The 64370-nt window shown below is 40.8% G+C and overlaps 1 protein-coding gene and 1 long non-coding RNA gene across 2 annotated transcripts; both read right to left on the minus strand.

The window, feature by feature from the left end:
* Positions 1 to 1629: 1629 nt before the first annotated feature.
* Positions 1630 to 6400, minus strand: LOC123741817 (stonustoxin subunit beta-like). The gene is made up of 3 exons (XM_045716018.1): positions 6344 to 6400; positions 6012 to 6058; positions 1630 to 2178 (listed from the first exon to the last, which is right to left on the minus strand). Exons 2-3 carry the CDS (start codon positions 6031 to 6033, stop codon positions 1655 to 1657), a joined length of 546 nt encoding a protein of 181 aa, XP_045571974.1. The 5' UTR covers positions 6034 to 6058; positions 6344 to 6400; the 3' UTR covers positions 1630 to 1654.
* A 25318-nt stretch (positions 6401 to 31718) lies between these two features.
* Positions 31719 to 41269, minus strand: LOC123741827 (uncharacterized). The gene is made up of 4 exons (XR_006769377.1): positions 41217 to 41269; positions 36622 to 36726; positions 34766 to 34906; positions 31719 to 31831 (listed from the first exon to the last, which is right to left on the minus strand). It is a non-coding gene; the product is annotated as an uncharacterized lncRNA (long non-coding RNA).
* Positions 41270 to 64370: the final 23101 nt, after the last annotated feature.

The following is a 64370-nucleotide window of genomic DNA, read 5'->3' on the forward strand; positions in this document are numbered from 1 at the left end:
CATGATCAACTGTATCAAAAGCCTTAGAGAGATCAATAAAAAGTGAGACACAATGCTGTTTTTTGTCAAGAGCTTCAGTGATATCATTTAAAACCATCATGGCTGCTGTAATTGTGCTATGCTTCTTCCTGAAACCCGATTGGTACATTGATAAAATAGAGTTAGTATATAAAAACTCTTTTAGCTGGTCACTCACAAGGGTTTCAAGTATTTTCACCAGGGGTGACAGCTTTGAGATTGGCCTATAATTATTTAAAAGAGTTGGATCTCCCCCCTTTTAAAAGTGGCAGGACAAATGCTGATTTCCAGATCTTTGGAATTTCATTCCATTCCAGGGTTAGATTAAACAGATATGCAAGTGGTTCAGCTATGAAATCAGCTGCCAGATTTAAAAAGCAGGGATCCAAAAGATCAGGACCTGCAGGCTTTCTCTGATCTAAGGATTTCAGGGCCTTATGTACCACCTGCACTGAGAATGGCAAAAGCTAAAAGTTTGACCAGCTCTCACTGGTTCATCAACACAAGGTTGTACAGAGACAGAGGACACTGAATCAAACAGCCTACCAGATGATACAAAGTGCTCATTGAAACAATTCAGCATTTCAGTTTTGTCATATATAGCAACAGAGTCCTTCAATACACATGATGGTAATTCATTAACATTACTGTTACCAGACATAGACTTAATAGCCTTCCAAAACTTTCTAGGGTCATTCAGGTTATCAGTGGTAACAGACATAAAATATTCAGACTTGGCCTTCCTGAGAAGAGAAGAACACTTGTGTCTGTCTTGTGTCTGTGTGTGTGTGTCCAGTGTGTGTGTGTGTGTTTGTGTGTCTGTGTGTGTGTTTGCATATGTGTGTCCAGCATGTGTGTGTGTGTCCATTGTGTATGTGTCCAGTGTGTGTATGTGTGTGTGTGTGTGTGTTCAGTGTGTGTTTGTTTCCAGTGTGTGTGTGTGTGTGTGTGTGTGTGTGTGTGTGTGTGTGTGTGTGTGTGTGTGTGTGTGTGTGTGTGTGTGTGTATCCTGTGTGTGTGTGTGTGTGTGTATCCAGTGTGTGTGTGTGTGTGTTTGTGTGTCCAGTGTGTGTGTGTCCAGTGTGTGTGTGTGTGTGTGTGTCCAGTGTGTGTATCTAGTGTGTGTGTGTCTGGTGTGTGTGTGTGTCCAGTGTGTATTTGTGTCCAGCGTGTTTGTCCAGTGTGTGTCCAGTGTGTGAATCCATTGTATGTGTCCATTGTGTGTATGTGTATCCAGTGTGTGTGTGTGTGTGTGTGTGTGTGTGTGTGTGTGTGTGTCCAGTGTGTGTGTGTGTGTGTGTGTGTATGTGAATGTGTCCAGTGTGTGTATGTTTATTCAATGGGTGTATCTGTGTGTGTGTGTGTGTGTGTGTGTGTGTGTGTGTGTGCGTGCGCGTGTCCACTGTGTGTGTGTGTGTGTCCAGTGTATGTGTATGTGGGTGTCCAGTGTGAGTGTGTGTGTGTGTGTCAGTGTGTGTCAGTGTGTGTGTGTGTGTGTGTGTGTGTCCAGTGTGTGTATATGTGTGTGTGTGTGTGTGTGTGTGTGTGTGTGTGTGTGTGTGTGTGTGTGTGTGTGTGTGTGTGTGTGTGTGTGTGTGTGTGTGTGTGTGTGTGTGTGTGTGTGTCAGGTTATTATTTACAGGGACACTGAGGAGTCATTATAAACCCAGAACCCTGGATAGAGGGGCTCAGTGAATGTGGAGGTGAATGTGATCAGGTGGGTCAGTGTGTCAGAGGAGGCTCTATAGAAGGACAGAGTGCCGGCTGGCCAGTCCAGATACACTCCTACTCTGTGGGAGCTGGAGGAGCGGACGTCTATGGTAGTGGAATTATTATCGTGACAGGCATAGTAACTGTTGTCAGAGCAGGTCAGACTCCAGGACTTGTCATTACATCCAAGACAACAGTCATTAACCTCTCCTCTCCTGCTGATTCCTTTATAAGTCACTCCTATAACAGCCTCCCTCCCACTCCACTCTGCCTCCCAGTAACAGCGCCCAGTCAGACCCTCTCTACACAGCACCTGTCTACATCCCACAAATCTCTCTGGGTGATCAGGATACGGCTGCTCCTCTCTCCTCCATGTCACCTTTCTGTTCTCCTCAGACAGAGAGAGGCGTCTGTCTACTGTGTTTGGGTCGAGTGTGAGATCACAGACATCTGATGGATGAAACCAGACACAATATTAGAAATCATCATCATTCACATTAGAATGTTAACTCACTTTTCACTAATTCATTTAATGTAGATGTTTCTAGGTATCAAAAGGAGAAGTTAAGGTAACTTGAGACTTGTTGAATGATCATATGTTATACTATGAGGTCTACCTGTGTTGATTCTAAGCTTCCTGGAGCAACCGGAAGTGGTTAAATTCACCCTAAAGGTGTTTTGATGCACCAAACCTGCAGTTTGTGAAAATCACTGTATTCAACTCAGGATTCTGTAAAAGCCTACCCCAATGAGGATATGTGTTTACTTTTAGCTTCCTGTGCCAACCGGAAGTGCCTTAAATTGGGGGCATAGGGGCTGTTTCGAAGGGTTAAAAAAGTCACATCTTTCCAAAACTTCATATGTGTGATTAGGCAACCCTCATGAACCTCTAAATCAGTCATTTATCCCATCAGATTTGCAAAACAAACTAACACACATACACATCTAGGCCATAGTAACACAGTGTGGGGCTTAGAGACATACACTGCCTGCAATAGTTAACTTCATTTGAACTATCAAAGAACCGTCAGACCTAGAGCTCTGAAACTTTAGAAACCTGTTCTAGAGCTCAAGTCGATAGTGCACGGTGAGTTACGTGGCTCTAGGAGGTTCTCAGACCGAGAAACAGACTCGTACATTTGCAATAACATCACAAAAATGACGACATTTAAAAAGTCCCAGAGTCGCAAGACTAGGTGCATTGAAACCGCCTCGGCCCATAGAGATGGACCCTAACGTTTCATTCAAGGACCCGTAGCAACTCCCGGAAAATGTGGATTTTCAGCACCAATTAAGGTCGCTGCTCGGGCTTCAAATGACCTATCGAGCCGAAACTTAGGATTCGGTGTCGCCTCAGCTAGGCCTACACATAATGTCCGAACTGGACCCACAGCTAGAACGTAACTATGTGTTTTATGTTTTTATTATGGTTTAACTTGTTAGTGCTAGGGGCAGTATTTTCACCGCCGGATAAAAAACGTACCCGATTTAATCTGGTTACCACTCCTACCCAGTAACTAGAATATGCATATACTTATTACATATGGATAGAAAACACCCTAAAGTTTCTAAAACTGTTTGAATGGTGTCTGTGAGTATAACATAACTCATTTGGCAGGCAAAAATCTGAGAAGGTTTCATGCAGGAAGTGGCCTGTCTGACAAGGAGTCGTTCTTCTTGTTTCTGTTTATTGAAAAGTCAGGATCTTAGCTGTTACGTGACACTTCCCACAGCTCCAATGGGGTCTCAGAGCCCGGAAAAACCTGAATGACGTAATTCAAAGCCCTGGCTGAAACACAGGAGCACTTTTGCTAAGTGGTCTATCAGGGGACAAAGGGCTTTAGGCGCATGCACAGTCCGCCCCCATCTTTCTGTTTTCCCTCATTTTACAGACACGCAGATTCCCGGTCGGAATATTATCGCTTTTCTACGAGATAAATTGCATAAAAATTGATTTTAAACAGCGGTTGACATGCTTCGAAGTACGGTAAAGGAATATTTATAATTTTTTTGTCACGAAATGCGCTATGCGCACGACCGTTATTTACCATTTCGGATAGTTTCTGGAACGGACGAACAAAACGACGCTATTCGGATATAACGATGGATTATTTGGGACCAAACCAACATTTGTTATTGAAGTAGAAGTCCTGGGAGTGCATTCTGACGAAGAACAGGAAAGGTAAGACCATTTTTCTTATAGTAAATGTGATTTTGGTGAAGGCTAAACTTGCCGGGTGTCTAAATAGCTAGCCCGTGATGGCTGGGCTATGTACTTAGAATATTGCAAAATGTGCTTCATCCGAAAAGCTATTTTAAAATCGGACATATCGAGTGCATAGAGGAGTTCTGTATCTATAATTCTTAAAATAATTGTTATGCTTTTTGTGAACGTTTATCGTGAGTAATTTAGTAAATTGTTAGTAAATTCCCCGGAAGTTTGCGGGGGGTATGCTAGATCTGAACGTCACATGCTAATGTAAAAAGCTGTTTTTTGATATGAATATGAACTTGATTGAACAAAACATGCATGTATTGTATAACATAATGTCCTAGGTGTGTCATCTGATGAAGATCATCAAAGGTTAGTGCTGCATTTAGCTGTCTTCTGGGTTTTTGTGACATTATATGCTAGCTTGAAAAATGGGTGTCTGATTATTTCTGGCTGGGTAGTCTGCTGACATAATCTAATGTTTTGCTTTCGTTGTAAAGCCTTTTTGAAATCGGACAGTGTGGTTAGATTAACGAGAGTCTTGTCTTTAAATAGCTGTAAAATAGTCATATGTTTGAGAAATTGAAGTAATAGCATTTCAAAGGTTTTGAAAATCGCGCCACAGGATTCAACTGGCTGTTACGTAGGTGGGACGAATTCGTCCCACCTAGCCCAGAGAGGTTAAACAGAAGATGCTGTGAATTATGGAACTGCTCTGAAATATGTGATAGTTGGCTGCTAAACTAATTGGAAAAAGTTGGTGTGGTGTCAGTATGTATCAGTTTGGTGTCAGAATGATATCTAATTGACTGATGGACGGTGACTTGCTGGCTGACTTGTGTCCATTTGCAATAAGATTCAACAGTGAAAAACATCACCAAATGGACATGATGAAATCAACACAACGAGCGATGGAGAGGACCCACTAGCACTGCCCGGCCATCCCGAGTTCATCGGGCCAGTCAATTTTGCATTTCTGCAGTATTTTTGAGCATGTCAAATTAAAACATATTGCAAATGGACAGCCGTGCACCTGGTGATTGGAATGGGTTACCAGGAGCACATTTTAAAAACGTTTTTAATGCCTTTAGGGGAGCAAGGGGTCTACGGTTGGGTAGGGAGCACCCCCACCCATGCCCATCCAATAGGGGGCGCCCCTGGTCATTTTGGACGTTTTTCAAAATGTTAAAAACAACAGAGTCCCACTTCTCCCTCATCATACATGACACATAGACCATCTAGGTTGATTCATGGCTTAACATAGGGCTATATGTCATTCGGGCAGTATAAATGCCATTTGGACATGGTTCACTGACTTTTGGGTTTGGAAACCAACTTCCTATGATCGCACATGGCAAATGGACATAACATCCTGATTTGGCACTTTCAATACTTTCATATTGCATTTGGACATTTCTTATGGCATTTGGGAATGGTTCACTGACTTTTGACTTCGACGTTTGACTTCCTATGAAATCATATTGCAAATTGGCAAAACATATGCCTTATGGACAAGTAAAAAAAATATGAGAATATAATATGACAAAGGTATGTTCATACAGTTCTTATACATATATAATTGACAAAAAAATCGAAAGAATTTTGAAAAACGGTCTAGAGAGCACTTTTTTAGAGGGTGATACATTTTTGTGGTTTTTTTTTCACATTTTCAAAATTTGACCCTTGGGTCTTGACTTGATGTGCATTTGCAATATGACAATTTACTGTGGAGCGCGCTTGCCATCTTATGGATTTTTGCTGTGTGACACTTGGCATTTTCCATATGAGATTTGCCATAAGCTTTGAAATAAATGCCGTCCATTTGAGTGGTATTGGACATCGTGTATATGTTTCGTACGGTGCCAATATGTTCCCATTCATAATTGTCCATTTCAGGATGGACACACACACACACACACTGGACACACACTGGACACACAAACACACACACACACACACACTGGATATACACACACACACACACACACAGGATACACACACACACACAGGACACACACACTTGAATTAGGACTTATTCTTTGTCATATTCCTCACAGCAGTCAACACTCACATTTTCTAAGCCCAGGTTTCATTGTGTTCTCTCCACCATTTTCCACACTGTAGCGGTAAGCAGAAGAACAGACAGTCAATGAGTGATACACACACACACACACACACACACACACACACACACACACACACACACACACACACACACACACACACACACACACACACACACACACACACACACACACACACACACACACACACACACACACACACACACACACACAGAGTCAGCATAGAACTTTGTCCAAGTGGTGTTAAGAATGTTTGTCATAACTAGCCTGATAAGTCAAACATGTCTGATATGAACATTGACATAAACCCTCTACATACTTGAGTTTCTCCAGTCTGCAGTGTGGATCCTCCAGTCCAGCAGAGAGCAGTCTGACTCCTGAGTCTCCTGGGTGATTGTAGCTCAGGTCCAGCTCTCTCAGGTGTGAGGGGTTTGACCGCAGAGCTGAGACCAGAGAAGCACAGCCTTCCTCTGTGACTAGACAGCCTGACAGCCTGCAAAGAGTCAAATCATAATAAAATCACACTGACATTCTTTGGTGGTGAAAATAGTGGCAGTATATATTTTTCTACATATTCAGATATATCAGTGTCCTGAAACCTGCCATATCTATTCATAAAATAATGTATCATTACTAGAAATGACAAATGATCAAAGTATTGCTTGTTGAGAGAAAAATGTATAGTACAAATATTTGAGTAGACTGACCAGACCAGTTTAAAAAGCAGCATCAGTCAAAAGACTCAGATTTAGATTGTATTGAGTATACAGTCCACACCATATCTATTTTGACAGTGAAGATAACATTTTAAATGTGGCTCTAAACTCCAACATTTTCGATTTCAGATCAAATGTTTCATATGAGGTGACAGTATATAATGTCACCTTTTATTTGAGGGTATTTTCATACATATCTGTTTCACCATTTTGAAAAATAAAAGCACTTTATGTATCTAGTCCCCCTATTTGAAGAAGTCATAAGTATTCTGACCAATTCACTTATAGTGTATTAAAGTAGTCACAAGTTGAGGATTTGGTTGGTTTACTCATTGGTATGATTTGCAGTTTGTTTTGGTTGTGTTTTGGGTTATGTTTCAACTTCATGTAATTGTCAATAAAAGCCTTTGACACTCATGAAATGCTTGTAATTATACTTCAGTATTCCATAGTAATATCTGACCAAAAATATCTAAAGACACTGAAGCAGCAGACTTGTGAAAAATAATATTTGTGTCATTCTCAAAACCTTTGGCCACGACTGTATATGTATGAATACCTTTAAATAAAAGGTGACATTCTGTACTGTCACCTAATATGAAACATTCGATCTCAAATCCAAAATGATGGAGCATAGCACCACATTTTAAACTGTAAGCTTCACTGTCCAAACACATGTGCTGTGGACTATGTGTGTCTGGTAAACACGTGGATCTGGTGAACAGTTATCACTTGTTGACCAACTACAGGAATACTGACCTCAGAGTCTCCAGTTTACAGTGGGGATTCCACAGTACAGCAGAGAGCAGCTTCACTCCTGAATCCTTCAGGTCATTGTTACTCAGGTCCAGCTCTCTCAGGTGTGAGGGGTTTGACTCCAGAGCTGAGACCAGAGAAGCACAGCTTTCCTCTGTGACTAGACAGCCTGACAGCCTGCAAAGAGTCAAATCATATTAAAATCACACTGCTATTCTTTGGTGGTGAAAATAGTGGCAGTATATTTTTTAAACATATGAAACCTTCCATATCTATTCGTAAATTAATATATCATCATTAAAAATGACAAATGATCAAAGTATTGCCTGCAGATAGAAACATGTATAGTACAAATATTTGAGTAGACTGACCAGACCAGTTTAAAAGCAGTATCAGTCAAAAGACAGACAGTGAGGTATCAGATTTAGATTGTATTGAGTATACAGTCCACACCATATCTATTTTGAAAGTGAAGCTGACATTTTAAATGTGGCTCTATACTCCAACATTTTGGATTTGAGATCAAATGTTTCATATGAGGTGACTGTATAAAATGTCACCTTTTATTTGAGGGTATTTTAATACATGTCTGTTTCACGTTTAAAAATGAAAACACTTTATGTTTCCTGTCTCCCCATTTGAAGAAGTCATAAGTATTCTGACCAATATACTTATAGTGTATTAACCTCTACGGGCTAGGGGGCAGTATTGAGAATTTTGAAAAAAATATGTGCCCATTTTTAACTGCCTCCTACACCAACTCAGAAGCTAGGATATGCATATTATTAACAGATTTGGATAGAAAACACTCTGAATTCTCTAAAACAGTTTGAATGGTGTCTGTAAGTATAACAAAACTCATATGGCAGGCAAAAACCTGAGAAAAATACAACCAGGAAATGAGAATTTTGTGGCTGTACTATTTTCGAGTCATTGCTAATAGATCACACAGTGACAAAGGATTCATTTCGCACTTCCTACGGCTTCCACTAGATGTCAACGATCTTTATAAAGTTGATTGAAGCGTCTATGATGAACAGAGACCGGATGACAAGGAAGGGAAGTTGACGTCCCTGGGAGGTCGTCACTTCATTATTGCCCACACCTGCGCGTGCATGTGAGGCGAGACATTTTTCAAAAACGTTTTTCAAGACACAGGAGAGGTCGGGTTGAAATATTACTGATGTTTCACGTTAAAAATGGCCCTAAAGATTGATGCTAAACAACGTTTGACATGTTTGAACGAACGTAAATAGATTTTTTTTTACTTTTCGTCGTGACTTTTCCCCCCGCCCTACATTTTGAGGAGCCTACTGAACGCCTAACAACATGGAACAACTTGGAGTTATTTGGACATAAATTATGAACTTTGTCGAAAGAAACCACATTTGTTGTGGACCTGGGAGTCCTGGAAGTGCCTTCTGATGAAGATAATCAAAGGTAAGGGATTATTGACAATAGTATTATTGATATTAGATGGTTCTATCCTGTATATCCTAGCCTATTGTTCTTAGCACAGCACCCCGTTTATTGCAAAGTATGATTTCCCAGTAAAGTTATTTTGAAATCTGGCAATGCGGTAGCATTTACGAGATGTTCATCTATAATTCTTTGAATGACAATATTATAATTGACCAATGTTTTCGAATAGTAATTTTGTAAATTGTAACGCTGATTCACCGGAAGCATTTGAGGGAGAAAAAAAATCTGAATTTCACCGCTACTGTAAAATGCTGTTTTTGGATATAAATATGAACTTGATGGAACAAAAAATGCATGTATTGTATAACATAATGTCCTAGTAGTGTCATCTGATGAAGATCATCAAAGGTTAGTGCATAATTTTAGCTGGTTATCTGCTTTTGGTGACGCCTGTCTTTGAATTGACAAAAGATTACACACAGCTATTTTCAATGTACTGTCCTAACATAATCTAACTTTATGATTTTGCCGTAAAGCCTCTTTGAAATCGGACAATGTGGTTGGATTTAGGAGATGTTTATCTTTCAAATGGTGAAAAATAGTTGATTGTTTGAGAAATTGAAATTCTTAGATTCTTGCAGATTTGAATTTCCTGCCATGGTCTCTTGACAATAAATCCCAATACCGGGATCAGGTTAGTAGTCAAAGATTAGTGTTTGGTCGTAAACGAATCATCAATAATAATGAGTGAGAAAGTTACAGAGGTTACAACAAAACATGCTAACCTCTCACAATTGCCCATAACAGGGATACAACAAAACATGCTAACCTCTCACCATTACCAATAACAGAGGCTACAACAAAACATGCTAACCTCTCACCATTACCAATAACAGAGGATACAACAAAACATGTAAATCTCTCACCATTACCAATAACAGAGGCTACAACAAAACATACTAAACTCTCACCATTACCAATAACAGACGCTACAACAAAACATGATAACCTCTCACCATTACCAATAACAGAGGCTACAACAAAACATGCTAACCTCTCACCATTACCAATAACAGAGGCTACAACAAAACATGCTAACATCTCACCATTACCAATAACAGAGGCTACAACAAAACATGCTAACCTCTCACCATTACCAATTACAGAGGCTACAACAAACATGCTAAGCTCTCACCATTACCAATAACAGAGGCTACAACAAAACATGCTAACATTTCACCATTACCAATAACAGAGGCTACAACAAAACATGCTAACCTCTCACCATTACCAATAACAGAGGCTACAACAAAACATGCTAACCTCTCACCATTACCAATAACAGAGGATACAACAAAAAATGTTAACCTCTCACCATTACCAATAACAGAGGCTACAACAAAACATACTAACCTCTCACCATTACCAATAACAGAGGCTACAACAAAACATGATAACCTCTCACCATTACCAATAACATAGGCTACAACAAAACATGCTAACCTCTCACCATTACCAATAACAGAGGCTACAACAAAACATGCTAACATCTCACCATTACCAATAACAGAGGCTACAACAAAACATGCTAACCTCTCACCATTACCAATTACAGAGGCTACAACAAAACATGCTAACCTCTCACCTTTACCAATAACAGAGGCTACAACAAGATGCGCTAACCTCTCACCATTACCAATAACAGAGGCTACAACAAACATGCTAACCTCTCACCATTACCAATAACAGAGGCTACAACAAAACATGCTAACATTTCACCATTACCAATAACAGAGGCTACAACAAAACATGCTAACCTCTCACCATTACCAATAACAGAGGCTACAACAAAACATGCTAACCTCTCACCATTACCCATAACAGATGCTTCAACAAAACATGCTAACCTCTCACCATTACCAAAAACAGAGGCTACAACAAAACATGCTAACCTCTCACCATTACCAATAACAGAGGCTACAACAAAACATGCTAACCTCTCACCATTACCAATAACAGAGGCTACAACAAAACATGCTAACCTCTCACAATTACCAATAACAGAGTCTACAACAAAAAATGCTAACCTCTCACCATTACCAATAACAGAGGCTACAACAAAACATGCTAACCTCTCACCGCTACCAATAACAGAGGATACAACAAAACATGCTAACCTCTCACCATTACCAATAACAGAGGCTACAACAAAACATGCTAACCTCTCACAATTACCAATAACAGAGGCTACAACAAAACATGCTAACCTCTCACCATTACCAATAACAGAGGCTACAACAAAACATGCTAAGCACTCACCATTACCAATAACAGAGGCTACAAAACATGCTAACCTCTCACCATTACCAATAACAGAGGATACAACAAAACATGCTAACCTCTCACCATTACCAATAACAGAGGATACAACAAAACATACTAACTTCTCCACATTACCAACAACAGAGGCTACAAAAAACATGCTAACCTCTCACCATTACCAATAACAGAGGCTACAAAACATGCTAACCTCTCACCATTAACAATAAGAGGTTACAAAACATGCTAACCTCTCATCATTACCAATAATAGAGGCTACAACAAAACATGCTAAACTCTCACCATTACCAATAACAGGGGATACAACAAAACATGCTAACCTCTCACCATTACCAATAAAAGAGGCTACAACAAAACATGCTAACCTCTCACCATTACCAATAACAGAGGCTACAACAAAACATGCTAACCTCTCACCATTACCAATAACAGAGGCTACAACAAAGCATGCTAACCTCTCACCATTACCAATAACAGAGGCTACAACAAAACATGCTAACCTCTCACCATTGGCAATAACAGAGGCTACAACAAAACATGCTAACCTCTCACCATTAACAATAACAGAGGCTACAACAAAACATGCTAACCTCTCACCATTACCAATAACAGAGGCTACAACAAAACATGCTAACCTCTCACCTTTACCAATAACAGAGCCTACAACAAAGCATGCTAACCTCTCACCATTACCAATAATAGAGGCTACAACAAAACATGCTAAACTCTCACCATTACCAATAACAGAGGATACAACAAAACATGCTAACCTCTCACCATTACCAATAACAGAGGCTACAACAAAACATGCTAACCTCTCACCATTACCAATAACAGAGGATACAACAAAACATGCTAACCTCTCACAATTAACAATAACAGAGGCTACAACAAAACATGCTAACCTCTCACCATTACCAATAACAGAGGCTACAACAAAACATGCTAACCTCTAACCATTACCAATAACAGGGGCTACAACAAAACATGTTAACCTCTCACCATTACCAATAACAGAGGCTACAACAAAACATGCTAACCTCTCACCATTACCAATAACAGAGGCTACAGCAAAACATGCTAACCTCTCACCATTACCAATAACAGAGACTACCGCAAAACATGCTAACCTATCACCATCACCAATAACAGAGGATACAACAAAACATGCTAACCTCTCACCATTACCAATAACAGAGGCTACAACAAAACATGCTAAGCACTCACCATTACCAATAACAGAGGCTACAAAACATGCTAACCTCTCACCATTACCAATAACAGAGGATACAACAAAACATGCTAACCTCTCACCATTACCAATAACAGAGGATACAACAAAACATACTAACCTCTCCACATTAACAATAACAGAGGCTACAAAAAAACATGCTAACCTCTCACCATTACCAATAACAGAGGCTACAAAACATGCTAACCTCTCACCATTACCAATAACAGAGGCTACAAAACATGCTAACCTCTCACCATTACCAATAATAGAGGCTACAACAAAACATGCTAAACTCTCACCATTACCAATAACAGAGGCTAAAACAAAACATGCTAACCTCTCACCATTACCAATAACAGAGGCTACAACAAAACATGCTAACCTCTCACCATTACCAATAACAGAGGCTACAACAAAACATGCTAACCTCTCACCATTACCAATAACAGAGGCTACAACAAAACATGCTAACCTCTCACCATTACCAATAACAGAGGCTACAACAAAACATGCTAATCTCTCACCATTAGCAATAACAGAGGCTACAACAAAACACGCTAACCTCTCACCATTACCAATAACAGAGGCTACAACAAAACATGTTTACCTCTCACCGTTACCAATAACAGAGGATACAACAAAACATGCTAACCTCTCACCATTACCAATTACAGAGGCTACAACAAAACATGCTAACCTCTCACCATTACCAATAACAGAGGCTACAACAAGATGCGCTAACCTCTCACCATTACCAATAACAGAGGCTACAACAAACATGCTAACCTCTCACCATTACCAATAACAGAGGCTACAACAAAACATGTTTACCTCTCACCGTTACCAATAACAGAGGATACAACAAAACATGCTAACCTCTCACCATTACCAATAACAGACGCTACAACAAAACATGATAACCTCTCACCATTACCAATAACAGAGGCTACAACAAAACATGCTAACCTCTCACCATTACCAATAACAGAGGCTACAACAAAACATGCTAACATCTCACATTACCAATAACAGAGGCTACAACAAAACATGCTAACCTCTCACCATTACCAATTACAGAGGCTACAACAAAACATGCTAACCTCTCACCATTACCAATAACAGAGGCTACAACAAGATGCGCTAACCTCTCACCATTACCAATAACAGAGGCTACAACAAACATGCTAACCTCTCACCATTACCAATAATAGACGCTACAACAAAACATGATAACCTCTCACCATTACCAATAACAGAGGCTACAACAAAACATGCTAACCTCTCACCATTACCAATAACAGAGGCTACAACAAAACATGCTAACATCTCACCATTACCAATAACAGAGGCTACAACAAAACATGCTAACCTCTCACCATTACCAATTACAGAGGCTACAACAAAACATGCTAACCTCTCACCATTACCAATAACAGAGGCTACAACAAGATGCGCTAACCTCTCACCATTACCAATAACAGAGGCTACAACAAACATGCTAACCTCTCACCATTACCAATAACAGAGGCTACAACAAAACATGATAACCTCTCACCATTACCAATAACATAGGCTACAACAAAACATGCTAACCTCTCACCATTACCAATAACAGAGGCTACAATAAAACATGCTAACATCTCACCATTACCAATAACAGAGGCTACAACAAAACATGCTAACCTCTCACCATTACCAATTACAGAGGCTACAACAAAACATGCTAACCTCTCACCATTACCAATAACAGAGGCTACAACAAAACATGCTAACCTCTCACCATTACCAATAACAGAGGCTACAACAAAACATGATAACCTCTCACCATTACCAATAACATAGGCTACAACAAAACATGCTAAGCACTCACCATTACCAATAACAGAGGCTACAAAACATGCTAACCTCTCACCATTACCAATAACAGAGGCTACAACAAAACATGATAACCTCTCACCATTACCAATAACATAGGCTACAACAAAACATGCTAAGCACTCACCATTACCAATAACAGAGGCTACAAAACATGCTAACCTCTCACCATTACCAATAACAGAGACTACCGCAAAACATGCTAACCTATCACCATCACCAATAACAGAGGATACAACAAAACATGCTAACCTCTCACCATTACCAATAACAGAGGCTACAACAAAACATGCTAAGCACTCACCATTACCAATAACAGAGGCTACAAAACATGCTAACCTCTCACCATTACCAATAACAGAGGATACAACAAAACATGCTAACCTCTCACCATTACCAATAACAGAGGATACAACAAAACATACTAACCTCTCCACATTAACAATAACAGAGGCTACAAAAAAACATGCTAACCTCTCACCATTACCAATAACAGAGGCTACAAAACATGCTAACCTCTCACCATTACCAATAACAGAGGCTACAAAACATGCTAACCTCTCACCATTACCAATAATAGAGGCTACAACAAAACATGCTAAACTCTCACCATTACCAATAACAGAGGCTAAAACAAAACATGCTAACCTCTCACCATTACCAATAACAGAGGCTACAACAAAACATGCTAACCTCTCACCATTACCAATAACAGAGGCTACAACAAAACATGCTAACCTCTCACCATTACCAATAACAGAGGCTACAACAAAACATGCTAACCTCTCACCATTACCAATAACAGAGGCTACAACAAAACATGCTAATCTCTCACCATTAGCAATAACAGAGGCTACAACAAAACACGCTAACCTCTCACCATTACCAATAACAGAGGCTACAACAAAACATGTTTACCTCTCACCGTTACCAATAACAGAGGATACAACAAAACATGCTAACCTCTCACCATTACCAATTACAGAGGCTACAACAAAACATGCTAACCTCTCACCATTACCAATAACAGAGGCTACAACAAGATGCGCTAACCTCTCACCATTACCAATAACAGAGGCTACAACAAACATGCTAACCTCTCACCATTACCAATAACAGAGGCTACAACAAAACATGTTTACCTCTCACCGTTACCAATAACAGAGGATACAACAAAACATGCTAACCTCTCACCATTACCAATAACAGACGCTACAACAAAACATGATAACCTCTCACCATTACCAATAACAGAGGCTACAACAAAACATGCTAACCTCTCACCATTACCAATAACAGAGGCTACAACAAAACATGCTAACATCTCACATTACCAATAACAGAGGCTACAACAAAACATGCTAACCTCTCACCATTACCAATTACAGAGGCTACAACAAAACATGCTAACCTCTCACCATTACCAATAACAGAGGCTACAACAAGATGCGCTAACCTCTCACCATTACCAATAACAGAGGCTACAACAAACATGCTAACCTCTCACCATTACCAATAATAGACGCTACAACAAAACATGATAACCTCTCACCATTACCAATAACAGAGGCTACAACAAAACATGCTAACCTCTCACCATTACCAATAACAGAGGCTACAACAAAACATGCTAACATCTCACCATTACCAATAACAGAGGCTACAACAAAACATGCTAACCTCTCACCATTACCAATTACAGAGGCTACAACAAAACATGCTAACCTCTCACCATTACCAATAACAGAGGCTACAACAAGATGCGCTAACCTCTCACCATTACCAATAACAGAGGCTACAACAAACATGCTAACCTCTCACCATTACCAATAACAGAGGCTACAACAAAACATGATAACCTCTCACCATTACCAATAACATAGGCTACAACAAAACATGCTAACCTCTCACCATTACCAATAACAGAGGCTACAATAAAACATGCTAACATCTCACCATTACCAATAACAGAGGCTACAACAAAACATGCTAACCTCTCACCATTACCAATTACAGAGGCTACAACAAAACATGCTAACCTCTCACCATTACCAATAACAGAGGCTACAACAAAACATGCTAACCTCTCACCATTACCAATAACAGAGGCTACAACAAAACATGATAACCTCTCACCATTACCAATAACATAGGCTACAACAAAACATGCTAAGCACTCACCATTACCAATAACAGAGGCTACAAAACATGCTAACCTCTCACCATTACCAATAACAGAGGCTACAACAAAACATGCTAACCTCTCACCATTACCAATTACAGAGGCTACAACAAAACATGCTAACCTCTCACCATTACCAATAACAGAGGCTACAACAAGATGCGCTAACCTCTCACCATTACCAATAACAGAGGCTACAACAAACATGCTAACCTCTCACCATTACCAATAACAGAGGCTACAACAAAACATGATAACCTCTCACCATTACCAATAACATAGGCTACAACAAAACATGCTAACCTCTCACCATTACCAATAACAGAGGCTACAATAAAACATGCTAACATCTCACCATTACCAATAACAGAGGCTACAACAAAACATGCTAACCTCTCACCATTACCAATTACAGAGGCTACAACAAAACATGCTAACCTCTCACCATTACCAATAACAGAGGCTACAACAAAACATGCTAACCTCTCACCATTACCAATAACAGAGGCTACAACAAAACATGCTAACCTCTCACAATTACCAATAACAGAGTCTACAACAAAAATGCTAACCTCTCACCATTACCAATAACAGAGGCTACAACAAAACATGCTAAGCTCTCACCATTACCAATAACAGAGGATACAACAAAACATGCTAACCTCTCACCATTACCAATAACAGAGGCTACAACAAAACATGCTAACCTCTCACAATTACCAATAACAGAGGCTACAACAAAACATGCTAACCTCTCACCATTACCAATAACAGAGGCTACAACAAAACATGCTAAGCACTCACCATTACCAATAACAGAGGCTACAAAACATGCTAACCTCTCACCATTACCAATAACAGAGGATACAACAAAACATGCTAACCTCTCACCATTACCAATAACAGAGGATACAACAAAACATACTAACCTCTCCACATTACCAACAACAGAGGCTACAAAAAAACATGCTAACCTCTCACCATTACCAATAACAGAGGCTACAAAACATGCTAACCTCTCACCATTAACAATAAGAGGTTACAAAACATGCTAACCTCTCATCATTACCAATAATAGAGGCTACAACAAAACATGCTAAACTCTCACCATTACCAATAACAGGGGATACAACAAAACATGCTAACCTCTCACCATTACCAATAAAAGAGGCTACAACAAAACATGCTAACCTCTCACCATTACCAATAACAGAGGCTACAACAAAACATGCTAACCTCTCACCATTACCAATAACAGAGGCTACAACAAAGCATGCTAACCTCTCACCATTACCAATAACAGAGGCTACAACAAAACATGCTAACCTCTCACCATTGGCAATAACAGAGGCTACAACAAAACATGCTAAACTCTCACCATTAATAATAACAGAGGCTACAACAAAACATGCTAACCTCTCACCATTACCAATAACAGAGGCTACAACAAAACATGCTAACCTCTCACCATTACCAATAACAGAGGCTACAAAACATGCTAACCTCTCACCATTAACAATAAGAGGTTACAAAACATGCTAACCTCTCATCATTACCAATAATAGAGGCTACAACAAAACATGCTAAACTCTCACCATTACCAATAACAGGGGATACAACAAAAAATGCTAACCTCTCACCATTACCAATAAAAGAGGCTACAACAAAACATGCTAACCTCTCACCATTACCAATAACAGAGGCTACAACAAAACATGCTAACCTCTCACCATTACCAATAACAGAGGCTACAACAAAGCATGCTAACCTCTCACCATTACCAATAACAGAGGCTACAACAAAACATGCTAATCTCTCACCATTACCAAAAACAGAGGCTACAGCAAAACATGCTAACCTCTCACCATTACCAATAACAGAGGCTACAACAAAACATGCTAACCTCTCACCATTACCAATAACAGAGGCTACAACAAAACATGCTAACCTCTCACAATTACCAATAACAGAGTCTACAACAAAAAATGCTAACCTCTCACCATTACCAATAACAGAGGCTACAACAAAACATGCTAAGCTCTCACCATTACCAATAACCGAGGATACAACAAAACATGCTAACCTCTCACCATTACCAATAACAGAGGCTACAACAAAACATGCTAACCTCTCACAATTACCAATAACAGAGGCTACAACAAAACATGCTAACCTCTCACCATTACCAATAACAAAGGCTACAACAAAACATGCTAAGCACTCACCATTACCAATAACAGAGGCTACAAAACATGCTAACCTCTCACCATTACCAATAACAGAGGATACAACAAAACATGCTAACCTCTCACCATTACCAATAACAGAGGATACAACAAAACATAATAACCTCTCCACATTACCAACAACAGAGGCTACAAAAAAACATGCTAACCTCTCACCATTACCAATAACAGAGGCTACAAAACATGCTAACCTCTCACCATTAACAATAAGAGGTTACAAAACATGCTAACCTCTCATCATTACCAATAATAGAGGCTACAACAAAACATGCTAAACTCTCACCATTACCAATAACAGGGGATACAACAAAACATGCTAACCTCTCACCATTACCAATAAAAGAGGCTACAACAAAACATGCTAACCTCTCACCATTACCAATAACAGAGGCTACAACAAAACATGCTAACCTCTCACCATTACCAATAACAGAGGCTACAACAAAGCATGCTAACCTCTCACCATTACCAATAACAGAGGCTACAACAAAACATGCTAAACTCTCACCATTACCAATAACAGGGGATACAACAAAACATGCTAACCTCTCACCATTACCAATAAAAGAGGCTACAACAAAACATGCTAACCTCTCACCATTACCAATAACAGAGGCTACAACAAAACATGCTAACCTCTCACCATTACCAATAACAGAGGCTACAAAACATGCTAACCTCTCACCATTAACAATAAGAGGTTACAAAACATGCTAACCTCTCATCATTACCAATAATAGAGGCTACAACAAAACATGCTAAACTCTCACCATTACCAATAACAGGGGATACAACAAAACATGCTAACCTCTCACCATTACCAATAAAAGAGGCTACAACAAAACATGCTAACCTCTCACCATTACCAATAACAGAGGCTACAACAAAACATGCTAACCTCTCACCATTACCAATAACAGAGGCTACAACAAAGCATGCTAACCTCTCACCATTACCAATAACAGAGGCTACAACAAAACATGCTAACCTCTCACCATTGGCAATAACAGAGGCTACAACAAAACATGCTAAACTCTCACCATTAACAATAACAGAGGCTACAACAAAACATGCTAACCTCTCACCATTACCAATAACAGAGGCTACAACAAAACATGCTAACCTCTCACCTTTACCAATAACAGAGCCTACAACAAAGCATGCTAACCTCTCACCATTACCAATAATAGAGGCTACAACAAAACATGCTAAACTCTCACCATTACTAATAACAGAGGATACAACAAAACATGCTAACCTCTCACCATTACCAATAACAGAGGCTACAACAAAACATGCTAACCTCTCACCATTACCAATAACAGAGGCTACAACAAAACATGCTAACCTCTAACCATTACCAATAACAGGGGCTACAACAAAACATGCTAACCTCTCACCATTACCAATAACAGAGGCTACAACAAAACATGCTAACCTCTCACCATTACCAATAACAGAGGCTACAGCAAAACATGCTAACCTCTCACCATTACCAATAACAGAGACTACAGCAAAACATGCTAACCTATCACCATCACCAATAACAGAGGATACAACAAAACATGCTAACCTCTCACCATTACCAATAACAGAGGCTACAACAAAACATGCTAAGCACTCACCATTACCAATAACAGAGGCTACAAAACATGCTAATCTCTCACCATTACCAATAACAGAGGATACAACAAAACATACTAACCTCTCCACATTACCAATAACAGAGGCTAAAAAAAACATGCTAACCTCTCACCATTACCAATAACAGAGGCTACAAAACATGCTAACCTCTCACCATTACCAATAACAGAGGCTACAAAACATGCTAACCTCTCACCATTACCAATAATAGAGGCTACAACAAAACATGCTAAACTCTCACCATTACCAATAACAGAGGCTAAAACAAAACATGCTAACCTCTCACCATTACCAATAACAGAGGCTACAACAAAACATGCTAACCTCTCACCATTACCAATAACAGAGGCTACAACAAAACATGCTAACCTCTCACCATTACCAATAACAGAGGCTACAACAAAACATGCTAACCTCTCACCATTACCAATAACAGAGGCTACAACAAAACATGCTAACCTCTCACCATTACCAATAACAGAGGCTACAACAAAACACGCTAACCTCTCACCATTACCAATAACAGAGGCTACAACAAAACATGTTTACCTCTCACCGTTACCAATAACAGAGGATACAACAAAACATGCTAACCTCTCACCATTACCAATAACAGAGGCTACAACAAAACATGCTAACTTCTCACCATTACCAATAACAGAGGCTACAACAAAACATGCTAACCTCTCACCATTACCAATAACTGAGACCACAACAAAACATGCTAACCTCTCACCATTAACCTCAAATAAAAGGTGACATTCTGTACTGTCACCTAATATGAAACATTCTATCTCAAATCCAAAATGCTGGAGCATAGCACCAAATGTAAAATGTAAGCTTCACTGTCCAAACACATATGGTGTGGACTATGTGTGTCTGGTAAACACATGTGGATCTGGTGAACAGTTATCACTTGTTGACCAACTACAGGAATACTGACCTCAGAGTCTCCAGTTTACAGTGGGGATTCCCCAGTCCAGCAGAGACCAGCTTCACTCCTGAATCCTTCAGGTCATTGTTACTCAGATCCAGCTCTCTCAGGTGTGAAGGGTTTGACCTCAGAGCTGAGACCAGAGAAGCACAGCCTTTCTCTGTGACTCCACAGCCTGACAGCCTGCAACAAGATCATCATGACTTCACAAACACACTGTTTATTTAACACCAGTAGTGTAGAAGGACAATGATATTCATTTCTTCCTGATGATAAGTTCTTAAATGTCATTCTATTTACTCACAGAGCAGCTCTGGAGGCTTTGACCACTGGCAGCAGCCTCAGAAGACCTTCCTCTGATCTGGAGAATTTCTTCAGGTCAAACACATCCAGCTCCTTTTCTGAAGTCAGCAACACAAAGACCAGAGCTGACCACTGTGCAGGTGACAGGTTGGGTTTTGAGAGACTTCCTGAGCTCAGGAAGCTTTGGATCTCCTCCACTAGAGAATGGTCATTCAGTTCATTCAGACAGTGGAACAGATTGATGCTCCTCTCTGGAGAGGGATTCTCCCTGATCTTCTCCTTGATGTACTTTACTGTCTCTTCATGGCTCTGTGAGCTGCATCTTGTCTTTGTCAGTAGACCTCGTAAGTGCTTCTGATTGGACTCCAGTGAAAGTCCCAGAAGGAAGCGGAGGAACAGGTCCAGGTTTCCTGTCTCACTTTGTAAGGCTTTATCCACAGCACTCTTGTAGAAAGTAACTTCAGGCTCATCTTTTGTTTTCAGTTTGTCCATGAGATTCTCATTGTTGTTGATGAATGAGAGGAACACATATACAGCAGCCAGAAACTCCTGAATGCTCAGATGCACGAAGCAGTACACCTTGTCTTGGTACAGAACACATTCCTCTTTAAAGAGCTGTGTGCACAATCCTGAGTACACAGAGGCTTCATTGACATCAATGCCAACCTCCTTCAGGTCTTCTTCATAGAAAATCAGATTGCCATTCACAAGCTGTTGAAAAGCCAGTTTTCCCAGTGACAGAATGCTCTCTTTATTCCAGTGTGGACCTGTCTCTTCTATCCCAAGATACTTTTCATTCTTCTGTTTGGTATGAAACACCACAAGGTGTGTGTACATCTCAGTCAGAGTCTTGGGCATCTCTTCTCTCTTATGTTTCAGCATGTGTTCGAGGACTGTTGCAGAAATCCAACAGAAGACTGGAATGTGGCACATGATGTGGAGGCTCCTTGATCTCTTTATGTGTGAGATGATTCTGCTGGCCAGGTCCTCATCACTGAATCTCTTCCTGAAGTACTCCTCCTTCTGTGGGTCTTTGAACCCTCGTACCTCTGTCACCTGGTCAACACACCCTGAAGGGATCTTATTGGCTGCTGCAGGTCGGGTAGTTATCCAGAGGAGAGCAGAGGGAAGCAGATTTCCCTTGATGAGATTTGTCAGCAGAACATCCACTGAGGTTGACTCTGTGACGTCCCAACAGATCTTGTTCTTCTGGAAGTCTAGGGGCAGTCGGCACTCATCCAGACCATCAAAGATGAACAGAACTTTGTACTTGTCGAAGTTGGAGATTGTTGATTGTTTGGTTTCCATTGAGAAGTTATTGAGAAGTTCAATGAAAGTATTTTCCCCTTTCATCAAATTCAGCTCCCGAAAAGGGAATGAAAATACAAATTGGACATCCTGATTTGCTTTTCCTTCAGCCCAGTCCAGAATGAACTTCTGCACAGAGACTGTTTTTCCAATGCCAGCGACTCCCTTTGTCAGCACAGTTCTGATAAGTTTGTCTTGTCCAGTTAAGGGTTTGAAGATGTCGTTACATTTGATTGCAGTCTCTGGTCTTGCTTGTTTCCTGGTTGTTGTCTCAATCTGTCTCAGCTCATGTTCATTATTGACCTCTCCTGTTCCTCCCTCTGTGATGTAGAGCTCTGTGTAGATCTTATTGAGAAGTGTTGGGTTTCCTTGTTTAGCGATCCCCTCAAATACACATTGAAACTTCTTCTTTAGATTAGATTTGAGTTCACGTTGGCAAATCACAGCAAGCTCATCTGAATCTAGAAATAACACAGAGGATATTAATATTACGTCTGTTTTAATAACTACAGTATTGTAGGACTGTTATAACATTTTAAATTATAATCATTTATTCTCATAACTGAATGTATAAATGTGTAAATGTTTTCATAATGCATTACAGACTGGTGTGACTGATTATATTATTATTGGTATTATTGATGGTATTATTCATGTTGTCTCTCTCTGTCTCTCTAAATTAATCACCACAACACATCCCTTCTGCTACTTGATGAGGCCACTAGGTGTTGTGTTAAGGCTGCTACAATATCATTGAGTTACACAGCTATTTTAGCTGTACTTTAGCTACAGCTTTTAAATGTTATAAAACAGCATTCAACATGAGGCAGACAGATCTTACATTTCTCCAGTGTGTCAGCAAGCTCCTTCTGGTTCATTTTCCTCAGGACGTGCAGTGTGATCTTCAGAGCCCCCTCTCTGGCACTGCTCTCCTGCTTCTCATCTTCAGCATCCACCACTTCCTCTTCCTGCTTCTGACTCTCAAAGCCTTCTGGGAGTTCTGGACTAAGAATCCTCTTGAACATCTTCAGCTCGTTCTTCACAAATGTCATCATTTTCTCTTCAAGCAACTAAAATAAATCAAGTAAATAAGTTAAGCAAGAGAATAAATGCTTTCTCTATAACACAATAATGAATAATTGACAGATCAACTTTACTTGAGGAAAACAAAAACAAATGTTCATAACAGGACCACATACACTGAATATGGAGTCCAGGTCTGTTTGATGACTCTGGGAAGACTGACCACTGAGAATCTCTGACTCTGATCTCTCCTGTTGGTTTCTGTGGACAAAACATGAGATTACATCTAATCAACCAGGGAGTACACACACACACACACACACACACACACACACACACACACACACACACACACACACACACACACACACACACACACACACACACACACACACACACACACACACACACACACACACACACACTGTTTTAGGACTATGAAAATGGACTAAAGGATTAGCCTATGGATTATGAAAACAACCAAAAGAAATGTGAAAATGGGAGAGGAGAAATGACTAGAGACAGTGTTGTTTAACTCACTGACCATGACCCATGAGTTCTTCTTACCTTTGTTCAGTAGAAAAGTCTCCCTCTCTAAACACTATAGGAGGATCCATAGACTGGTCACTCTTCATGGACACACAGCTGGGAACAGGGGAGGCTGGTCTCTCCTGCTTGATTGGTCTTCAACACAACAGAGACAAACTTTACATCTCTCATCTACTCTGATCTCAGATGGGAAACATAAGAAGAGTTTCATTACAAAACGCTAGATATCACTTTCAGAAACGTTCATAAGTTAACTTTTATTGTTTAAAGAAATTATAAATGAGATAGGTGTTTTTTAACCTGTTAGGGCTAGGGGGCAGTATTTACACGGCCGGATAAAAAAACGTAACCGATTTAATCTGGTTACTACTCCTGTCCAGTAACTAGAATATGCATATAATTATTGGCTTTGGATAGAAAACACGCTAAAGTTTCTAAAACTGTTTGAATGGTGTCTGTGAGTATAACAGAACTCCTATGGCAGGCAAAAACCTGAGAAGGTTTCATGCAGGAAGTGGCCTGTCTGACAAGGTGTTGTTGTTCTTGCCTCGTTTATTGAAGAGTCAGGATCTTAGCTGTAACGTGACACTTCCTACGGCTCCCATAGGCTCTCAGAGCCTGGGAAAAAGCTGAACGATATCGAGGCAGCCCCAGGCTGAAACACATTATCGCCTTTGCCAAGTGGCCGATCAGAGGACAATGGAATTAGGCGCGTGCCCGAGTCGAACCCATGCTGTATTGTCTTTCGTCTGTTTACCTAATTGCAGATTCCCGGTCGGAATATTATCGCTTTTTTACGAGAAAAATGGCATAAAAATTGATTTTAAACAGCGGTTGACATGCTTCGAAGTACGGTAATGAAATATTTAGAAATCTTTTGTCACGAAATGCGCCGTGCGCATGACCCTTATTTACCATTCGGATAGTGTCTTGAACGCACGAACAAAACGCTGCTGTTGGAACATAACTATGGATTATTTGGGACCAAACCAACATTTATTATTGAAGTAGAAGTCCTGGGAGTGCATTCTGACGAAGAACAGGAAAGGTAATCAAACTTTTCTAACAGTAATTCGGAGTTTGGTGAAGGCTAAATTTGTTGGGTGTCTAAATAGCTAGCCCTGTGATGCCGGGCTATCTACTTAGAATATTGCAAAATGTGCTTTCACCGAAAAGCTATTTTAAAATCGGACATATCGATTGCATAGAGGAGTTCTGTATCTATAATTCTTAAAATAATTGTTATGCTTTTTGTGAACGTTTATCGTGAGTAATTTAGTAAATTGTTAGTAAATTCGCCGGAAGTTTGCGGGGGGTATGCTAGTTCTGAACGTCACATGCTAATGTACAAAGCTGGTTTTTGATATAAATATGCATGTATTGTATAACATAATGTTCTAGGTGTGTCATCTGATGAAGATCATCAAAGGTTAGTGCTGCATTTAGCTGTCTTCTGGGTTTTTGTGACATTATATGCTAGCTTGAAAAATGGGTGTCTGATTATTTCTGGCTGGGTACTCTGCTGACATAATCTAATGTTTTGCTTTCGTTGTAAAGCCTTTTTGAAATCGAACAGTGTGGTTAGATTAACGAGAGTCTTGTCTTTAAAATGCTGTAAAATAGTCATATGTTTTAGAAATTGAAGTAATAGCATTTCTAAGGTATTTGAATATCGCGCCACAGGATTCAACTGGCTGTTACGTAGGTGGGGCGATTTGGTGCCACCTGCCATAACTCCCTAATCATGGCATGCAATTTTTCAATGACCGACATGTATATGTTTATAATGTATCATTTGATGTTTCATTTAAGAGAGTCAAATGTTTTTTTTTTTCAAAATGCTTTACGTATATCTGTCTCACTCTCAGAGAAATCAGTAGTACTGCTAGGTTTAACACAGTAATAATATATATCTGCCTCACTCTCCGAGAAATCAGTAGTACTGCTAGGTTTAATACAGTAATAATATATATCTGCCTCTCAGAGAAATCAGTAGTACTGCTAGGTTTAATACAGTAATAATATATATCTGTCTCACTCTCAGAGAAATCAGTAGTACTGCTAGGTTTAACACAGTAATAATATATATCTGCCTCACTCTCCGAGAAATCAGTAGTACTGCTAGGTTTAATACAGTAATAATATATATCTGCCTCTCAGAGAAATCAGTAGTACTGCTAGGTTTAACACAGTAATAATATGTATCTGCCTCACTCTCAGAGAAATCAGTAGTACTGCTAGGTTTTATACATTAATAATATATATATGCCTCACTCTCAGAGAAATCAGTAGTACTGCTAGGTTTAACACAGTAATAATATATATCTGCCTCACTCTCAGAGAAATCAGTATTACTGCTAGGTTTAACACAGTAATAATATATATCTGCCTCTCAGAGAAATCGGTAGTACTGCTAGGTTTAATATAGTAATGATATATATCTGCCTCTCAGAGAAATCAGTAGTACTGCTAGGTTTAACACAGTAATAATATATATCTGCCTCACTCTCAGAGAAATCAGTAGTACTGCTAGGTTTAACACAGTAATAATATATATCTGCCTCACTCTCAGAGAAATCAGTAGTACTGCTAGGTTTAACACAGTAATAATATATATCTGCCTCACTCTCAGAGAAATCAGTAGTACTGCTAGGTTTAACACAGTAATAATATATATCTGCCTCACTCTCAGAGAAATCAGTAGTACTGCTAGGTTTAACACAGTAATAATATATATCTGCCTCACTCTCAGAGAAATCAGTAGTACTGCTAGGTTTTATACAGTAATAATATATATCTGCCCGAACTTGGCAGGTGTCTGTATAGCTTGCTTTGATGGCTAGCTATGTACTCAGAATATTGAAAAATGTACTTTCTCCGAAAAGCTATTTTAAAATCTGACACAGCGTTTGCATAAAGGAGTACTGTATCTATAATTCTTAAAATAATTGTTACGTATTTTGTCAACGTTTATAATGAGTATTTCTGTAATATGTGTGCTCATTGTGCTCATTCACAGGAAGTTTTGGAGGATAAACATTTTCGGAACAATTTCTGAACATCACGCGCCAATGTAAAATTCTGTTTTTGGATATAAATATGAACTTTATCGAACAAAACATACATGTATTGTGAAACATGATGTCCTAGGAGTGTCATCTGATGAAGATCGTCAAAGGTTAGTGCTTCATTAAGCTGTGTTTTGGGTTTTTGTGACATACAGTGGGACAAAAAAGTATTTAGTCAGCCACCAATTGTGCAAGTTCTCCCACTTAAAAAGATGAGAGAGGCCTGTAAGTTTCATCATAGGTACACTTCAACTATGACAGACAAAATGAGAAAAACAATTCCAGAAAATCACATTGTAGGATTTTTAATGAATTTATTTGCAAATTATGGGGGATAATAAGTATTTGGTCAATAACAAAAGTTTATCTCAATACTTTGCTATACACCCTTTGTTGGCAATGACACAGGTCAAATGTTTTCTGTAAGTCTTCACAAGGTTTTCACACACTGTTGCTGGTATTTTGGCCCATTCCTCCATGCAGATCTCCTCTAGAGCAGTGATGTTTTGGGGCTGTCGCTGGGCAACACGGACTTTCAAATCCCTCCAAAGATTTTCTATGGGGTTGAGATCTGAAGACTGGCTAGGCCACTCCAGGACCTTGAAATGCTTCTTACGAAGCCACTCCTTCGTTGCCCGGGCGGTGTGTTTGGGATCATTGTCATGCTGAAAGACCCAGCCACGTTTCATCTTCAATGCCCTTGCTGATAGAAGGAGGTTTTCACTCAAAATCTCACGATACATGGCCCCATTCATTCTTTCCTTTACACGGATCAGTCGTCCTGGTCCCTTTGCAGAAAAACAGCCCCAAAGCATGATGTTTCCACCCCATGCTTCACAGTAGGTATGGTGTTCTTTGGATGCAACTCAGCATTCTTTGTCCTCCAAACACGACAAGTTGAGTTTTTACCAAAAAGTTATATTTTGGTTTCATCTGACCATATGACATTCTCCCAATCCTCTTCTGGATCATCCAAATGCTCTCTAGCAAACTTCAGACGGGCCTGGACATGTACTGGCTTAAGCAGGGGGACACGTCTGGCACTGCAGGATTTGAGTCCCTGGCGGCGTAGTGTGTTACTGATGGTAGGCTTTGTTACTTTGGTCCCAGCTCTCAGCAGGTCATTCACTAGGTCCCCACGTGTGGTTCTGGGATTTTTGCTCACCGTTCTTGTGATAATTTTGACCCCACGGGGTGAGATCTTGCGTGGAGCCCCAGATCGAGGGAGATTATCAGTGGTCTTGTATGTCGTCCATTTCCTAGTAATTGGTCCCACAGTTGATTTCTTCAAACCAAGCTGCTTACCTATTGCAGATTCAGTCTTCCCAGCCTGGTACAGGTCTACAATTTTGTTTCTGGTGTCCTTTGACAGCTCTTTGGTCTTGGCCATAGTGGAGTTTGGAGTGTGACTGTTTGAGGTTGTGGACAGGTGTCTTTTATACTGATAACAAGTTCAAACAGGTGCCATTAATACAGTTAACGAGTGGAGGACAGAGGAGCCTCTTAAAGAATAAGTTACAGGTCTGTGAGAGCCAGAAATCTTGCTTGTTTGTAGGTGACCAAATACTTATTTTCCACCATAATTTGCAAATAAATAAATTAAAAATCCTACAATGTGATTTTCTGGATTTTTTTTCTCATTTTGTCTGTCATAGTTGACGTGTACCTATGATGAAAATTACAGGCCTCTCTCATCTTTTTAAGTGGGAGAACTTGCACAATTGGTGGCTGACTAAATACTTTTTTGCCCCACTGTATCTTCTTGCTTGGAAAATGGCTGTGTGGTTATTTTTGTCTATGTACTCTCCTAACATAATCTAATGTTTTGCTTTCGCTGTAAAGCCTTTTTGAAATCGGACAATGTGGTTACATTAAGGAGAAGTGTATCTTTAAAATGGTGTAAAATAGTCGTATGTTTGAGAAATTGAAAGTATGATATTTTTGCTATTTTTGCCGTTAACGGGATCCTATCTCGAAGGGGTCCTCAACAGGTTTTAAGTTATATTTTGCTAATTGTAGGCCACTATCTGTAATTTGTGTCAATATATGTCATGATGTGTATCCTAACATGAACATAATGCTGTGCCAAATCTGTAATTTAGTGCATTTTTATTGGGTAAGCATTAGAATAAGCCTCCTTAATACTTGCAGCCATAGGTGATAATAGAAGCTGATCCGTGGTCAGTATGTGAACTAATTATAATGTTAAGGAAAGATTTGAATGGAGAAACTGATCTGAGAGTAGAGCTCCCTTTCTTTCCATCCTATCAGTATTGATACATGCTCCACCAGACGTGATACCTTGTAGTGCTGCTGATCCAGTTTCTACTGGTCTGACTGAGGATATGAACTCTGACCTGTTCACCAGACGTGATACCTTGTAGTGCTGCTGATCCAGTTTCTACTGGTCTGACTGAGGATATGAACTCTGACCTGTCCACCAGACATGATACCTTGTTGTGCTGCTGATCCAGTTTCTGCTGGTCTGACTGAGGATATGAACTCTGACCTGTTCACCAGACGTGATACCTTGTAGTGCTGCTGATACAGTTTCTACTGGTCTGACTGAGGATATGAACTCTGACCTGTTCACCAGACTTGCTACGTTGGCCTTATACCTTGTAAATAAAAAAAGGAAATAGTAACACAAAATAACAATAATGAGGCTATAAGGAGTACCAGTACTGAGTCAATGTGCAGGGGTACCAGGTAGTTGAGGTAATAATGAGACTATAAGGAGTACCAGTACTGAGTCAATGTGCAGGGGTACCAGGTAGTTGAGGTAATAATGAGACTATAAGGAGTACCAGTACTGAGTCAATGTGCAGGGGTACCAGGTAGTTGAGGTAATAATGAGACTATAAGGAGTACCAGTACTGAGTCAATGTGCAGGGGTACCAGGTAGTTGAGGTAATAATGAGACTATAAGGAGTACCAGTACTGAGTCAATGTGCAGGGGTACCAGGTAGTTGAGGTAATAATGAGACTATAAGGAGTACCAGTACTGAGTCAATGTGCAGGGGTACCAGGTAGTTGAGGTAATAGTGAGACTATAAGGAGTACCAGTACTGAGTCAATGTGCAGGGGTACCAGGTAGTTGAGGTAATAATGAGACTATAAGGAGTACCAGTACTGAGTCAATGTGCAGGGGTACCAGGTAGTTGAGGTAATAATGAGACTATAAGGAGTACCAGTACTGAGTCAATGTGCAGGGGTACGAGTTAGTTGAGGTAATAATGAGACTATAAGGATTACCAGTACTGAGTCAATGTGCAGGGGTACCAGGTAGTTGAGGTAATAATGAGACTATAAGGAGTACCAGTACTGAGTCAATGTGCAGGGGTACCAGGTAGTTGAGGTAATAATGAGACTATAAGGAGTACCAGTACTGAGTCAATGTGCAGGGGTACCAGGTAGTTGAGGTAATAATGAGACTATAAGGAGTACCAGTACTGAGTCAATGTGCAGGGGTACCAGGTAGTTGAGGTAATAATGAGACTATAAGGAGTACCAGTACTGAGTCAATGTGCAGGGGTACCAGGTAGTTGAGGTAATAATGAGACTATAAGGAGTACTAGTACTGAGTCAATGTGCAGGGGTACCAGGTAGTTGAGGTAATAATGAGACTACAAGGAGTACCAGCACTGAGTCAATGTGCAGGTGTACCAGGTAGTTGAGGTAATAATGAGACTATAAGGAGTACTAGTACTGAGTCAATGTGCAGGTGTACCAGGTAGTTTAGTTAATTGAGGTAATATGTACATGTAGGTAGGGGTAAAACTGACTAGGCTATCAGGATAGAGATTATATCTCTTCATCCAGGGAGTACACACACACACACACACACACACACACACACACACACACACACACACACACACACACACACACACACACACACACACACACACACACACAAAGGGAGGGAACGTTGTGTTTGTTTAATATTGTTTTAGGACTATGAAAATGGATAAAAGGATTAGCCTATGGATTATGAAAACAACCAAAATAAATGGGAAAATGTGAGAGGAGAAATGACTAGAGACAGTGTTGTTAAACTCACTGACCATGAACCATGAGTTCTTCTTACCTTTGTTCAGTAGAAAAGTCTCCCTCTCTAAAGAATATAGGATAGTCCATAGACCGGTCACTCTTCATGGACACACAGCTGGATACAGGGGAGGCTGGTCTCTCCTGCTTGATTGGGCTTCAACACAACAGAGACAAATATTACATATCTCACAAACAGGTATTTGTTTAAAATCTATCACTTGATGGTTTCATTTCAGACAAAAATATATCTGCCTCACTCTGTCACGTCCTGACCAGAAAAGGGGTCATTTTGTTATTGCAGTTGCTCAGGACGTGGCAGTGGTGTGTTTGTTTTGTGTGTTTCGTTTTTTTGGGGGTTATGTTCTATGTTAATATATTTCTGTTTGTTCTAGTTCTTATATTTCTATGTGTAGTTCATTGGGTTGACCTTCAATTGGAGGCAGCTGTTCCTCGTTGCCTCTAATTGAGGGTCCTATTTAGTTGGGGGTGTTTTTCCATGGGTTTGTGGGTAGTTTTTCCGTTTCTATGTACCTTACAGGACTGTTTTTCGTCGTGCTTTTGGTCAGTGTTCATTTCTTTAATACATTCAAGAAGATGATTCACATTCCCGCTGCAGTTTGATCCCATCCTTACGACGAACCTGACACACTCTCAAATGTGACCGACCGGCTCAATTTGGTAATTAACTAAATTAACTAAATGTATGGTGTTTTTGGTTTATGTCAGTTTAATTGTTTGTTATGGTATAAGTGGTTATGGTTGTAAGTGATAAAATAAACTAGAAGATTGTATATTTTGGAATTCTGAGTAATTACTTCATTAGTAAGGAATTACACATTATTCAGTAGTACTGCAGTTGCTACATAATTCCAATAGATGGCAGCATAAGACCACAATGACAATTCAGAAGATCAGTTTAGTTTTCTCCCTGGATGCACCACCACTCCCCCTCATAGGAAAACTCCTGTGTGGGCTTCTGTCTGTCCTTTCCACACTGCTAACGCAAGAGGAAGACTGCAAAAGCATTTAAAAGATTACTGTTTAGTAATATAATGATGATTCATGTTTATTATTACCTGTTTTTATTTGAAAAGCCAAGGGGCATGTTGTGGTAAATTTACTAACCGGGAGGGTTGAATGATGTAATTTATTGGAGGGCTGGAAGATGCACTCTTGTCTTTTCTATTCTGAGGTTGTTTTACTCACAATATCAGATATTAAGATTTTTTTATCATGCATGTAATGTTATACTAAGGTTGAGGTTCTGACTAGTGATAATTTACCTGGGGTTCAATACCTTTTTGGTCACTATTTTTGTTGCTCTCCCAAAAGTAACACAGCCCTAACACGAGATATATAGCTAACTAAAGTAATGAGTGACCATTTTAGAGAATCATGGGACATATAGTCTGTGGTTGCATGCTATTTTATGTCAATCATATTGCTGCTTGTAGCCTATAACTGATGCTTTGTGGTCTTATGCTTCCATCTATTGGAAATATTTAGCAATTAAAAGCTATTCATTCACATACAGACATGGTGAGGTAGCTGAGAAATAAAGTGTATTTTTCCCATTAATTCCTTAGATCAGTCTCAAACCTTCCCCATCTATCCCACGCCAATTGCTGGACTTTCACATAGAGGTCACCAGGTCACCAAGTTTAAAACACATTTTGAAAATTAAACTAGTGTGTCTTGTTAATCAAGTGTTCTGCCTTACAAATAGTAAATCTAATAAAATAACAAAACAATAAAAGCAAAATGCTTAGATAGATTTTGGTTAACAAAATAATCAAAATGCTATTTAGTACTAAAATAGTTTCTAGAACTGTTCTACGCTACCCTACCCTGGAATTAGGGTTCAGGCTAAAACAGGTAATACGTAGTGTTAAGAGTTTCTGCACATCACGTTGTGACATCTGCTGATGTAAAAAGGGCTTCATAAATACATTAGATTGATTGTTAGGTTCAGGGTATTTAAAGAGATAAACTGTATGGGTTTATATCTCTCTTGCTCCCTCCCTGTGGCCTTCTGTGGGTACTACATACCTCATTCACGACACCTGCTAGGCTCATAATCTGAGGTAGCAACTGTGTCAGATCTACAAATCAATGAGCTAGACATTTTACATTTACATTTAAGTCATTTAGCAGACGCTCTTATCCAGAGCGACTTACAAATTGGTGCATTCACCTTATGATATCCAGTGGAACAACCACAAATCTTTTAAGGGGGGGGGGTTAGAAGGATTACTTTATCCTATCCCAGGTATTCCTTAAAGAGGTGGGGTTTCAGGTGTCTCCGGAAGGTGGTGATTGACTCCGCTGTCCTGGCGTCGTGATGGAGCTTGTTCCACCATTGGGGTGCCAGAGCAGCGAACAGTTTTGACTGGGCTGAGCGGGAACTGTGCTTCCTCAGAGGTAGGGGGGCCAGCAGGCCAGAGGTGGATGAACGCAGTGCCCTTGTTTGGGTGTAGGGCCTGATCAGAGCCTGAAGGTACGGAGGTGCCGTTCCCCTCACAGCTCCGTAGGCAAGCACCATGGTCTTGTAGCGGATGCGAGCTTCGACTGGAAGCCAGTGGAGAGAGCGGAGGAGCGGGGTGACGTGAGAGAACTTGGGAAGGTTGAACACCAGACGGGCTGCGGCGTTCTGGATGAGTTGTAGGGGTTTAATGGCACAGGCAGGGAGCCCAGCCAACAGCGAGTTGCAGTAATCCATTTGGTTTGCAACTCAGTGAACCTGCGCAGCATTCACTCAATTTGATGCCTTTGAATGAAGATTTCGATGCTTTCGATCTAATTTCCAGCAGCCATTTAAAAACAAGATGTCGTAAAAAAATTAAAAATCTAATTTTAAAGAGTATTCTGTTGTTTAAATCGGCCACATCTTGAAAAAGAGGACATGCAGAAATAATAGTAATAATAATTTAAAAAGATATACCCATCAAAAATCTATTCATTGAAAATCTGAGAACAGTAATATTGAAGGTACCCATAAGCAACCATTTCTGATGAAAAAACGAATGTGATTTTGGAAATGATTTTGGAAATAAACTCTTAATAATTATTTCAAAAATTGTCATCTCACCTCTTGGCTTTGGTGTCATGTTCCCTAGAGAGTCTCATTTTAGAGGCGGGGCCCCCCTCCTCTCTCTCCCCAGAGAGTCTCATTTTAGAGGCAGGTCCCTCCTCTCTCTCCCCAGAGAGACTCATTTTAGAGCACTGACCCCTAAACAGAGATCCAACATGTTGGTTGTGGTTAACACAGTGACAACTAAACAGAGATCCAGGATGTTGGTTGTGGTTAACACAGTCATTCTTTAATGTCAATTGTTGTCATTTATTAATTATCTCTTATGAAACATTTACTAACAGACACATGGAAACAGTCAGGTGATTTAAAGCATCACATGAACATGTAGTTGTGACATTTCATCTCCATGGTAACTGTCAATAATAATAATAATAAGTCACTGTTTGTTAAAGTAGTTATAGACAGAACAGCAACAATAATAATAATAATAATAATAATAATAAGTCACTGTTTGTTAAGGTAGTTATAGACAGTACAGCAACAATAATAACAATAATAATAATAAAAATAATAACAATAATAATAATAATAAGTCACTGTTTGTTAAGGTAGTTATAGACAGAACAACAACAATAATAATAATATGTCACTGTTAAGGTAGTTATAGACAGAACAGCAACAATAATAATAATAATAATAATAATAATAAGTCTCTGTTTGTTAAGGTAGTTATAGACAGAACAGCAACAACAATAATAATAATAATAATAATAATAAGTCTCTGTTTGTTAAGGTAGTTATAGACAGTACAGCAACAATAATAATAATAACAATAATAATAATAAGTCTCTGTTTGTTAAGGTAGTTATAGACAGAACAGCAACAACAATAATAATAATAATAATAATAATAAGTCTCTGTTTGTTAAGGTAGTTATAGACAGTACAGCAACAATAATAATAATAACAATAATAATAATAATAATAATAATAATAATAAGTCACTGTTTGTTAAGGTAGTTATAGACAGAACAGCAACACAAGGCCATGTCTCACACGTATTTGTATTCACTAACAGTAGACTATTTATTGTCTTTCAATCTGTTCTTTTCTAAACGTATCTGAGAATATAGACAGAAGGGCTAAAACGGACATGATTGATCCGAGGAGGAAATTGTTGATCCATTCAGAAAGGTTTTTTTGCATCAAGTGAGAGATGTTATATTATGTAAAGTAGACTAGGTTATAATGCATAATAGCAGTTTGTTAGTGATATGCAGATCAAGGTCTATACCTCGGCTATAGCCTACATATCATAGATGACCAGTCTAAACCTGTTCAGATCAACATAATGTTATAGTCCTACCAGTAGCAGGACAGAGAATGTACTGTATATAACCTACATATCATAGATGACCAGTCTAAACCTGTTCAGATCAACATAATGTTATAGTCCTACCAGTAGCAGGACAGAGAATGTACTGTATATAACCTACATATCATAGATGACCAGCCTAAACCTGTTCAGATCAACATAATGTTATAGTCCTACCAGTAGCAGGACAGAGAATCTACTGTATATAACCTACATATCATAGATGACCAGTCTAAACCTGTTCAGATCAACATAATGTTATAGTCCTACCAGTAGCAGAACAGAGAATGTACTGTATATAACCTACATATCATAGATGACCAGCCTAAACCTGTTCAGATCAGTTCACAGAGAACATCAGGTTTGTCGGCATGATAAGTGATCATAGCCTTATAATAGTTTGTAGGTAGTCTAGACCAACAGTACGAGAGTCTGCCCGTCTTTCTTACATACCAACACATTTATTCAATGTTACCGAGAAATATGTGCCACAGTTTCATCAGCCATTTTTGTAACTGCGTAGACAACACACTTACTTTCACGTTCATATGAGGAAATCACAAAACTTCTGACAGTCACTGGTGCAGCCACCTGTTTTCTTGCAGATGAAGTAGCTTTCACAGGCAACTCATTCAACCAGCCTAAACAATAGGAAATACAAGATGTCAAATGGTCAAAAGTGAATCCTGATAGAGCCATATTCATTAGAGAGGGGTATATTGCTGCAGATGTTGGATCTTAATTTGAGCCAGTTTGCTACACCAGGAAAATAATCCTGCAGAAACAGGACATTTGAATTATTGTGTGGATTATAATTAATTATAATTAATGAACAGTTTTAAAATGGAAAAGTGGAATTTATCATCTTCAGAAACCTTTTCTAAAGTTTAATTACACTCAATTACACTACAAGTTTAGTTTTTCTGCAACAGGGTGATCAAATTAAGATCCTACATCTGTACAGAGTTTATGTCTTTATCTGAAAAGGGCAGTTTGAATTATTAGCAATAACATTGCAACTGTCAGCTGATGTAAACCTCTGTGATTGGATGTTATAGACCCCCATTCATATCCCCATGTACAATTATGTGTACAGATGTAGGATCTTAATTTGATCACCCCCCACTGCAGAAGAACTTTCCAGCAATGCAGGAAATGTAAAACTTGAAATGTATTTGAGGTTTAAAAAGGCTTCTGAAGTTTGTAATTTCCACTTAGAAATTTCAGACTTGTGTTTTCCTTACGAAAAATGTAGTAACCCCTACAAAAATGTCCATTAATTATAATTCACATAATAATTCACATTTTCTGTTGCTGCAGGAATATTTTCCTGCTGTAGTAAACTGGCTCAAATTAAGATCCTACATATGTACGTGCAAATGTACTTGGTGATTGTGATTCTACAAAGGTTGAGTCTCCAGATTCCCTTGCTGCTCTGGAGAAATAATGAAATGGTTGTCATGGTGATTTAAACAGGGACCTGGTTACCTCCCAACTCTGATGTCATTTGTTACATTTCACCCTGTTGATAAAGGCAGCTACAAGGATGAACCCAGAAGACAACTCTAAATCAACACTCACTGATATTATCCTGAAATCCTTTCACTCATATTGTGGTGTCTCTTCGTTTAACAGATAGTCTATGATATTAATATTGTAGCAAACAGTGGTGCAGGGCAGTGAACCCAGGTCGCTGGTGAACAAGGAAAACACCCTATGCATCGCACAAATAGGGTTAACCCAGTATTTATTTATTTATTTTACTAGGCAAGTCAGTTAAGAACAAATTCTTATTTTCAATGATGGCTTAGGAACAGTGGGTTAACTGCCTTGTTCAGGGGTAAACAACCGATTTTTACCTTGTCAGCTCAGGGATTTGATCTTGCAGCCTTTCGGTTACCAATCCAACGCTCTAACTAACCACTAGAGCGTTGGAGCGCAGCTACCTGCCGCCCCAAGTAGGGTTAACCCAGTATCAGTATCAATAGGGTTAACCCAGTATCAGTATCAATAGGGTTAACCCAGTATCAGTATCAATATGGTTAACCCAGTATCAGTATCAATAGGGTTAACCCAGTATCAGTATCAATAGGGTTAACCCAGTATCAGTATCAATAGGGTTAACCCAGTATCAGTATCAATAGGGTTAACCCAGTATCAGTATCAATAGTGTTAACCCAGTATCAGTATCAATAGGGTTAACCCAGTATCAGTATAAATAGGGTTAACCCAGTATCAGTATCAATAGTGTTAACCCAGTATCAGTATAAATAGGGTTAACCCAGTATTAGTATAAATAGGGTTAACCCAGTATCAGTATCAATAGTGTAATCCCAGTATCAGTATAAATAGGGTTAACCCAGTATCAGTATAAATAGGGTTAACCCAGTATCAGTATCAATAGTGTTAACCCAGTATCAATAGTGTTAACCCAGTATCAGTATCAATAGTGTTAACCCAGTATCAGTATCAATAGTGTTAACCCAGTATCAGTATAAATAGTGTTAACCCAGTATCAGTATTAATAGTGTTAACCCAGTATCAGTATCAATAGGGTTAACCCAGTATCAGTATCAATAGGGTTAACCCAGTATCAGTATTAATAGTGTTAACCCAGTATCAGTATCAATAGTGTTAACCCAGTATCAGTATCAATAGTGTTAACCCAGTATCAATAGTGTTAACCCAGTATCAGTATCAATAGTGTTAACCCAGTATCAGTATCAATAGGGTTAACCCAGTATCAGTATCAATAGGGTTAACCCAGTATCAGTATTAATAGTGTTAACCCAGTATCAGTATTAATTAGTCCCGTGCTTCGACTACTCAGACCCCTCACACATCCGGTCCATTCTGATGACCTCACAGACACCATACCACTTCTGACACCAATGTAGCAAACAGCTGGGCAGGGAAGTGAACCCAGGTCGCACCTGTAAAAGGTCAACAACCTACGCATCGCGCCATTGGCACCAATTGGGTCACTTGGTTGGAATTGTGAAGTGGCTCATATAGCGAGGATCACTGCACTATAGTGGAACTATGATACAATTACATTATCATATGAAATGTAGAGGATCACTACACTATAGAGGAACTATGATAAAATTACATTATCATATGAAATGTAGAGGATCACTGCACTATAGAGGAACTATGATACAATTACATTATCATATGAAATGTAGAGGATCACTACACTATAGTGGAAATATGATACAATTACATAATCATATGAAATGTAGAGGATCACTGCACTATAGTGGAACTATGATACAATTACATTATCATATGAAATGTTAAATGTAGAAGTATAATATCTGAATATTGATATATTGAATTTGACTTGACCACGTCCAGTCAGCTCCATTTATATGATTAAACGGACACCAACCTGTCTCAGTAGTAGTAGACTGTCAGGAGTGTTTTACTGTCATTCACTATACTAACATTACACCAACCTGTCTCAGTAGTAGTAGACTGTTAGGAGTGTTTTACTGTCATTCACTATACTAACATTACACCAACCTGTCTCAGTAGTAGTAGACTGTTAGGAGTGTTTTACTGTCATTCACTATACTAACATTACACCAACCTGTCTCAGTAGTAGTAGACTGTTAGGAGTGTTTTACTGTCATTCACTATACTAACATTACATTTAATTTATCTACACACTTTACAATAATCCCAGGCAGGATTCTCACCTTGAAACTTCATTGAGATTTTTTTTCTGTTCTGTTCTGTATATTCTGATGGATGAGGCCTGAGCTGGAATGTGAAGCTAACTGAAGCTGGCTAGCTTTAGAAAACCAGTATATCAAGCCTGTATCATAGTATACCCCTCAGGCTACGTTCAGGTTTCAGCAAGAGGCAGGTATCAACATGCCGAGTCGTAGGCAACAACCTGGGTTGTATTCATTAGTTTACTCCACAGCCAACAGTTTTAAGATGTTAAATAAAACATAAACCGTTTACTCTAAACGCTGTACAATGTGACCTAAACGGTTTCTGTTGCCAAACGTTTTGCTACGGTGGGCACTAATGAATACACACAAACTGTTTTGAGGAAGTGTAAGTTGTTGTTAGTCTCTCGAACAATATTTATTAGTCTCTCTTTCACACAACATACCTTCCTGAGTGAAAAGCATTAACAGTTGATTAGAAAGAGAACATGTTTGTTTGTTGCTTGTTGTGTTTTAAGCCTGTTTTGAGAAGACAAGTCTATAGACCTATGATACAGTACACTCTTAGAATAAAGGGTTCCAAACGGGTCCTCCGGCCGTCCCCATAGGAGAACGCTTTTGGGTTCCAGGTAGAACCCTTCTGGCTTCCATGTAGAACCCTCTGTGGAAAGGGTTCTTCACGGAACCCAAAAGTGTTCTACCTAGTACCAAAAAAAGGGTTCTACAAAGGGTTCTCCTATGGGGACAGCCAAAGAACCCTTTTAGATTGTAGATAGTGTAGGAGCGATCACCCTGGGGCACACAGATGGGCACAGAACGAATTCACCCCACACATCTAATTTATATCAAAAACATTTTAAGGAGAGTAGGACTATTTTAACACTGTCCACCAAAAATATAATTAACTATATTAATACACACAACAATATCATCAACTATATGAATACACATAACAATACCATCAACTATATTAATACACACAACAATATCACCAACTATATTAATACACATAACAATATCATCAACTATATGAATACACATAACAATATCACCAACTATATTAATACACACAACAATACCATCAACTATATTAATACACATAACAATATCATCAACTATATGAATACACACAACAATATCATCAACTATATGAATACACACAACAATATCATCAACTATATTAATACACACAACAATATCATCAACTATATTAATACACATAACAATATCATCAACTATATTAATACACATAACAATATCATCAACTATATGAATACACATAACAATATCATCAACTATATGAATACACACAACAATATCATCAACTATATTAATACACATAACAATATCATCAACTATATTAATACACATAACAATATCATCAACTATATGAATACACACAACAATACCATCAACTATATTAATACACATGACAATCGTCGTCTTACCTTTTATCTCTCAATAGAAACAGAGTCTGTAATGATCATTCGGTCGTTGAAAGTTACTTTCGTTTGCTCTGCTCATTTACATATCAGGTTCTGCCTGTTCTCTCTCCACTCCCTCTCTCTTTACAGCTCTTACAATGTGCAGCTCCTCTCTCTCCCCAGGGGTAGCAGCTCCTCTCTCCCCAGGGGTAGCAGCTCCTCTCTCTCCAGGGGTAGCAGCTCCTCTCTCCCCAGGGGTAGCAGCTCCTCTCTCCCCAGGGGTAGCAGCTCCTCTCTCTCCAGGGGTAGCAGCTCCTCTCTCCCCAGGGGTAGCAGCTCCTCTCTCCCCAGGGGTAGCAGCTCCTCTCTCTCCAGGGGTAGCAGCTCCTCTCTCCCCAGGGGTAGCAGCTCCTCTCTCCCCAGGGATTTGAAGACATTAGGAGCTACTTTTGAACACATACATCTACAGTGTATTGCCAACAGCTTCAAACATTGACTCTGACCTGTCCAAAAGCCAATCTGATTAAATGACCCCTCAATCCCTTCTTTCTTTTTCTCTCTCTCTAAAGTCACACTTTTTTGATAGTACTTTTAAAAGTGGCAATATTTCGAGAATAAAGTGGCAATATTTTGATAATATACTCAACATTATATTTTTAGAATGAAGTCTGTTATGAATGTAGGGGATGTGTTTAATAAGTGCATGTCTCCCTGACTACCTGTTGCTGTACCACTGTTGAAATGCCTCAGTTAGATGTCCTGGTGAAACTATAATAAAGTCTGTTATATTTCTAGATGAATGTAGGGGATGTGTTTAATAAGTGCATGTCTCCCTGACTACCTGTTGCTGTACCACTGTTGAAATGCCTCAGTTAGATGTCCTGGTGAAACTACCCTTTAGAATTGGATTTACTAAAGTTTGTATCATTCACAACTAAAGTTGCCAAATAACAGTTTAAAATTATCACTTTTATACTCAACATAGACACTTCATATGAACACTCACTCTGGAATGATACAAATATCCTTTTTATTTCATTCAAGCAAAATACAGTTATATTATTATTACTATAAAATCATATAATATAAAATAATGGCACATGACTTATATGTATAGACCCATCTAGTCTACTAAATGAACAAGCCTACATCCTATAACAAGGAGCATCGCCAGATAACATACAGTATCTAGTCTACTAAATGAACAAGCCTACAGTCTATATCATAGCCAGATAACATACAGTATCTAGTCTACTAAATGAACAAGTTTACATCCTATATCATAGCCAGATAACATACAGTATCTAGTCTACTAAATTAACACGTCTACAGTCTATATCATAGCCAGATAACATACAGTATCTAGTCTACTAAATGAACAAGCCTACAGTCTATATCATAGCCAGATAACATACAGTATCTAGTCTACTAAATGAACAAGCCTACAGTCTATATCATAGCCAGATAACATACAGTATCTAGTCTACTAAATGAACAAGCCTACAGTCTATATCATAGCCAGATAACATACAGTATCTAGTCTACTAAATGAACAAGTCTACAGCCTATATCATAGCCAGATAACATACAGTATCTAGTCTACTAAATGAACAAGCCTACATCCTATGGCATGGAGCATAGCCAGATAACATTCAGTAGGCCAACTCATATTCCGTTCTTCTATAATACATGTTTATTTAGATCTGCCTAAAATAAATAATGGATTCATTGTGATGGTGTGTATTAAATTGATTCATCATTTTTTTATGTAGATGTTCCAAAGGTGCTCATCAGTGGTTTGTATGAGGCTGGTAGACAGTGGTTTGTATGAGGCTGGTAGACACTGGTTTGTATGAGGCTTGTAGACAGTGGTTTGTATGAGGCTGGTAGACAGTGGTTTGTATGAGGGTTGTAGACAGTGGTTTGTATGAGGCTTGTAGACAGTGGTTTGTATGAGGCTTGTAGACAGTGGTTTGTATGAGGGTTGTAGACAGTGGTTTGTATGAGGCTTGTAGACAGTGGTTTGTATGAGGCTTGTAGACAGTGGTTTGTATGAGGCTGGTAGACAGTGGTTTGTATGAGGCTTGTAGACAGTGGTTTGTATGAGGCTTGTAGACAGTAGTTTGTATGAGGCTGGTAGACAGTGGTTTGTATGAGGCTGGTAGACAGTGGTTTGTATGAGGCTTGTAGACAGTGGTTTGTATGAGGCTTGTAGACAGGGGTTTGTATGAGGCTGGTAGACAGTGTTTTGTATGAGGCTTGTAGACAGGGGTTTGTATGAGGCTTGTAGACAGTGGTTTGTATGAGGCTTGTAGACAGTGGTTTGTATGAGGCTTGTAGACAGGGGTTTGTATGAGGCTTGTAGACAGTGGTTTGTATGAGGCTTGTAGACAGTGGTTTGTATGAGGCTTGTAGACAGTGGTTTGTATGAGGCTTGTAGACAGTGGTTTTTATGAGGCTGGTAGACAGGGGTTTGTATGAGGCTTGTAGACAGTGGTTTGTATGAGGCTTGTAGACAGTGGTTTGTATGAGGCTTGTAGACAGTGGTTTGTATGAGGCTTGTAGACAGTGGTTTGTATGAGGCTTGTAGACAGGGGTTTGTATGAGGCTTGTAGACAGGGGTTTGTATGAGGCTTGTAGACAGTGGTTTGTATGAGGCTGGTAGACAGTGGTTTGTATGAGGCTTGTAGACAGTGGTTTGTATGAGGCTTGTAGACAGTGGTTTGTATGAGGCTTGTAGACAGTGGTTTGTATGAGGCTTGTAGACAGGGGTTTGTATGAGGCTTGTAGACAGTGGTTTGTATGAGGCTTGTAGACAGGGGGTTTGTATGAGGCTTGTAGACAGTGGTTTGTATGAGGCTTGTAGACAGTGGTTTATATGAGGCTTGTAGACAGTGGTTTGTATGAGGCTGGTAGACAGTGGTTTGTATGAGGCTTGTAGACAGTGGTTTGTATGAGGCTTGTAGACAGTGGTTTGTATGAGGCTTGTAGACAGTGGTTTGTATGAGGCTTGTAGACAGGGGTTTGTATGAGGCTTGTAGACAGTGGTTTGTATGAGGCTTGTAGACAGTGGTTTATATGAGGCTTGTAGACAGTGGTTTGTATGAGGCTGGTAGACAGTGGTTTGTATGAGGCTTGTAGACAATGGTTTGTATGAGGCTGGTAGACAGTGGTTTGTATGAGGCTTGTAGACAGTGGAGGCCTGTAGTTGCTATACGTGTCAATGTTAATTAACAGTAATTTACCTTCAGGTCAGCAGTCTTTTGCATGACAATAACCGTCAGACAAAAAAAATCAAGCTCTAGGTGTGTGTCTGGGTCTCCTACATCATGACAGCTCTAGGTCTGTGTCCAGGTCTCCTACATCATGACTCCACAGCTCTAGGTCTGTGTCCAGGTCTCCTACATCATGACTCCACAGCTCTAGGTCTGTGTCCAGGTCTCCTACATCATGACTCCACAGCTCTAGGTCTGTGTCCAGGTCTCCTACATCATGACTCCACAGCTCTAGGTCTGTGTCTGGGTCTCCTACATCATGACTCCACAGCTCTAGGTCTGTGTCCAGGTCTCCTACATCATGACTCCACAGCTCTAGGACTGTATCTGGGTCTCCTACATCATGACTCCACAGCTCTAGGTCTGTATCTGGGTCTCCTACATCATGACTCCACAGCTCTAGGTCTGAATCTGGTTGTCCTACATCATGACTCCACAGCTCTAGGTCTGTGTCTGGGTCTCCTACATCATGACTCCACAGCTCTAGGTCTGTGTCTTGGTCTCCTACATCATGACTCCACAGCTCTAGGTCTGTATCCGGGTCTCCTACATCATGACTCCACAGCTCTAGGTCTGTGTCTGGGTCTCCTACATCATGACTCCACAGCTCTAGGTCTGTGTCTGGGTCTCCTACATCATGACTCCACAGCTCTAGGTCTGTGTCTGGGTCTCCTACATCATGACTCCACAGCTCTAGGTCTGTGTCCAGGTCTCCTACATCATGACTCCACAGCTCTAGGTCTGTGTCCAGGTCTCCTACATCATGACAGCTCTAGGTCTGTGTCTGGGTCTCCTACACCATGACTCCACAGCTCTAGGTCTGTGTCCAGGTCTCCTACATCATGACTCCACAGCTCTAGGTCTGTGTCTGGGTCTCCTACATCATGACTCCACAGCTCTAGGTCTGTGTCTGGGTCTCCTACATCATGACTCCACAGCTCCAGGCCTGTGTCTGGGTCTCCTACATCATGACAGCTCTAGGTCTGTGTCTGGGTCTCCTACATCATGACTCCACAGCTCTAGGTCTGTATCTGGGTCTCCCTACATCATGACTCCACAGCTCTAGGTCTGTGTCCAGGTCTCCTACATCATGACTCCACAGCTCTAGGTCTGTGTCTGGGTCTCCTACATCATGACTCCACAGCTCTAGGCCTGTGTCTGGGTCTCCTACATCATGACTCCACAGCTCTAGGTCTGTGTCTGGGTCTCCTACATCATGACTCCACAGCTCTAGGTCTGTGTCCGGGTCTCCTACATCATGACTCCACAGCTCTAGGTCTGTGTCTGGGTCTCCTACATCATGACTCCACAGCTCTAGGTCTGTGTCTGGGTCTCCTACATCATGACTCCACAGCTCTAGGACTGTATCTGGGTCTCCTACATCATGACTCCACAGCTCTAGGCCTGTGTCTGGGTCTCCTACATCATGACTCCACAGCTCTAGGTCTGTGTCTGGGTCTCCTACATCATGACTCCACAGCTCTAGGTCTGTGTCTGGGTCTCCTACATCATGACTCCACAGCTCTAGGACTGTGTCCAGGTCTCCTACATCATGACTCCACAGCTCTAGGTCTGTGTCTGGGTTTCCTAAATCATGACTCCACAGCTCTAGGTCTGTGTCTGGGTCTCCTACATCATGACTCCACAGCTCTAGGCCTGTGTCTGGGTCTCCTACATCATGACTCCACAGCTCTAGGTCTGTGTCTGGGTTTCCTACATCATCCTCTTCCCTCCATGTCCTCCTGGCTGCTGCTGTTCTAAGTGTTCCACTGGCCTGCTGTTGTCATCTGTCCCCCTTTGCTCATCTGAGATGTTTAGATTACATCATATTTGAGGACACATAATTTAAGGGTCTATGTATTTTTAATGTTTTATTCACCTTCAATCTTTTCCCCTCCCTTCCTGACTGCCCTCCCCCTTCCCTACTCAGATCAAGTTTGTTTATTATATACACATGATATAAACTGTGTGTACAAAACATTAGGAGTACCTGTTTATTCCATGACATAGACTGACCAGGTGAATCCAGGTGAAAGCTCTGATCCCTTATTGATGTCACCTAGGGCTGTGTCGGTCATGACATTTTGTCAGCCGGTGATTGTCATGCAAATAACTGACAATCTCATGGTAATTTACCCTTAATTAACATCAACACATTTAGCATCTACTGGATTCCACACATAGCCTACAAGCCACTGATACAGACCTTTGTTTTACTTTTTAAAAAGTAGAATAAATCCATGAAATATAGCCCACGCCTTCACAATAACTTAATTATTTATTTTAGACAGGTCTAAAGAAACATGACATGAAGAAAATCTAGCCTATTTCGGAAGACCAAACTAAGATTCCAGGCTGTATCACATCCAGCCGTGATTGGGAGTCCCATAGGGCAGTGCACAATTGTCCCAGTGTCGTCCAGGTTGGGCGGGGTAGGCCGTCATTGTAAATAAGAACTTGTTCTTAACTGACTTGCCTAGTTAAAAAAAAGGTTAAATAAATGTAATACAAAAATGTAAAGAATTAGGGGTTCAATTAGGAAAGTTGAAATATAAAAAATATTCTTACAAGAACCTTTTCATCTTTAGAGTTCCTCTGGGAACCTTTCCTAATCAATGGGTTCATATTTTAACCTTTCCTAATCAATGGGTTCATATTTTAACCTTTCCTAATCAATGGGTTCATATTTTAACCTTTCCTAATCAATGGGTTCATATTTTAACCTTTCCTAATCAATGGGTTCATATTTTAACCTTTCCTAATCAGTGGGTTCATATTTTAACCTTTCCTAATCAATAAGTTCATATTTTAACCTTTCCTAATCAATGGGTTCATATTTTAACCTTTCCTAATCAATGGGTTCATATTTTAACCTTTCCTAATCAATGGTTTCATATTTTCACCTTTCTTATCATAAATGATTCTTGGAGGAACCTGAAGGTGAAAATATGCTTGCGCCCTCTTATTATCAATAGCTTCTGCATGACTACTACCACCCACATCAACATTCCATTCCAGGACAGACTGGTAGCTACACAACAACACTTACTGGAAAACAACTAAATTTACACAACAACTCCTGCTAAGTGGTATTCCCTGTTCTGCATTCTTTCGGGAGAAAAACATCAAGGAAGATTTTGCTAGCTAGCTGGCTAATTTTAGCTAGCTAATGTCAATTACCTCTGGTCAATTTTTACATGTTGTAGCTAGCTAACGTTTTGACCCCATTGGTTCCTGCATACCAATGACCCATTGGTTCCAAGCCCAAACCAGAGTTTAAATCAGCACTCAGTTTTTTGTTGGCTGTATGGGGATAGGACTTCCACCTGCTAAATGGGCGCAGCCCCCTCACCTGCTGTATGGGGACAGGCCCCCCACCTGCTGTAAGGGTGCAGGCCCCCCACCTTCCCAGCCCCTGACCGGGTTTGATTTAATTAAAAGACAGTGTCCTTCGATCCCGCCTACCTGCTCTCACTTTCATTAACAGAAAAGTGGGAGAACAATGCCCGACAGGTGGGCACAAAGGACACTGTTTACCGGTGTACGGCTAACTAGCTACTGTTGTTGCCCCAGCCCCTTCTTCTGTGTGGTGTACAGCTAACTAGCTACTGTTGTTGCCCCAGCCCCTTCTTCTGTGTGGTGTACGGCTAACTAGCTACTGTTGTTGCCCCAGTCCCTTCTTCTGTGTGGTGTACGGCTAACTAGCTACTGTTGTCGCCCCAGTCCCTTCTTCTGTGTGGTTTACGGCTAGCTAGCTACTGTTGTTGCCCCAGCCCCTTCTTCTGTGTGGTGTACGGCTAACTAGCTACTGTTGTTGCCCCAGCCCCTTCTTCTGTGTGGTGTACGGCTAACTAGCTACTGTTGTTGCCCCAGCCCCTTCTTCTGTGTGGTGTACGGCTAACTAGCTACCGTTGTCGCCCCAGCCCCTTCTTCTGTGTGGTGTACGGCTAACTAGCTACTGTTGTCGCCCCAGACCCTTCTTCTGTGTGGTGTACGGCTAACTAGCTACTGTTGTCGCCCCAGACCCTTCTTCTGTGTGGTTTATCGGTGGCGGCTGCTATCCATAGTTATTGTGAGTTGAGAAACCGGTACGGTGTTCAGTACATTGTTTGTGTCACATTGTCAAGGTGAAGGTACTCAGTATAAAGTGAAATTACATTCTGTGTACATCTATGTTCATCCTATTTTTACCCCCAATTTTGTGATATCCAACTGATAGTTACAGTCTTGTCCCATCACTGCACTCCCATCATTCCCATACGGACTCGGAGAGGCGAATGTCGAGAGCCATGCATCCCTCGAAACACAACAAGAGGGTGATGCGGTCTGTCCAACGCATCACTGGGGGCACCCTGCCACAGTGTATATCATGTGTATATAATAAACAAACTTGAACTGAGAAGGGAAGGGGGAGGGCAGTCAGGAAGGGAGGAGAAAAGATGGCCAGATTTGTGGTTAGATTGTAGGAGAACAAAACATGAAAAACACATAGGCCCTTAAAGTATGTGTCCTCAAATATGATGTAATCTAAACATCTCAGATGAGCAAAGGGGGACAGATGACAACAGCAGGTCAGTGGAACACTTAGAACAGCAGCAGCCAGGAGGACATGGAGGGAAGAGGATGATGTAGGAAACCCAGACACAGACCTAGAGCTGTGGAGTCATGATGTAGGAGACCTGGACACAGACCTAGAGCTGTGGAGTCATGATGTAGGAGACCTGGACACAGACCTAGAGCTGTCATGATGTAGGAGACCCAGATACAGTCCTAGAGCTGTGGAGTCATGATGTAAGAGACCCAGACACAGACCTAGAGCTGTGGAGTCATGATGTAGGAGACCCAGACACAGACCTAGAGCTGTGGAGTCATGATGTAGGAGACCCAGATACAGTCCTAGAGCTGTGGAGTCATGATGTAGGAGACCCAGATACAGACCTAGAGCTGTGGAGTCATGATGTAGGAGACCCAGACACAGACCTAGAGCTGTGGAGTCATGATGTAGGAGACCCAGATACAGTCCTAGAGCTGTGGGAGTCATGATGTAGGAGACCCAGACACAGACCTAGAGCTGTCATGATGTAGGACAACCAGATTCAGACCTAGAGCTGTGGAGTCATGATGTAGGAGACCCAGACACAGACCTAGAGCTGTGGAGTCATGATGTAGGAGACCCAGATACAGACCTAGAGCTGTGGAGTCATGATGTAGGAGACCCAGACACAGACCTAGAGCTGTGGAGTCATGATGTAGGAGACCCAGACACAGACCTAGAGCTGTGGAGTCATGATGTAGGAGACCCAGACACAGACCTAGAGCTGTGGAGTCATGATGTAGGAGACCCAGACACAGACCTAGAGCTGTGGAGTCATGATGTAGGAGACCCAGATACAGACCTAGAGCTGTGGAGTCATGATGTAGGAGACCCAGACACAGACCTAGAGCTGTGGAGTCATGATGTAGGAGACCCAGACACAGACCTAGAGCTGTGGAGTCATGATGTAGGAGACCCAGACACAGACCTAGAGCTGTGGAGTCATGATGTAGGAGACCCAGACACAGACCTAGAGCTGTGGAGTCATGATGTAGGAGACCCAGACACAGACCTAGAGCTGTGGAGTCATGATGTAGGAGACCCAGATACAGACCTAGAGCTGTGGAGTCATGATGTAGGAGACCCAGACACAGTCCTAGAGCTGTCATGATGTAGGAGACCCAGACACAGACCTAGAGCTGTGGAGTCATGATGTAGGAGACCCAGACACAGACCTAGAGCTGTGGAGTCATGATGTAGGAGACCTGGACACAGACCTAGAGCTGTCATGATGTAGGAGACCCAGACACACACCTAGAGCTTGATTTTTTTTGTCTGACGGTTATTGTCATGCAAAAGACTGCTGACCTGAAGGTAAATTACTGTTAATTAACATTGACACGTATAGCAACTACAGGCCTCCACTGTCTACAAGCCTCATACAAACCACTGTCTACCAGCCTCATACAAACCATTGTCTACAAGCCTCATACAAACCACTGTCTACCAGCCTCATACAAACCACTGTCTACAAGCCTCATATAAACCACTGTCTACAAGCCTCATACAAACCACTGTCTACAAGCCTCATACAAACCCCTGTCTACAAGCCTCATACAAACCACTGTCTACAAGCCTCATACAAACCACTGTCTACAAGCCTCATACAAACCACTGTCTACAAGCCTCATACAAACCACTGTCTACCAGCCTCATACAAACCACTGTCTACAAGCCTCATATAAACCACTGTCTACAAGCCTCATACAAACCACTGTCTACAAGCCTCATACAAAACCCCTGTCTACAAGCCTCATACAAACCACTGTCTACAAGCATCATACAAACCCCTGTCTACAAGCCTCATACAAACCACTGTCTACAAGCCTCATACAAACCACTGTCTACAAGCCTCATACAAACCACTGTCTACAAGCCTCATACAAACCACTGTCTACCAGCCTCATACAAACCACTGTCTACAAGCCTCATACAAACCCCTGTCTACAAGCCTCATACAAACCCCTGTCTACAAGCCTCATACAAACCACTGTCTACAAGCCTCATACAAACCACTGTCTACAAGCCTCATACAAACCACTGTCTACAAGCCTCATACAAACCACTGTCTACAAGCCTCATACAAACCCCTGTCTACCAGCCTCATAAAAACCACTGTCTACAAGCCTCATACAAACCACTGTCTACAAGCCTCATACAAACCACTGTCTACAAGCCTCATACAAACCACTGTCTACAAGCCTCATACAAACCCCTGTCTACAAGCCTCATACAAACCACTGTCTACAAGCCTCATACAAACCACTGTCTACAAGCCTCATACAAACCCCTGTCTACAAGCCTCATACAAACCACTGTCTACCAGCCTCATACAAACCCCTGTCTACAAGCGTCATACAAACCACTGTCTACAAGCCTCATACAAACCACTGTCTACCAGCCTCATACAAACCACTGTCTACCAGCCTCATACAAACTACTGTCTACAAGCCTCATACAAACCACTGTCTACAAGCCTCATACAAACCACTGTCTACCAGCCTCATACAAACCACTGTCTACAAGCCTCATACAAACCACTGTCTACAAGCCTCATACAAACCACTGTCTACAAGCCTCATACAAACCACTGTCTACAACCCTCATACAAACCACTGTCTACCAGCCTCATACAAACCACTGTCTACAAGCCTCATACAAACCACTGTCTACAAGCCTCATACAAACCACTGTCTACAAGCCTCATACAAACCCCTGTCTACAAGCCTCATACAAACCACTGTCTACCAGCCTCATACAAACCCTTGTCTACAAGCGTCATACAAACCACTGTCTACAAGCCTCATACAAACCACTGTCTACCAGCCTCATACAAACCACTGTCTACCAGCCTCATGCAAACTACTGTCTACAAGCCTCATACAAACCACTGTCTACAAGCCTCATACAAACCACTGTCTACCAGCCTCATACAAACCACTGTCTACAAGCCTCATACAAACCACTGTCTACAAGCCTCATACAAACCACTGTCTACAACCCTCATACAAACCACTGTCTACAAGCCTCATACAAACCACTGTCTACAAGCCTCATACAAACCACTGTCTACAACCCTCATACAAACCACTGTCTACCAGCCTCATACAAACCACTGTCTACAAGCCTCATACAAACCACTGTCTACAAGCCTCATACAAACCACTGTCTACCAGCCTCATACAAACCACTGTCTACCAGCCTCATACAAACCACTGATGAGCACCTTTGGAACATCTACATAAAAAATGATGAATCAATTTAATACACACCATCACAATGAATCCATTATTTATTTTAGGCAGATCTAAATAAACATGTATTATAGAAGAACGGAATATGAGTTGGCCTACTGAATGTTATCTGGCTATGCTCCATGCCATAGGATGTAGGCTTGTTCATTTAGTAGACTAGATACTGTATGTTATCTGGCTATGATATAGACTGTAGGCTTGTTCATTTAGTAGACTAGATACTGTATGTTATCTGGCTATGATATAGGCTGTAGACTTGTTCATTTAGCAGACTAGATACTGTATGTTATCTGGCTATGATATAGGCTGTAGACTTGTTCATTTAGTAGACTAGATACTGTATGTTATCTGGCTATGATATAGACTGTAGGCTTGTTCATTTAGTAGACTAGATACTGTATGTTATCTGGCTATGATATAGACTGTAGGCTTGTTCATTTAGTAGACTAGATACTGTATGTTATCTGGCTATGATATAGACTGTAGACGTGTTAATTTAGTAGACTAGATACTGTATGTTATCTGGCTATGATATAGGATGTAAACTTGTTCATTTAGTAGACTAGATACTGTATGTTATCTGGCTATGATATAGACTGTAGGCTTGTTCATTTAGTAGACTAGATACTGTATGTTATCTGGCTATGCTCCTTGTTATAGGATGTAGGCTTGTTCATTTAGTAGACTAGATGGGTCTATACATATAAGTCATGTGCCATTATTTTATATTATATGATTTTATAGTAATAATAATATAACTGTATTTTGCTTGAATGAAATAAAAAGGATATTTGTATCATTCCAGAGTGAGTGTTCATATGAAGTGTCTATGTTGAGTATAAAAGTGATAATTTTAAACTGTTATTTGGCAACTTTAGTTGTGAATGATACAAACTTTAGTAAATCCAATTCTAAAGGGTAGTTTCACCAGGACATCTAACTGAGGCATTTCAACAGTGGTACAGCAACAGGTAGTCAGGAAGACATGCACTTATTAAACACATCCCCTACATTCATCTAGAAATATAACAGACTTTATTATAGTCTCACCAGGACATCTAACTGAGGCATTTCAACAGTGGTACAGCAACAGGTAGTCAGGGAGACATGCACTTATTAAACACATCCCCTACATTCATCTAGAAATATAACAGACTTTATTATAGTTTCACCAGGACATCTAACTGAGGCATTTCAACAGTGGTACAGCAACAGGTAGTCAGGGAGACATGCACTTATTAAACACATCCCCTACATTCATAACAGACTTCATTCTAAAAAATATAATGTTGAGTATATTATCAAAATATTGCCACTTTATTCTCGAAATATTGCCACTTTTAAAAGTACTATCAAAAAAGTGTGACTTTAGAGAGAGAAAAAAAGAAAGAAGGGATTGAGGGGTCATTTAATCAGATTGGCTTTTGGACAGGTCAGAGTCAATGTTTGAAGCTGTTGGCAATACACTGTAGATGTATGTGTTCAAAAGTAGCTCCTAATGTCTTCAAATCCCTGGGGAGAGAGGAGCTGCTACCCCTGGGGAGAGAGGAGCTGCTACCCCTGGAGAGAGAGGAGCTGCTACCCCTGGGGAGAGAGGAGCTGCTACCCCTGGGGGAGAGAGGAGCTGCTACCCCTGGAGAGAGAGGAGCTGCTACCCCTGGGGAGAGAGGAGCTGCTACCCCTGGGGAGAGAGGAGCTGCTACCCCTGGGGAGAGAGGAGCTGCTACCCCTGGGGAGAGAGGAGCTGCTACCCCTGGGGAGAGAGGAGCTGCTACCCCTGGGGAGAGAGGAGCTGCTACCCCCTGGGGAGAGAGGAGCTGCTACCCCTGGGGAGAGAGGGAGCTGCTACCCCTGGGGAGAGAGGAGCTGCTACCCCTGGGGAGAGAGGAGCTGCTACCCCTGGGGAGAGAGGAGCTGCTACCCCTGGGGAGAGAGGAGCTGCTACCCCTGGGGAGAGAGAGGAGCTGCACATTGTAAGAGCTGTAAAGAGAGAGGGACTCGGAGAGAGAACAGGCAGAACCTGATATGTAAATGAGCAGAGCAAACGAAAGTAACTTTCAACGACCGAATGATCATTCAGACTCTGTTTCTATTGAGAGATAAAAGGTAAGATGATTATTGTGTATTCATATAGTTGATGATATTGTTATGTGTATTCATATAGTTGATGATATTGTTATGTGTATTAATATAGTTGAGGATATTGTTGTGTGTATTAATATAGTTGATGATATTGTTTTGTGTATTAACATAGTTGAGGATATTGTTGTGTGTATTAATATAGTTGATGATATTGTTATGTGTATTAATATAGTTGAGGATATTGTTGTGTGTATTAATATAGTTGATGGTATTGTTGTGTGTATTAATATAGTTGATGGTATTGTTGTGTGTATTAATATAGTTGATGATATTGTTGTGTGTATTAATATAGTTGGTGATATTGTTGTGTGTATTCATATAGTTGGTGATATTGTTATGTGTATTAATATAGTTGATGATATTGTTGTGTGTATTAATATAGTTGATGATATTGTTTTGTGTATTAACATAGTTGAGGATATTGTTGTGTGTATTAATATAGTTGATGATATTGTTATGTGTATTAATATAGTTGATGATATTGTTATGTGTATTAATATAGTTGATGATATTGTTGTGTGTATTCATATAGTTAATTATATTTTTGGTGGACAGTGTTAAAATAGTCCTACTCTCCTTAAAATGTTTTTGATATAAATTAGATCCGTGGGGTGAATTCGTTCTGTGCCCATCTGTGTGCCCCAGGGTGATCGCTCCTACACTATCTACAATCTAAAAGGGTTCTTTGGCTGTCCCCATAGGAGAACCCTTTGTAGAACCCTTTTTTTGGTACTAGGTAGAACACTTTTGGGTTCCGTGAAGAACCCTTTCCACAGAGGGTTCTACATGGAAGCCAGAAGGGTTCTACCTGGATCCCAAAAGCGTTCTCCTATGGGGACAGCCGGAGGACCCGTTTGGAACCCTTTATTCTAAGAGTGTACTGTATCATAGGTCTATAGACTTGTCCTCTCAAAACAGGCTTAAAACACAACAAGCAACAAACAAACATTTTCTCTTTATAATCTACAGTTAACTCCTTTCACTCAGGAAGGTATGTTGTGTGAAAGAGAGACTAATAAATATTGTTCGAGAGACTAACAACAACTTACACTTCCTCAAAACAGGTTGTGTGTATTCATTAGTGCCCACCGTAGCAAAACGTTTGGCAACAGAAACCGATTAGGTCACGTTGTACAGCGTTTAGAGTAAACAGTTTATGTTATTTAATATCTTAAAACTGTTGGCTGTGGAGTAAACTAATGAATACAACCCAGGTTGTCGCCTACGACTCGGCATGTTGATACCTGCCTCTTGCTGAAACCTGAACGTAGCCTGAGGGGTATACTATGATACAGGCTTGATATACTGGTTTTCTAAAGCTAGCCAGCTTCAGTTAGCTTCACATTCCAGCTCAGGCCTCATCCATCAGAATATACACAACAGAACAGAAAAAAATCTCAATGAAGTTTCAAGGTGAGAATCCTGCCAGGGATAATTGTAAAGTGTGTAGATAAATTAAATGTAATGTTAGTATAGTGAATGACAGTAAAACTCTCCTAACAGTCTACTACTACTGAGACAGGTTGGTGTAATGTTAGTATAGTGAATGACAGTAAAACACTCCTAACAGTCTACTACTACTGAGACAGGTTGGTGTAATGTTAGTATAGTGAATGACAGTAAAACACTCCTAACAGTCTACTACTACTGAGACAGGTTGGTGTAATGTTAGTATAGTGAATGACAGTAAAACACTCCTAACAGTCTACTACTACTGAGACAGGTTGGTGTCAGTTTAATCATATAAATGGAGCTGACTGGACGTGGTCAGGTCAAATTCAATATATCAATATTCAGATATTATACTTCTACATTTAACATTTCATATGATAATGTAATTGTATCATAGTTCCTCTATAGTGTAGTGATCCTCTACATTTCATATGATAATGTAATTATATCATAGTTCTACTATAGTGTAGTGATTCTCTACATTTCATATGATAATGTAATTGTATCATAGTTCCACTATAGTGTAGTGATCCTCTACATTTCATATGATAATGTAATTATATCATAGTCCTCTATAGTGTAGTGATTCTCTACATTTCATATGATAATGTAATTGTATCATAGTTCCTCTATAGTGTAGTGATCCTCTACATTTCATATGATAATGTAATTGAGCCACTTCACAATTAACAGTTCACAGCCCTTAGCCGTGGTACTGTATAATAACCATATATCACACCTCCTCAGGACTTATTGATTTATAAGGCATTATAAAGGTGATTAAAATAATGATACATACGTACTTCATAGAAAACTGTTACCCTTCATATATTCTAACAACTCACATTTTAAGATTCATTATGTCATGTGTTCCATGTTAAGGGCTCTAACCAAGGAACAAGACTATTTGTCTCCCTCTTGCTGTTGCATGCAGTTCCTCTCTCTTCCTCCCTCCCTCTAAACCCTCCCTCCCTCTAACCCCACCCCTCTGGCAGAACCAGGTAGTCCATCCCCCTTCACAAACTCTCTTCTGAGGAAACGAAACTGATCTGAGTCTCTGTGTCGTCTGTCTGTGTGAGAGTGAACAACCGTCCAAATGGCTCAACAGGGAGTTCTGCTGGACCAGGACCAGTTCTGTTGTTCTGTCTGTCTGGATCTACTGAAGGAACCAGTCACCATCCCCTGTGGACACAGTTACTGTAGGAGCTGTATTGAGGGCTGCTGGGATCAGGATGTTCTGAAAGGGGTCTATAGCTGTCCTCAGTGCAGACAGACCTTCAGTCCAAGGCCTACGCTGAGTAAAAATAACATGTTGGCTGAGGTGGTGGAGAAAATGAAGAAGACAGGACTCCAGGCTGCTCCCCCTCCTGCTCTGTGCTATGCTGGACCTAGAGATGTGGCGTGTGATGTCTGCACTGGGACCAGAAAGCAGAAAGCCCTCATGTCCTGTCTGGCGTGTCTGGCCTCTTACTGTGAGACTCACCTCCAACCTCACTACGAATCTCCAGCTTTCAAGAAGCACAAGCTGGTCAAAGCCACCGCACAACTACAGGAGAAGATCTGCTCTCATCATGACAAACTGCTGGAGGTTTACTGTCGTACCGATCAGCAGTGTATCTGTTATCTGTGTACAATGGATGAACATAAAGGCCATGATACAGTGTCAGCTGCAGCAGAGAGGACTGAGAAACAGGTAAGACCAGAACAACTTGTTGGTGACTGTCTGATAAACAAAGAATTAAAGATACAGTAGGAACTAAGGCTGTTTGAATATGAGATCATTGAAATGAAATGAATCCTCAGCAGAACAAATATGAACACAAACCTTGAGTATATAGATATGTTAACCCAGATTCTCCAAATGTATCACCATTTTATAATGTCAAACACTATTATCATTCTGAATGCCCTTTTATGAGTCCAAAGTTCAGTCTCAACCTGTTGATACATGTAGTCCTACCATAAAAACTATAATCATTCACATAGCAACAAATAAATATCATTTAGTAAATGGACCATCCATTTTTAGACCTTCCTCTCTATGGGCCCTATGTCACATTACTATACTATTGATCTACTGGACTAATAAAGCTTGATAGCTCATTGAAGAGTGATTCTCCACAGAGGCAGCTGGGGATGAGTCAGCAGAAGGTCCAGCAGAGATTCCAGGAGAGAGAGAAGGAGCTGAAGGAGCTCCAACAGGCTGTGGAGTCTCTCAAGGTGAGTATTGTTGACCAGAGGAGACACACCATTTCACCTGTCTCCTCCAGTCAGAGAGAGAGAGAGAGAGAGAGGTAGAGGGGCCCCTATCCAATCCCACTGACCCCACTGTTGGGAACAGGTTGTCACTGCTGAGGCAGTGAAGAAAGTAGAGGAGGATGGGTCAAGGCTGAGGGATCCTGAGAGGATCCCTGTGAGTAGTAGATCTGTGACAGCACAGAGGGATGGGCCAACCAGTGATATATGCTTCAGTAAGGTTGGCTTCTTAGTGTTCATAGGAAATGGTTATCAACTGTACCGCAGAAATGGAATGTAAATCACAGAAAAAAATATGTTTTGGTGGCAGCTGCAGAGAAGTATTTGGTCATACTAGATTTGACTTCAGAAGAGTTCCAGGGTGTGTTGAGTGGTGGTGTCCCGTCCTCCCAGGCCGTTGGCCTGGTGCAGGAGCAGATAGGGTCAAAGTAGTGGAATGGGGTAGTGGGTTTTAATGAGTGTAGGGTTAGTTGGCCTGGTGCAGGAGCAGATAGGGTCAAAGTAGTGGGATGGGGGTAGTGGGTTTTAATGAGTGTAGGGTTAGTTGGCCTGGTGCAGGAGCAGATAGGGTCAAAGTAGTGGAATGGGGGTAGTGGGTTTTAATGAGTGTAGGGTTAGTTGGCCTGGTGCAGGAGCAGATAGGGTCAAAGTAGTGGAATGGGGGTAGTGGGTTTTAATGAGTGTAGGGTTAGTTGGCCTGGTGCAGGAGCAGATAGGGTCAAAGTAGTGGAATGGGGTAGTGGGTTTTAATGAGTGTAGGGTTAGTTGGCCTGGTGCAGGAGCAGATAGGGTCAAAGTAGTGGAATGGGGGTAGTGGGTTTTAATGAGTGTAGGGTTAGTTGGCCTGGTGCAGGAGCAGATAGGGTCAAAGTAGTGGAATGGGGTAGTGGGTTTTAATGAGTGTAGGGTTAGTTGGCCTGGTGCAGGAGCAGATAGGGTCAAAGTAGTGGAATGGGGGTAGTGGGTTTTTAATGAGTGTAGGGTTAGTTGGCCTGGTGCAGGAGCAGATAGGGTCAAAGTAGTGGAATGGGGTAGTGGGTTTTAATGAGTGTAGGGTTAGTTGGCCTGGTGCAGGAGCAGATAGGGTCAAAGTAGTGGAATGGGGGTAGTGGGTTTTAATGAGTGTAGGGTTAGTTGGCCTGGTGCAGGAGCAGATAGGGTCAAAGTAGTGGAATGGGGTAGTGGGTTTTAATGAGTGTAGGGTTAGTTGGCCTGGTGCAGGAGCAGATAGGGTCAAAGTAGTGGAATGGGGGTAGTGGGTTTTAATGAGTGTAGGGTTAGTTGGCCTGGTGCAGGAGCAGATAGGGTCAAAGTAGTGGAATGGGGGTAGTGGGTTTTAATGAGTGTAGGGTTAGTTGGCCTGGTGCAGGAGCAGATAGGGTCAAAGTAGTGGAATGGGGGTAGTGGGTTTTTATGAGTGTAGGGTTAGTTGGCCTGGTGCAGGAGCAGATAGGGTTAAAGTAGTGGAATGGGGGTAGTGGGTTTTAATGAGTGTAGGGTTAGTTGGCCTGGTGCAGGAGCAGATAGGGTCAAAGTAGTGGAATGGGGTAGTGGGTTTTAATGAGTGTAGGGTTAGTTGGCCTGGTGCAGGAGCAGATAGGGTCAAAGTAGTGGAATGGGGGTAGTGGGTTTTAATGAGTGTAGGGTTAGTTGGCCTGGTGCAGGAGCAGACAGGGTCAAAGTAGTGGAATGGGGTAGTGGGTTTTAATGAGTGTAGGGTTAGTTGGCCTGGTGCAGGAGCAGATAGGGTCAAAGTAGTGGAATGGGGGCAGTGGGTTTTAATGAGTGTAGGGTTAGTTGGCCTGGTGCAGGAGCAGATAGGGTCAAAGTAGTGGAATGGGGTAGTGGGTTTTAATGAGTGTAGGGTTAGTTGGCCTGGTGCAGGAGCAGACAGGGTCAAAGTAGTGGAATGGGGTAGTGGGTTTTAATGAGTGTAGGGTTAGTTGGCCTGGTGCAGGAGCAGATAGGGTCAAAGTAGTGGAATGGGGGCAGTGGGTTTTAATGAGTGTAGGGTTAGTTGGCCTGGTGCAGGAGCAGATAGGGTCAAAGTAGTGGAATGGGGTAGTGGGTTTTAATGAGTGTAGGGTTAGTTGGCCTGGTGCAGGAGCAGATAGGGTCAAAGTAGTGGAATGGGGGTAGTGGGTTTTAATGAGTGTAGGGTTAGTTGGCCTGGTGCAGGAGCAGATAGGGTCAAAGTAGTGGAATGGGGTAGTGGGTTTTAATGAGTGTAGGGTTACTTGGCCTGGTGCAGGAGCAGATAGGGTCAAAGTAGTGGAATGGGGTAGTGGGTTTTAATGAGTGTAGGGTTAGTTGGCCTGGTGCAGGAGCAGATAGGGTCAAAGTAGTGGAATGGGGGTAGTGGGTTTTAATGAGTGTAGGGTTAGTTGGCCTGGTGCAGGAGCAGATAGGGTCAAAGTAGTGGAATGGGGTAGTGGGTTTTAATGAGTGTAGGGTTAGTTGGCCTGGTGCAGGAGCAGATAGGGTCAAAGTAGTGGAATGGGGTAGTGGGTTTTAATGAGTGTAGGGTTAGTTGGCCTTGGGATTTGGGGGATGGGGGAGGGTCTATTAGAAGTTAGTAGGGATCTTTTTTATTTTCTCAGAAGTACTGAGTTAGGTAGGAGGATTTAGAAATGGTGTAAACCGTGATTGAACACTCCAGCACAGTAGGAGGCGCCATGCTCCTTTAACGTTGGTTTGAGGACCGCCATTATACCATAGAAGAAGAAGAAGAAGTTGGTAACGTGAGGTTTTGTCGTTCGTAAAGAGTGCAGCTATTCTTTTGCCTATTTTCCAAATGTATTTTGTCATGGTGGGAGGGTTTGTTTATCGGTTTCCTCTGTTTATCGGTTAGAGTTGAGGAGGGAGTAGGGTAGTTTGATGTCCTCAACCGAGTGGAGAAGAAACGCTGTCTCTTCAGGTGCGTTGTGGAGAATGGTGTGGAGGAATTATTGATCCTGGTCGGTGAACAGGTGGGAGAGGAACATATACACTCTGTATCCAGAATGAACAAGGCGGTGGTTGTGGTAATGTAAAAGGTGAGTCTTATTACCCGGCTAGTTACCAGTATGATTTATGTGAGGGGTTGTGTTGGTGCTGATTTCGACAAGAGTAGTGGTGTCTAATCTGCCTCCGTTTATTACCACCGAACAGATCCGTAAAGAGTTGGTTCGTTTTGCTAAATGTGGAAGTGTTTTTCTGAACGAAATTCAAGGTTAAACAGGGGAGGGGTGGTACACAGGGTTTGTTAGCACACAGGAGCCCAGTGATATAATATTATATATATATATATAATATTACTATATGTCCCAGCTGTTTGCTGTGGTTTTGAAGTAATTCTCTTCCAGCCCGCGTTAACCTTGTAGGTTTACCTCAGGTAACTGATTATTAACTATCCTTGTAGGTTTACCTCAGGTAACTTATTATTAACTAGGTTACAGCTACTAATAATGGTAACTGGTAATTTGATATGTGTTGAAATCTGTTGGTTCGTAGACATCAAATAGAGAGAATGCTGCGCAGGTTCACTGAGTTGTAAACCTAATGGATAGGTGGAGATCATTGATTTGTAGCTCTGACTCAGTTGCTACCTCAGATTATGAGCCTATCAAGTGTGGTGAATGAGGTATGTAGTTCCCACAGAAGACCACAGGAGGAGCAAGAGAGATATAAACCCATACAGTTTATCTCTTTAAATACCCTGAACCTAACAATCAATCTAATGTATTTATGAAGACCTTTTTACATCAGCAGATGTCACAAAGTGCTGTACAGAAACTCTAACCCTACGTATAACCTGTTTTATCCTGAACCCTAATTCTAGGGTAGGGTAGCCTACAACCCCTTTAGAAACTATTATAGTAATAATATTATGTTAGTAAATACCATTATAGTACTAAATAGGTTCTATTGTTATTTTTTAAATAAAACCTATGTATAGTACTTAGCATTTAACTGTTTTTTTTGTTATTTTATTATATATATTATTTAGAGGAGTCTGTCTAAATAATGAAAAGTTAAGTTATTGCCAGACTTTTTAATGAAACCTTTATTTAACTAGGCAGGTCAGTTAAGAACAAATTCTATTTACAATGACGTCCTCCTGGGGACCAGTGGGTTAACTGCCTTGTTCAGCGGCAGAACAACAGAGTTTTACCTTGTCAACTCTGAGGTCGTCCCATTGTTTCCGAAAGGGGAAAGTTTTTACCAATTGTTGGTAGTTAAAACGTAAACCAGTTATTATTATAATACAGTTTTTATGGCTTGGTCCTAAGAACAGGTTTTAGTGGTAAATTAAAAGGTAGGTTTTTTGGTGCCATTTAGGGAAAACTGAATTGGGTTTGTGGCTGGATCAGCAGCTCTTCATCATGCGGCCGGAGAGACTCAATACAACAGGGGTCTCTGATTTCTACGCTGCAGTACTGAGGGCCTGGCAGCTGCTGAGACCCACACGAGAGGAGGGGGGGTGCCTGGGCCGTGGGTCTGGGAGGAACCACTGATCACTGGGTTTGGTGGACCTGGAGAGCAGGGTGGCAGCGTTCTGACTCAAAGCAGCACAGAGGCTACTGTACCGCACGGAGGTGGGCTTAGCGGGAGGGAAGGGGCATCAGAGGCAGGGGGTTGTGGGGGCTGAGAGCATGGCAGGGTATAGGTGGAGGGTGCTCTATAAGCTCCCAGTGCTGGAAAGGTCAGGGGTCATCCAGTGGAGGGTATTACATGGAGCCCTGGACACCAATAGCTGATTGGCTCGGGTTGACCTGGGAGTTGGGGAGGGGTTGTCCGTTTTCTACAATGACAGACTGTTCATCATGTTTTCTCTGTGTTGCCAGGGTAATGCCATTACTGTTTATTTAATTCCACCTTTATTTAACCAGGTAGGCCAGTTGAGAACAAGTCCTTTATTTAACCAGGTAGGCCAGTTGAGAACAAGTCCTTTATTTAACCAGGTAGGCCAGTTGAGAACAAGTCCTTTATTTAACCAGGTAGGCCAGTTGAGAACAAGTCCTTTATTTAACCAGGTGGGCCAGTTGAGAACAAGTCCTTTATTTAACCAGGTAGGCTAGTTGAGAACAAGTCCTTTATTTAACCAGGTAGGCCAGTTGAGAACAAGTCCTTTATTTAACCAGGTAGGCCAGTAGAGAACAAGTCCTTTATTTAACCAGGTGGGCCAGTTGAGAACAAGTCCTTTATTTAACCAGGTGGGCCAGTTGAGAACAAGTCCTTTATTTAACCAGGTAGGCTAGTTGAGAACAAGTCCTTTATTTAACCAGGTAAGCTAGTTGAGAACAAGTCCTTTATTTAACCAGGTAAGCTAGTTGAGAACAAGTCCTTTATTTAACCAGGTAAGCTAGTTGAGAACAAGTCCTTTATTTAACCAGGTGGGCCAGTTGAGAACAAGTCCTTTATTTAACCAGGTGGGCCAGTTGAGAACAAGTCCTTTATTTAACCAGGTGGGCCAGTTGAGAACAAGTCCTTTATTTAACCAGGTGGGCCAGTTGAGAACAAGTCCTTTATTTAACCAGGTAGGCCAGTTGAGAACAAGTCCTTTATTTAACCAGGTGGGCCAGTTGAGAACAAGTCCTTTATTTAACCAGGTGGGCCAGTTGAGAACAAGTCCTTTATTTAACCAGGTGGGCCAGTTGAGAACAAGTCCTTTATTTAACCAGGTAGGCCAGTTGAGAACAAGTCCTTTATTTAACCAGGTGGGCTAGTTGAGAACAAGTTCTCATTTACAACTGCGACCTGGCCAAGATAAAGCAAAGCAGTGTGACACAAACAACAACACAGAGTTACACATAAACAAACGTACAGTCAATAACACAATAGAAAAGTCTATATACAGTTGTGTAAATGAGGTAAGATAAAGGAGGTAAGTTAATAAATAGGCTGTGGTGGCGAAATAATTACAATTTAGCAATTAAACACTGGAGTGATAGATGTGCAGAAGATGAATTTGCAAGTAGAGATACTATTAACTAACTGCTATCTCTCTCTCTCTCTCTCTCTCTCTCTCTCTCTCTCTCTCTGTCTCTGTCTCTGTCTCTGTCTCTGTCTCTGTCTCTCTCTGTCTCTGTCTCTCTCTCTCTCTGTCTCTCTCTCTCTCTGTCCCTCCTCTCTCTCTGTCTCTCTCTGTCCCTCCTCTCTCTCTGTCCCTCTCTCTCTCTCTCTCTCTCTCTCTCCTTCCTCTCTCTCTCTGTCCCTCCTCTCT

The sequence above is a fragment of the Salmo salar genome, chromosome ssa03, assembly GCF_905237065.1.
Source record: "Salmo salar chromosome ssa03, Ssal_v3.1, whole genome shotgun sequence".
Lineage (NCBI taxonomy): Eukaryota > Metazoa > Chordata > Actinopteri > Salmoniformes > Salmonidae > Salmo > Salmo salar.

Excerpts from the sequence above, each read along its gene's own strand:
- LOC123741817 (XM_045716018.1), bottom strand. The coding sequence starts at position 6,033 with ATGAAACCTGGGCTTAGAAAAT. Across the intron at positions 2,179-6,011 it reads GAAACCTGGGCTTAGAAAAT|ATGTCTGTGATCTCACACTC; the intron begins GTGAGTGTTGAC and ends TTCATCCATCAG.